Genomic DNA, 72,089 nt, shown 5'->3' with positions numbered 1-72,089 from the left:
GCGCTATAGAATGCCGTACGATATGGGCTATAGCCCATGGTCCAAAATGATGAGAAACGAGGCTAACTTTTTTTTTCAAAATTTCAAAAAACATGGGCTATAACCTTTCGTTTTTGTCATTTCGTCATTTTTTTCAAATCTTCAAAAATGATGAAAAACGGCGCGCTATAGTATGCCGTACGATATGGGCTATAGCCCATGGTCCAAAATGATGAGAAACGAGGCTAACTTTTTTTTTCAAAATTTCAAAAAACATGGGCTATAACCTTTCGTTTTTGTCATTTCGTCATTTTTTTCAAATCTTCAAAAATGATGAAAAACGGCGCGCTATAGTATGCCGTACGATATGGGCTATAGCCCATGGTCCAAAATGATGAGAAACGAGGCTAACTTTTTTTTTCAAAATTTCAAAAAACATGGGCTATAACCTTTCGTTTTTGTCATTTCGTCATTTTTTTCAAATCTTCAAAAATGATGAAAAACGGCGCGCTATAGTATGCCGTACGATATGGGCTATAGCCCATGGTCCAAAATGATGAGAAACGAGGCTAACTTTTTTTTTCAAAATAAAAAAAAACATGGGCTATAACCTTTCGTTTTTGTCATTTCGTCATTTTTTTCAAATCTTCAAAAATGATGAAAAACGGCGCGCTATAGTATGCCGTACGATATGGGCTATAGCCCATGGTCCAAAATGATGAGAAACGAGGCTAACTTTTTTTTTCAAAATTTCAAAAAACATGGGCTATAACCTTTCGTTTTTGTCATTTCGTCATTTTTTTCAAATCTTCAAAAATGATGAAAAACGGCGCGCTATAGTATGCCGTACGATATGGGCTATAGCCCATGGTCCAAAATGATGAGAAACGAGGCTAACTTTTTTTTTCAAAATTTCAAAAAACATGGGCTATAACCTTTCGTTTTTGTCATTTCGTAATTTTTTTCAAATCTTTAAAAATGCTGAAAAACGGCGCGCTATAGAATGCCGTACGATATGGGCTATAGCCCATGGTCCAAAATGATGAGAAACGAGGCTAACTTTTTTTTTCAAAATTTCAAAAAACATGGGCTATAACCTTTCGTTTTTGTCATTTCGTCATTTTTTTCAAATCTTCAAAAATGATGAAAAACGGCGCGCTATAGTATGCCGTACGATATGGGCTATAGCCCATGGTCCAAAATGATGAGAAACGAGGCTAACTTTTTTTTTCAAAATTTAAAAAAACATGGGCTATAACCTTTCGTTTTTGTCATTTCGTCATTTTATTCAAATCTTTAAAAATGATGAAAAACGGCGTGCTATAGAATGCCGTACGATATGGGCTATAGCCCATGGTCCAAAATGATGAGAAACGAGGCTAACTTTTTTTTTCAAAATTTCAAAAAACATGGGCTATAACCTTTCGTTTTTGTCATTTCGTAATTTTTTTCAAATCTTTAAAAATGATGAAAAACGGCGCGTTATAGAATGCCGTATGATATGGGCTATAGCCCATGGTCCAAAATGATGAGAAACGAGGCTAACTTTTTTTTTCAAAATTTCAAAAAACATGGGCTATAACCTTTCTTTTTTGTCATTTCGTCATTTTTTTCAAATCTTCAAAAATGATGAAAAACGGCGCGCTATAGTATGCCGTACGATATGGGCTATAGCCCATGGTCCAAAATGATGAGAAACGAGGCTAACTTTTTTTTTCAAAATTAAAAAAAACATGGGCTATAACCTTTCGTTTTTGTCATTTCGTAATTTTTTTCAAATCTTTAAAAATGACGAAAAACGGCGCGCTATAGTATGCCGTACGATATGGGCTATAGCCCATGGTCCAAAATGATGAGAAACGAGGCTAACTTTTTTTTTCAAAATTTAAAAAAACATGGGCTATAACCTTTCGTTTTTGTCATTTCGTCATTTTTTTCAAATCTTCAAAAATGATGAAAAACGGCGCGCTATAGTATGCCGTACGATATGGGCTATAGCCCATGGTCCAAAATGATGAGAAACGAGGCTAACTTTTTTTTTCAAAATTTCAAAAAACATGGGCTATAACCTTTCGTTTTTGTCATTTCGTAATTTTTTCAAATCTTTAAAAATGATGAAAAACGGCGCGCTATAGAATGCCGTACGATATGGGCTATAGCCCATGGTCCAAAATGATGAGAAACGAGGCTAACTTTTTTTTTCAAAATTTCAAAAAACATGGGCTATAACCTTTCGTTTTTGTCATTTCGTAATTTTTTCAAATCTTTAAAAATGATGAAAAACGGCGCGCTATAGAATGCCGTACGATATGGGCTATAGCCCATGGTCCAAAATGATGAGAAACGAGGCTAACTTTTTTTTTCAAAATTTCAAAAAACATGGGCTATAACCTTTCGTTTTTGTCATTTCGTCATTTTTTCAAATCTTCAAAAATGATGAAAAACGGCGCGCTATAGTATGCCGTACGATATGGGCTATAGCCCATGGTCCAAAATTATGAGAAACGAGGCTAACTTTTTTTTTCAAAATTTCAAAAAACATGGGCTATAACCTTTCGTTTTTGTCATTTCGTCATTTTTTCAAATCTTCAAAAATGATGAAAAACGGCGCGCTATAGTATGCCGTACGATATGGGCTATAGCCCATGGTCCAAAATGATGAGAAACGAGGCTAACTTTTTTTTTCAAAATTTCAAAAAACATGGGCTATAACCTTTCGTTTTTGTCATTTCGTCATTTTTTTCAAATCTTCAAAAATGATGAAAAACGGCGCGCTATAGTATGCCGTACGATATGGGCTATAGCCCATGGTCCAAAATGATGAGAAACGAGGCTAACTTTTTTTTTCAAAATTTCAAAAAACATGGGCTATAACCTTTCGTTTTTGTCATTTCGTCATTTTTTCAAATCTTTAAAAATGACGAAAAACGGCGCGCTATAGAATGCCGTACGATATGGGCTATAGCCCATGGTCCAAAATGATGAGAAACGAGGCTAACTTTTTTTTTCAAAATTTCAAAAAACATGGGCTATAACCTTTCGTTTTTGTCATTTCGTCATTTTTTCAAATCTTCAAAAATGATGAAAAACGGCGCGCTATAGTATGCCGTACGATATGGGCTATAGCCCATGGTCCAAAATGATGAGAAACGAGGCTAACTTTTTTTTTCAAAATTTCAAAAAACATGGGCTATAACCTTTCGTTTTTGTCATTTCGTCATTTTTTCAAATCTTCAAAAATGATGAAAAACGGCGCGCTATAGTATGCCGTACGATATGGGCTATAGCCCATGGTCCAAAATGATGAGAAACGAGGCTAACTTTTTTTTTCAAAATTAAAAAAAACATGGGCTATAACCTTTCGTTTTTGTCATTTCGTAATTTTTTTCAAATCTTTAAAAATGACGAAAAACGGCGCGCTATAGTATGCCGTACGATATGGGCTATAGCCCATGGTCCAAAATGATGAGAAACGAGGCTAACTTTTTTTTTCAAAATTTAAAAAAACATGGGCTATAACCTTTCGTTTTTGTCATTTCGTCATTTTTTTCAAATCTTCAAAAATGATGAAAAACGGCGCGCTATAGTATGCCGTACGATATGGGCTATAGCCCATGGTCCAAAATGATGAGAAACGAGGCTAACTTTTTTTTTCAAAATTTCAAAAAACATGGGCTATAACCTTTCGTTTTTGTCATTTCGTAATTTTTTCAAATCTTTAAAAATGATGAAAAACGGCGCGCTATAGAATGCCGTACGATATGGGCTATAGCCCATGGTCCAAAATGATGAGAAACGAGGCTAACTTTTTTTTTCAAAATTTCAAAAAACATGGGCTATAACCTTTCGTTTTTGTCATTTCGTAATTTTTTCAAATCTTTAAAAATGATGAAAAACGGCGCGCTATAGAATGCCGTACGATATGGGCTATAGCCCATGGTCCAAAATGATGAGAAACGAGGCTAACTTTTTTTTTCAAAATTTCAAAAAACATGGGCTATAACCTTTCGTTTTTGTCATTTCGTCATTTTTTCAAATCTTCAAAAATGATGAAAAACGGCGCGCTATAGTATGCCGTACGATATGGGCTATAGCCCATGGTCCAAAATGATGAGAAACGAGGCTAACTTTTTTTTTCAAAATAAAAAAAAACATGGGCTATAACCTTTCGTTTTTGTCATTTCGTCATTTTTTTCAAATCTTCAAAAATGATGAAAAACGGCGCGCTATAGTATGCCGTACGATATGGGCTATAGCCCATGGTCCAAAATGATGAGAAACGAGGTTAACTTTTTTTTTCAAAATTTCAAAAAACATGGGCTATAACCTTTCGTTTTTGTCATTTTGTCATTTTTTTCAAATCTTCAAAAATGATGAAAAACGGCGCGCTATAGTATGCCGTACGATATGGGCTATAGCCCATGGTCCAAAATGATGAGAAACGAGGCTAACTTTTTTTTTCAAAATTTCAAAAAACATGGGCTATAACCTTTCGTTTTTGTCATTTCGTCATTTTTTTCTAATCTTTAAAAATGATGAAAAACGGCGCGCTATAGAATGCCGTACGATATGGGCTATAGCCCATGGTCCAAAATGATGAGAAACGAGGCTAACTTTTTTTTTCAAAATTTCAAAAAACATGGGCTATAACCTTTCGTTTTTGTCATTTCGTCATTTTTTTCAAATCTTCAAAAATGATGAAAAACGGCGCGCTATAGTATGCCGTACGATATGGGCTATAGCCCATGGTCCAAAATGATGAGAAACGAGGCTAACTTTTTTTTTCAAAATTTAAAAAAACATGGGCTATAACCTTTCGTTTTTGTCATTTCGTCATTTTTTTCAAATCTTTAAAAATGATGAAAAACGGCGTGCTATAGAATGCCGTACGATATGGGCTATAGCCCATGGTCCAAAATGATGAGAAACGAGGCTAACTTTTTTTTTCAAAATTTCAAAAAACATGGGCTATAACCTTTCGTTTTTGTCATTTCGTAATTTTTTTCAAATCTTTAAAAATGATGAAAAAAGGCGCGCTATAGAATGCCGTATGATATGGGCTATAGCCCATGGTCCAAAATGATGAGAAACGAGGCTAACTTTTTTTTTCAAAATTTCAAAAAACATGGGCTATAACCTTTCTTTTTTGTCATTTCGTCATTCTTTTCAAATCTTCAAAAATGATGAAAAACGGCGCGCTATAGTATGCCGTACGATATGGGCTATAGCCCATGGTCCAAAATGATGAGAAACGAGGCTAACTTTTTTTTTCAAAATTTCAAAAAACATGGGCTATAACCTTTCGTTTTTGTCATTTCGTAATTTTTTTCAAATCTTTAAAAATGATGAAAAACGGCGCGCTATAGAATGCCGTACGATATGGGCTATAGCCCATGGTCCAAAATGATGAGAAACGAGGCTAACTTTTTTTTTCAAAATTTCAAAAAACATGGGCTATAACCTTTCGTTTTTGTCATTTCGTCATTTTTTTCAAATCTTCAAAAATGATGAAAAACGGCGCGCTATAGTATGCCGTACGATATGGGCTATAGCCCATGGTCCAAAATGATGAGAAACGAGGCTAACTTTTTTTTTCAAAATTAAAAAAAACATGGGCTATAACCTTTCGTTTTTGTCATTTCGTAATTTTTTTCAAATCTTTAAAAATGATGAAAAACGGCGCGCTATAGAATGCCGTACGATATGGGCTATAGCCCATGGTCCAAAATGATGAGAAACGAGGCTAACTTTTTTTTTCAAAATTTCAAAAAACATGGGCTATAACCTTTCGTTTTTGTCATTTTGTCATTTTTTTCAAATCTTCAAAAATGATGAAAAACGGCGCGCTATAGTATGCCGTACGATATGGGCTATAGCCCATGGTCCAAAATGATGAGAAACGAGGCTAACTTTTTTTTTCAAAATTTCAAAAAACATGGGCTATAACCTTTCGTTTTTGTCATTTCGTAATTTTTTCAAATCTTTAAAAATGATGAAAAACGGCGCGCTATAGAATGCCGTACGATATGGGCTATAGCCCATGGTCCAAAATGATGAGAAACGAGGCTAACTTTTTTTTTCAAAATTTCAAAAAACATGGGCTATAACCTTTCGTTTTTGTCATTTCGTCATTTTTTTCAAATCTTCAAAAATGATGAAAAACGGCGCGCTATAGTATGCCGTACGATATGGGCTATAGCCCATGGTCCAAAATGATGAGAAACGAGGCTAACTTTTTTTTTCAAAATTTCAAAAAACATGGGCTATAACCTTTCGTTATTGTCATTTCGTAATTTTTTTCAAATCTTTAAAAATGATGAAAAACGGCGCGCTATAGAATGCCGTACGATATGGGCTATAGCCCATGGTCCAAAATGATGAGAAACGAGGCTAACTTTTTTTTTCAAAATTTCAAAAAACATGGGCTATAACCTTTCGTTTTTGTCATTTCGTCATTTTTTCAAATCTTCAAAAATGATGAAAAACGGCGCGCTATAGTATGCCGTACGATATGGGCTATAGCCCATGGTCCAAAATGATGAGAAACGAGGCTAACTTTTTTTTTCAAAATTTCAAAAAACATGGGCTATAACCTTTCGTTTTTGTCATTTCGTAATTTTTTCAAATCTTTAAAAATGATGAAAAACGGCGCGCTATAGAATGCCGTACGATATGGGCTATAGCCCATGGTCCAAAATGATGAGAAACGAGGCTAACTTTTTTTTTCAAAATTTCAAAAAACATGGGCTATAACCTTTCGTTTTTGTCATTTCGTAATTTTTTTCAAATCTTCAAAAATGATGAAAAACGGCGCGCTATAGTATGCCGTACGATATGGGCTATAGCCCATGGTCCAAAATGATGAGAAACGAGGCTAACTTTTTTTTTCAAAATTAAAAAAAACATGGGCTATAACCTTTCGTTTTTGTCATTTCGTCATTTTTTTCAAATCTTCAAAAATGATGAAAAACGGCGCGCTATAGTATGCCGTACGATATGGGCTATAGCCCATGGTCCAAAATGATGAGAAACGAGGCTAACTTTTTTTTTCAAAATTTCAAAAAACATGGGCTATAACCTTTCGTTTTTGTCATTTCGTAATTTTTTCAAATCTTTAAAAATGACGAAAAACGGCGCGCTATAGAATGCCGTACGATATGGGCTATAGCCCATGGTCCAAAATGATGAGAAACGAGGCTAACTTTTTTTTTCAAAATTTCAAAAAACATGGGCTATAACCTTTCGTTTTTGTCATTTCGTCATTTTTTAAAATCTTCAAAAATGATGAAAAACGGCGCGCTATAGTATGCCGTACGATATGGGCTATAGCCCATGGTCCAAAATGATGAGAAACGAGGCTAACTTTTTTTTTCAAAATTAAAAAAAACATGGGCTATAACCTTTCGTTTTTGTCATTTCGTCATTTTTTCAAATCTTCAAAAATGATGAAAAACGGCGCGCTATAGTATGCCGTACGATATGGGCTATAGCCCATGGTCCAAAATGATGAGAAACGAGGCTAACTTTTTTTTTCAAAATTTCAAAAAACATGGGCTATAACCTTTCGTTTTTGTCATTTTGTCATTTTTTTCAAATCTTCAAAAATGATGAAAAACGGCGCGCTATAGTATGCCGTACGATATGGGCTATAGCCCATGGTCCAAAATGATGAGAAACGAGGCTAACTTTTTTTTTCAAAATTTCAAAAAACATGGGCTATAACCTTTCGTTTTTGTCATTTCGTCATTTTTTCAAATCTTCAAAAATGATGAAAAACGGCGCGCTATAGAATGCCGTACGATATGGGCTATAGCCCATGGTCCAAAATGATGAGAAACGAGGCTAACTTTTTTTTTCAAAATTTCAAAAAACATGGGCTATAACCTTTCGTTTTTGTCATTTCGTCATTTTTTCAAATCTTCAAAAATGATGAAAAACGGCGCGCTATAGTATGCCGTACGATATGGGCTATAGCCCATGGTCCAAAATGATGAGAAACGAGGCTAACTTTTTTTTTCAAAATTTCAAAAAACATGGGCTATAACCTTTCGTTTTTGTCATTTCGTAATTTTTTTTCAAATCTTTAAAAATGATGAAAACGGCGCGCTATAGAATGCCGTACGATATGGGCTATAGCCCATGGTCCAAAATGATGAGAAACGAGGCTAACTTTTTTTTTCAAAATTTCAAAAAACATGGGCTATAACCTTTCGTTTTTGTCATTTTGTCATTTTTTTCAAATCTTCAAAAATGATGAAAAACGGCGCGCTATAGTATGCCGTACGATATGGGCTATAGCCCATGGTCCAAAATGATGAGAAACGAGGCTAACTTTTTTTTTCAAAATTTAAAAAAACATGGGCTATAACCTTTCGTTTTTGTCATTTCGTCATTTTTTTCAAATCTTCAAAAATGATGAAAAACGGCGCGCTATAGTATGCCGTACGATATGGGCTATAGCCCATGGTCCAAAATGATGAGAAACGAGGCTAACTTTTTTTTTCAAAATTTCAAAAAACATGGGCTATAACCTTTCGTTTTTGTCATTTTGTCATTTTTTTCAAATCTTCAAAAATGATGAAAAACGGCGCGCTATAGTATGCCGTACGATATGGGCTATAGCCCATTGTCCAAAATGATGAGAAACGAGGCTAACTTTTTTTTTCAAAATTTCAAAAAACATGGGCTATAACCTTTCGTTTTTGTCATTTCGTCATTTTTTTCAAATCTTTAAAAATGATGAAAAACGGCGCGCTATAGAATGCCGTACGATATGGGCTATAGCCCATGGTCCAAAATGATGAGAAACGAGGCTAACTCTTTTTTTCAAAATTTCAAAAAACATGGGCTATAACCTTTCGTTTTTGTCATTTCGTCATTTTTTTCAAATCTTCAAAAATGATGAAAAACGGCGCGCTATAGTATGCCGTACGATATGGGCTATAGCCCATGGTCCAAAATGATGAGAAACGAGGCTAACTTTTTTTTTTTAAATTTAAAAAAACATGGGCTATAACCTTTCGTTTTTGTCATTTCGTCATTTTTTTCAAATCTTCAAAAATGATGAAAAACGGCGCGCTATAGTATGCCGTACGATATGGGCTATAGCCCATGGTCTTTTCAAAATTTCAAAAAACATGGGCTATAACCTTTCGTTTTTGTCATTTCGTCATTTTTTTCAAATCTTCAAAAATGATGAAAAACGGCGCGCTATAGTATGCCGTACGATATGGGCTATAGCCCATGGTCCAAAATGATGAGAAACGAGGCTAACTTTTTTTTTCAAAATTTCAGAAAACATGGGCTATAACCTTTCGTTTTTGTCATTTCGTCATTTTTTCAAATCTTTAAAAATGCTGAAAAACGGCGCGCTATAGAATGCCGTACGATATGGGCTATAGCCCATGGTCCAAAATGATGAGAAACGAGGCTAACTTTTTTTTTCAAAATTTCAAAAAACATGGGCTATAACCTTTCGTTTTTGTCATTTCGTCATTTTTTCAAATCTTCAAAAATGATGCAAAACGGCGCGCTATAGTATGCCGTACGATATGGGCTATAGCCCATGGTCCAAAATGATGAGAAACGAGGCTAACTTTTTTTTTCAAAATTTCAAAAAACATGGGCTATAACCTTTGTTTTTGTCATTTCGTCATTTTTTTCAAATCTTCAAAAATGATGAAAAACGGCACGCTATAGTATGCCGTACGATATGGGCTATAGCCCATGGTCCAAAATGATGAGAAACGAGGCTAACTTTTTTTTTCAAAATTTAAAAAAACATGGGCTATAACCTTTCGTTTTTGTCATTTTGTCATTTTTTTCAAATCTTTAAAAATGATGAAAACGGCGCGCTATAGAATGCCGTACGATATGGGCTATAGCCCATGGTCCAAAATGATGAGAAACGAGGCTAACTTTTTTTTTCAAAATTTCAAAAAACATGGGCTATAACCCATCGTTTTTGTCATTTCGTAATTTTTTTCAAATCTTTAAAAATGATGAAAAACGGCGCGCTATAGTATGCCGTACGATATGGGCTATAGCCCATGGTCCAAAATGATGAGAAACGAGGCTAACTTTTTTTTTCAAAATTTCAAAAAACATGGGCTATAACCTTTCGTTTTTGTCATTTCGTAATTTTTTTCAAATCTTTAAAAATGATGAAAAACGGCGCGCTATAGTATGCCGTACGATATGGGCTATAGCCCATGGTCCAAAATGATGAGAAACGAGGCTAACTATTTTTTTCAAAATTTCAAAAAACATGGGCTATAACCTTTCGTTTTTGTCATTTCGTCATTTTTTTCAAATCTTCAAAAATGATGAAAAACGGCGCGCTATAGTATGCCGTACGATATGGGCTATAGCCCATGGTCCAAAATGATGAGAAACGAGGCTAACTTTTTTTTTCAAAATTTAAAAAAACATGGGCTATAACCTTTCGTTTTTGTCATTTCGTCATTTTTTTCAAATCTTTAAAAATGATGAAAAACGGCGCGCTATAGAATGCCGTACGATATGGGCTATAGCCCATGGTCCAAAATGATGAGAAACGAGGCTAACTTTTTTTTTTTCAAAATTTCAAAAAACATGGGCTATAACCTTTCGTTTTTGTCATTTTGTCATTTTTTTCAAATCTTTAAAAATGATGAAAACGGCGCGCTATAGAATGCCGTACGATATGGGCTATAGCCCATGGTCCAAAATGATGAGAAACGAGGCTAACTTTTTTTTTCAAAATTTCAAAAAACATGGGCTATAACCCATCGTTTTTGTCATTTCGTAATTTTTTTCAAATCTTTAAAAATGATGAAAAACGGCGCGCTATAGTATGCCGTACGATATGGGCTATAGCCCATGGTCCAAAATGATGAGAAACGAGGCTAACTTTTTTTTTCAAAATTTCAAAAAACATGGGCTATAACCTTTCGTTTTTGTCATTTCGTAATTTTTTTCAAATCTTTAAAAATGATGAAAAACGGCGCGCTATAGTATGCCGTACGATATGGGCTATAGCCCATGGTCCAAAATGATGAGAAACGAGGCTAACTTTTTTTTTCAAAATTTCAAAAAACATGGGCTATAACCTTTCGTTTTTGTCATTTCGTCATTTTTTTCAAATCTTCAAAAATGATGAAAAACGGCGCGCTATAGTATGCCGTACGATATGGGCTATAGCCCGTGGTCCAAAATGATGAGAAACGAGGCTAACTTTTTTTTTCAAAATTTAAAAAAACATGGGCTATAACCTTTCGTTTTTGTCATTTCGTCATTTTTTTCAAATCTTTAAAAATGATGAAAAACGGCGCGCTATAGAATGCCGTACGATATGGGCTATAGCCCATGGTCCAAAATGATGAGAAACGAGGCTAACTTTTTTTTTTTCAAAATTTCAAAAAACATGGGCTATAACCTTTCGTTTTTGTCATTTTGTCATTTTTTTCAAATCTTTAAAAATGATGAAAACGGCGCGCTATAGAATGCCGTACGATATGGGCTATAGCCCATGGTCCAAAATGATGAGAAACGAGGCTAACTTTTTTTTTCAAAATTTCAAAAAACATGGGCTATAACCCATCGTTTTTGTCATTTCGTAATTTTTTTCAAATCTTTAAAAATGATGAAAAACGGCGCGCTATAGTATGCCGTACGATATGGGCTATAGCCCATGGTCCAAAATGATGAGAAACGAGGCTAACTTTTTTTTTCAAAATTTCAAAAAACATGGGCTATAACCTTTCGTTTTCGTCATTTCGTAATTTTTTTCAAATCTTTAAAAATGATGAAAAACGGCGCGCTATAGTATGCCGTACGATATGGGCTATAGCCCATGGTCCAAAATGATGAGAAACGAGGCTAACTTTTTTTTTCAAATTTTTAAAAACATGGGCTATAACCTTTCGTTTTTGTCATTTCGTCATTTTTTTCAAATCTTCAAAAATGATGAAAAACTGCGCGCTATAGTATGCCGTACGATATGGGCTATAGCCCATGGTCCAAAATGATGAGAAACGAGGCTAACTTTTTTTTTCAAAATTTAAAAAAACATGGGCTATAACCTTTCGTTTTTGTCATTTCGTCATTTTTTTCAAATCTTTAAAAATGATGAAAAACGGCGCGCTATAGAATGCCGTACGATATGGGCTATAGCCCATGGTCCAAAATGATGAGAAACGAGGCTAACTTTTTTTTTTTCAAAATTTCAAAAAACATGGGCTATAACCTTTCGTTTTTGTCATTTCGTCATTTTTTTCAAATCTTCAAAAATGATGAAAAACGGCGCGCTATAGTATGCCGTACGATATGGGCTATAGCCCATGGTCCAAAATGATGAGAAACGAGGCTAACTTTTTTTTTCAAAATTTCAAAAAACATGGGCTATAACCCATCGTTTTTGTCATTTCGTAATTTTTTTCAAATCTTTAAAAATGATGAAAAACGGCGCGCTATAGTATGCCGTACGATATGGGCTATAGCCCATGGTCCAAAATGATGAGAAACGAGGCTAACTTTTTTTTTTCAAAATTTCAAAAAACATGGGCTATAACCTTTCGTTTTTGTCATTTCGTAATTTTTTTCAAATCTTTAAAAATGATGAAAAACGGCGCGCTATAGTATGCCGTACGATATGGGCTATAGCCCATGGTCCAAAATGATGAGAAACGAGGCTAACTTTTTTTTTCAAAATTTCAAAAAACATGGGCTATAACCTTTCGTTTTTGTCATTTCGTAATTTTTTTCAAATCTTTAAAAATGATGAAAAACGGCGCGCTATAGTATGCCGTACGATATGGGCTATAGCCCATGGTCCAAAATGATGAGAAACGAGGCTAACCTTTTTTTTTCAAAATTTCAAAAAACATGGGCTATAACCTTTCGTTTTTGTCATTTCGTAATTTTTTTCAAATCTTTAAAAATGATGAAAAACGGCGCGCTATAGTATGCCGTACGATATGGGCTATAGCCCATGGTCCAAAATGATGAGAAACGAGGCTAACTTTTTTTTTCAAAATTTCAAAAAACATGGGCTATAACCTTTCGTTTTTGTCATTTCGTCATTTTTTTCAAATCTTCAAAAATGATGAAAAACGGCGCGCTATAGTATGCCGTACGATATGGGCTATAGCCCATGGTCCAAAATGATGAGAAACGAGGCTAACTTTTTTTTTCAAAATTTCAAAAAACATGGGCTATAACCTTTCGTTTTTGTCATTTCGTCATTTTTTTCAAATCTTCAAAAATGATGAAAAACGGCGCGCTATAGTATGCCGTACGATATGGGCTATAGCCCATGGTCCAAAATGATGAGAAACGAGGCTAACTTTTTTTTTCAAAATTAAAAAAAACATGGGCTATAACCTTTCGTTTTTGTCATTTCGTCATTTTTTCAAATCTTTAAAAATGATGAAAAACGGCGCGCTATAGAATGCCGTACGATATGGGCTATAGCCCATGGTCCAAAATGTTGAGAAACGAGGCTAACTTTTTTTTTCAAAATTTCAAAAAACATGGGCTATAACCTTTCGTTTTTGTCATTTTGTCATTTTTTTCAAATCTTTAAAAATGATGAAAACGGCGCGCTATAGAATGCCGTACGATATGGGCTATAGCCCATGGTCCAAAATGATGAGAAACGAGGCTAACTTTTTTTTTCAAAATTTCAAAAAACATGGGCTATAACCCATCGTTTTTGTCATTTCGTAATTTTTTTCAAATCTTTAAAAATGATGAAAAACGGCGCGCTATAGTATGCCGTACGATATGGGCTATAGCCCATGGTCCAAAATGATGAGAAACGAGGCTAACTTTTTTTTTCAAAATTTCAAAAAACATGGGCTATAACCTTTCGTTTTTGTCATTTCGTAATTTTTTTCAAATCTTTAAAAATGATGAAAAACGGCGCGCTATAGTATGCCGTACGATATGGGCTATAGCCCATGGTCCAAAATGATGAGAAACGAGGCTAACTTTTTTTTTTCAAAATTTCAAAAAACATGGGCTATAACCTTTCGTTTTTGTCATTTCGTCATTTTTTTCAAATCTTCAAAAATGATGAAAAACGGCGCGCTATAGTATTCCGTACGATATGGGCTATAGCCCATGGTCCAAAATGATGAGAAACGAGGCTAACTTTTTTTTTCAAAATTTCAAAAAACATGGGCTATAACCTTTCGTTTTTGTCATTTCGTCATTTTTTTCAAATCTTCAAAAATGATGAAAAACGGCGCGCTATAGTATGCCGTACGATATGGGCTATAGCCCATGGTCCAAAATGATGAGAAACGAGGCTAACTTTTTTTTTCAAAATTTCAAAAAACATGGGCTATAACCTTTCGTTTTTGTCATTTTTTTCAAATCTTCAAAAATGATGAAAAACGGCACGCTATAGTATGCCGTACGATATGGGCTATAGCCCATGGTCCAAAATGATGAGAAACGAGGCTAACTTTTTTTTTCAAAATTTAAAAAAACATGGGCTATAACCTTTCGTTTTTGTCATTTCGTCATTTTTTTCAAATCTTTAAAAATGATGAAAAACGGCGCGCTATAGAATGCCGTACGATATGGGCTATAGCCCATGGTCCAAAATGATGAGAAACGAGGCTAACTTTTTTTTTTTCAAAATTTCAAAAAACATGGGCTATAACCTTTCGTTTTTGTCATTTCGTCATTTTTTTCAAATCTTCAAAAATGATGAAAAACGGCGCGCTATAGTATGCCGTACGATATGGGCTATAGCCCATGGTCCAAAATGATGAGAAACGAGGCTAACTTTTTTTTTCAAAATAAAAAAAAACATGGGCTATAACCTTTCGTTTTTGTCATTTCGTCATTTTTTCAAATCTTCAAAAATGATGAAAAACGGCGCGCTATAGTATGCCGTACGATATGGGCTATAGCCCATGGTCCAAAATGATGAGAAACGAGGCTAACTTTTTTTTTCAAAATTTCAAAAAACATGGGCTATAACCTTTCGTTTTTGTCATTTCGTCATTTTTTTCAAATCTTTAAAAATGATGAAAAACGGCGCGCTATAGAATGCCGTACGATATGGGCTATAGCCCATGGTCCAAAATGATGAGAAACGAGGCTAACTTTTTTTTTCAAAATTTCAAAAAACATGGGCTATAACCCATCGTTTTTGTCATTTCGTAATTTTTTTCAAATCTTTAAAAATGATGAAAAACGGCGCGCTATAGTATGCCGTACGATATGGGCTATAGCCCATGGTCCAAAATGATGAGAAACGAGGCTAACTTCTTTTTTCAAAATTTCAAAAAACATGGGCTATAACCTTTCGTTTTTGTCATTTCGTCATTTTTTTCAAATCTTCAAAAATGATGAAAAACGGCGCGCTATAGTATGCCGTACGATATGGGCTATAGCCCATGGTCCAAAATGATGAGAAACGAGGCTAACTTTTTTTTTTCAAAATTTCAAAAAACATGGGCTATAACCTTTCGTTTTTGTCATTTTGTCATTTTTTTCAAATCTTCAAAAATGATGAAAAACGGCGCGCTATAGTATGCCGTACGATATGGGCTATAGCCCATGGTCCAAAATGATGAGAAACGAGGCTAACTTTTTTTTTCAAAATTTCAAAAAACATGGGCTATAACCTTTCGTTTTTGTCATTTCGTCATTTTTTTCAAATCTTTAAAAATGATGAAAAACGGCGCGCTATAGAATGCCGTACGATATGGGCTATAGCCCATGGTCCAAAATGATGAGAAACGAGGCTAACTTTTTTTTTCAAAATTTCAAAAAACATGGGCTATAACCCATCGTTTTTGTCATTTCGTAATTTTTTTCAAATCTTTAAAAATGATGAAAAACGGCGCGCTATAGTATGCCGTACGATATGGGCTATAGCCCATGGTCCAAAATGATGAGAAACGAGGCTAACTTTTTTTTTCAAAATTTCAAAAAACATGGGCTATAACCTTTCGTTTTTGTCATTTCGTCATTTTTTTCAAATCTTCAAAAATGATGAAAAACGGCGCGCTATAGTATGCCGTACGATATGGGCTATAGCCCATGGTCCAAAATGATGAGAAACGAGGCTAACTTTTTTTTTCAAAATTTCAAAAAACATGGGCTATAACCTTTCGTTTTTGTCATTTCGTCATTTTTTTCAAATCTTCAAAAATGATGAAAAACGGCGCGCTATAGTATGCCGTACGATATGGGCTATAGCCCATGGTCCAAAATGATGAGAAACGAGGCTAACTTTTTTTTTCAAAATTTCAAAAAACATGGGCTATAACCTTTCGTTTTTGTCATTTCGTAATTTTTTTCAAATCTTTAAAAATGATGAAAAACGGCGCGCTATAGTATGCCGTACGATATGGGCTATAGCCCATGGTCCAAAATGATGAGAAACGAGGCTAACTTTTTTTTTCAAAATTTCAAAAAACATGGGCTATAACCTTTCGTTTTTGTCATTTCGTCATTTTTTTCAAATCTTCAAAAATGATGAAAAACGGCGCGCTATAGTATGCCGTACGATATGGGCTATAGCCCATGGTCCAAAATGATGAGAAACGAGGCTAACTTTTTTTTTTCAAAATTTCAAAAAACATGGGCTATAACCTTTCGTTTGTCATTTCGTCATTTTTTTCAAATCTTCAAAAATGATGAAAAACGGCGCGCTATAGTATGCCGTACGATATGGGCTATAGCCCATGGTCCAAAATGATGAGAAACGAGGCTAACTTTTTTTTTCAAAATTTCAAAAAACATGGGCTATAACCTTTCGTTTTTGTCATTTCGTCATTTTTTTCAAATCTTCAAAAATGATGAAAAACGGCGCGCTATAGTATGCCGTACGATATGGGCTATAGCCCATGGTCCAAAATGAGAAACGAGGCTAACTTTTTTTTTCAAAATTAAAAAAAACATGGGCTATAACCTTTCGTTTTTGTCATTTTTTTCAAATCTTTAAAAATGATGAAAAACGGCGCGCTATAGAATGCCGTACGATATGGGCTATAGCCCATGGTCCAAAATGATGAGAAACGAGGCTAACTTTTTTTTTTTCAAAATTTCAAAAAACATGGGCTATAACCTTTCGTTTTTGTCATTTCGTCATTTTTTTCAAATGTCATTTTTTTCAAATCCTCAAAAATGATGAAAAACGGCGCGCTATAGTATGCCGTACGATATGGGCTATAGCCCATGGTCCAAAATGATGAGAAACGAGGCTAACTTTTTTTTTCAAAATTTCAAAAAACATGGGCTATAACCTTTCGTTTTTGTCATTTCGTCATTTTTTTCAAATCTTCAAAAATGATGAAAAACGGCGCGCTATAGTATGCCGTACGATATGGGCTATAGCCCGTGGTCCAAAATGATGAGAAACGAGGCTAACTTTTTTTTTCAAAATTTAAAAAAACATGGGCTATAACCTTTCGTTTTTGTCATTTCGTCATTTTTTTCAAATCTTTAAAAATGATGAAAAACGGCGCGCTATAGAATGCCGTACGATATGGGCTATAGCCCATGGTCCAAAATGATGAGAAACGAGGCTAACTTTTTTTTTTTCAAAATTTCAAAAAACATGGGCTATAACCTTTCGTTTTTGTCATTTTGTCATTTTTTTCAAATCTTTAAAAATGATGAAAACGGCGCGCTATAGAATGCCGTACGATATGGGCTATAGCCCATGGTCCAAAATGATGAGAAACGAGGCTAACTTTTTTTTTCAAAATTTCAAAAAACATGGGCTATAACCCATCGTTTTTGTCATTTCGTAATTTTTTTCAAATCTTTAAAAATGATGAAAAACGGCGCGCTATAGTATGCCGTACGATATGGGCTATAGCCCATGGTCCAAAATGATGAGAAACGAGGCTAACTTTTTTTTTCAAAATTTCAAAAAACATGGGCTATAACCTTTCGTTTTCGTCATTTCGTAATTTTTTTCAAATCTTTAAAAATGATGAAAAACGGCGCGCTATAGTATGCCGTACGATATGGGCTATAGCCCATGGTCCAAAATGATGAGAAACGAGGCTAACTTTTTTTTTCAAATTTTTAAAAACATGGGCTATAACCTTTCGTTTTTGTCATTTCGTCATTTTTTTCAAATCTTCAAAAATGATGAAAAACTGCGCGCTATAGTATGCCGTACGATATGGGCTATAGCCCATGGTCCAAAATGATGAGAAACGAGGCTAACTTTTTTTTTCAAAATTTAAAAAAACATGGGCTATAACCTTTCGTTTTTGTCATTTCGTCATTTTTTTCAAATCTTTAAAAATGATGAAAAACGGCGCGCTATAGAATGCCGTACGATATGGGCTATAGCCCATGGTCCAAAATGATGAGAAACGAGGCTAACTTTTTTTTTTTCAAAATTTCAAAAAACATGGGCTATAACCTTTCGTTTTTGTCATTTCGTCATTTTTTTCAAATCTTCAAAAATGATGAAAAACGGCGCGCTATAGTATGCCGTACGATATGGGCTATAGCCCATGGTCCAAAATGATGAGAAACGAGGCTAACTTTTTTTTTCAAAATTTCAAAAAACATGGGCTATAACCCATCGTTTTTGTCATTTCGTAATTTTTTTCAAATCTTTAAAAATGATGAAAAACGGCGCGCTATAGTATGCCGTACGATATGGGCTATAGCCCATGGTCCAAAATGATGAGAAACGAGGCTAACTTTTTTTTTTCAAAATTTCAAAAAACATGGGCTATAACCTTTCGTTTTTGTCATTTCGTAATTTTTTTCAAATCTTTAAAAATGATGAAAAACGGCGCGCTATAGTATGCCGTACGATATGGGCTATAGCCCATGGTCCAAAATGATGAGAAACGAGGCTAACTTTTTTTTTCAAAATTTCAAAAAACATGGGCTATAACCTTTCGTTTTTGTCATTTCGTAATTTTTTTCAAATCTTTAAAAATGATGAAAAACGGCGCGCTATAGTATGCCGTACGATATGGGCTATAGCCCATGGTCCAAAATGATGAGAAACGAGGCTAACCTTTTTTTTTCAAAATTTCAAAAAACATGGGCTATAACCTTTCGTTTTTGTCATTTCGTAATTTTTTTCAAATCTTTAAAAATGATGAAAAACGGCGCGCTATAGTATGCCGTACGATATGGGCTATAGCCCATGGTCCAAAATGATGAGAAACGAGGCTAACTTTTTTTTTCAAAATTTCAAAAAACATGGGCTATAACCTTTCGTTTTTGTCATTTCGTCATTTTTTTCAAATCTTCAAAAATGATGAAAAACGGCGCGCTATAGTATGCCGTACGATATGGGCTATAGCCCATGGTCCAAAATGATGAGAAACGAGGCTAACTTTTTTTTTCAAAATTTCAAAAAACATGGGCTATAACCTTTCGTTTTTGTCATTTCGTCATTTTTTTCAAATCTTCAAAAATGATGAAAAACGGCGCGCTATAGTATGCCGTACGATATGGGCTATAGCCCATGGTCCAAAATGATGAGAAACGAGGCTAACTTTTTTTTTCAAAATTTAAAAAAACATGGGCTATAACCTTTCGTTTTTGTCATTTCGTCATTTTTTCAAATCTTTAAAAATGATGAAAAACGGCGCGCTATAGAATGCCGTACGATATGGGCTATAGCCCATGGTCCAAAATGTTGAGAAACGAGGCTAACTTTTTTTTTCAAAATTTCAAAAAACATGGGCTATAACCTTTCGTTTTTGTCATTTTGTCATTTTTTTCAAATCTTTAAAAATGATGAAAACGGCGCGCTATAGAATGCCGTACGATATGGGCTATAGCCCATGGTCCAAAATGATGAGAAACGAGGCTAACTTTTTTTTTCAAAATTTCAAAAAACATGGGCTATAACCCATCGTTTTTGTCATTTCGTAATTTTTTTCAAATCTTTAAAAATGATGAAAAACGGCGCGCTATAGTATGCCGTACGATATGGGCTATAGCCCATGGTCCAAAATGATGAGAAACGAGGCTAACTTTTTTTTTCAAAATTTCAAAAAACATGGGCTATAACCTTTCGTTTTTGTCATTTCGTAATTTTTTTCAAATCTTTAAAAATGATGAAAAACGGCGCGCTATAGTATGCCGTACGATATGGGCTATAGCCCATGGTCCAAAATGATGAGAAACGAGGCTAACTTTTTTTTTTCAAAATTTCAAAAAACATGGGCTATAACCTTTCGTTTTTGTCATTTCGTCATTTTTTTCAAATCTTCAAAAATGATGAAAAACGGCGCGCTATAGTATTCCGTACGATATGGGCTATAGCCCATGGTCCAAAATGATGAGAAACGAGGCTAACTTTTTTTTTCAAAATTTCAAAAAACATGGGCTATAACCTTTCGTTTTTGTCATTTCGTCATTTTTTTCAAATCTTCAAAAATGATGAAAAACGGCGCGCTATAGTATGCCGTACGATATGGGCTATAGCCCATGGTCCAAAATGATGAGAAACGAGGCTAACTTTTTTTTTCAAAATTTCAAAAAACATGGGCTATAACCTTTCGTTTTTGTCATTTTTTTCAAATCTTCAAAAATGATGAAAAACGGCACGCTATAGTATGCCGTACGATATGGGCTATAGCCCATGGTCCAAAATGATGAGAAACGAGGCTAACTTTTTTTTTCAAAATTTAAAAAAACATGGGCTATAACCTTTCGTTTTTGTCATTTCGTCATTTTTTTCAAATCTTTAAAAATGATGAAAAACGGCGCGCTATAGAATGCCGTACGATATGGGCTATAGCCCATGGTCCAAAATGATGAGAAACGAGGCTAACTTTTTTTTTTTCAAAATTTCAAAAAACATGGGCTATAACCTTTCGTTTTTGTCATTTCGTCATTTTTTTCAAATCTTCAAAAATGATGAAAAACGGCGCGCTATAGTATGCCGTACGATATGGGCTATAGCCCATGGTCCAAAATGATGAGAAACGAGGCTAACTTTTTTTTTCAAAATAAAAAAAAACATGGGCTATAACCTTTCGTTTTTGTCATTTCGTCATTTTTTCAAATCTTCAAAAATGATGAAAAACGGCGCGCTATAGTATGCCGTACGATATGGGCTATAGCCCATGGTCCAAAATGATGAGAAACGAGGCTAACTTTTTTTTTCAAAATTTCAAAAAACATGGGCTATAACCTTTCGTTTTTGTCATTTCGTCATTTTTTTCAAATCTTTAAAAATGATGAAAAACGGCGCGCTATAGAATGCCGTACGATATGGGCTATAGCCCATGGTCCAAAATGATGAGAAACGAGGCTAACTTTTTTTTTCAAAATTTCAAAAAACATGGGCTATAACCCATCGTTTTTGTCATTTCGTAATTTTTTTCAAATCTTTAAAAATGATGAAAAACGGCGCGCTATAGTATGCCGTACGATATGGGCTATAGCCCATGGTCCAAAATGATGAGAAACGAGGCTAACTTCTTTTTTCAAAATTTCAAAAAACATGGGCTATAACCTTTCGTTTTTGTCATTTCGTAATTTTTTTCAAATCTTTAAAAATGATGAAAAACGGCGCGCTATAGTATGCCGTACGATATGGGCTATAGCCCATGGTCCAAAATGATGAGAAACGAGGCTAACTTTTTTTTTCAAAATTTCAAAAAACATGGGCTATAACCTTTCGTTTTTGTCATTTCGTCATTTTTTTCAAATCTTCAAAAATGATGAAAAACGGCGCGCTATAGTATGCCGTACGATATGGGCTATAGCCCATGGTCCAAAATGATGAGAAACGAGGCTAACTTTTTTTTTCAAAATTTCAAAAAACATGGGCTATAACCTTTCGTTTTTGTCATTTCGTAATTTTTTTCAAATCTTTAAAAATGATGAAAAACGGCGCGCTATAGTATGCCGTACGATATGGGCTATAGCCCATGGTCCAAAATGATGAGAAACGAGGCTAACTTTTTTTTTCAAAATTTCAAAAAACATGGGCTATAACCTTTCGTTTTTGTCATTTCGTCATTTTTTTCAAATCTTCAAAAATGATGAAAAACGGCGCGCTATAGTATGCCGTACGATATGGGCTATAGCCCATGGTCCAAAATGATGAGAAACGAGGCTAACTTTTTTTTTTCAAAATTTCAAAAAACATGGGCTATAACCTTTCGTTTTTGTCATTTTGTCATTTTTTTCAAATCTTCAAAAATGATGAAAAACGGCGCGCTATAGTATGCCGTACGATATGGGCTATAGCCCATGGTCCAAAATGATGAGAAACGAGGCTAACTTTTTTTTTCAAAATTTCAAAAAACATGGGCTATAACCTTTCGTTTTTGTCATTTCGTCATTTTTTTCAAATCTTTAAAAATGATGAAAAACGGCGCGCTATAGAATGCCGTACGATATGGGCTATAGCCCATGGTCCAAAATGATGAGAAACGAGGCTAACTTTTTTTTTCAAAATTTCAAAAAACATGGGCTATAACCCATCGTTTTTGTCATTTCGTAATTTTTTTCAAATCTTTAAAAATGATGAAAAACGGCGCGCTATAGTATGCCGTACGATATGGGCTATAGCCCATGGTCCAAAATGATGAGAAACGAGGCTAACTTTTTTTTTCAAAATTTCAAAAAACATGGGCTATAACCTTTCGTTTTTGTCATTTCGTCATTTTTTTCAAATCTTCAAAAATGATGAAAAACGGCGCGCTATAGTATGCCGTACGATATGGGCTATAGCCCATGGTCCAAAATGATGAGAAACGAGGCTAACTTTTTTTTTCAAAATTTCAAAAAACATGGGCTATAACCTTTCGTTTTTGTCATTTCGTCATTTTTTTCAAATCTTCAAAAATGATGAAAAACGGCGCGCTATAGTATGCCGTACGATATGGGCTATAGCCCATGGTCCAAAATGATGAGAAACGAGGCTAACTTTTTTTTTCAAAATTTCAAAAAACATGGGCTATAACCTTTCGTTTTTGTCATTTCGTAATTTTTTTCAAATCTTTAAAAATGATGAAAAACGGCGCGCTATAGTATGCCGTACGATATGGGCTATAGCCCATGGTCCAAAATGATGAGAAACGAGGCTAACTTTTTTTTTCAAAATTTCAAAAAACATGGGCTATAACCTTTCGTTTTTGTCATTTCGTCATTTTTTTCAAATCTTCAAAAATGATGAAAAACGGCGCGCTATAGTATGCCGTACGATATGGGCTATAGCCCATGGTCCAAAATGATGAGAAACGAGGCTAACTTTTTTTTTTCAAAATTTCAAAAAACATGGGCTATAACCTTTCGTTTGTCATTTCGTCATTTTTTTCAAATCTTCAAAAATGATGAAAAACGGCGCGCTATAGTATGCCGTACGATATGGGCTATAGCCCATGGTCCAAAATGATGAGAAACGAGGCTAACTTTTTTTTTCAAAATTTCAAAAAACATGGGCTATAACCTTTCGTTTTTGTCATTTCGTCATTTTTTTCAAATCTTCAAAAATGATGAAAAACGGCGCGCTATAGTATGCCGTACGATATGGGCTATAGCCCATGGTCCAAAATGAGAAACGAGGCTAACTTTTTTTTTCAAAATTAAAAAAAACATGGGCTATAACCTTTCGTTTTTGTCATTTTTTTCAAATCTTTAAAAATGATGAAAAACGGCGCGCTATAGAATGCCGTACGATATGGGCTATAGCCCATGGTCCAAAATGATGAGAAACGAGGCTAACTTTTTTTTTTTCAAAATTTCAAAAAACATGGGCTATAACCTTTCGTTTTTGTCATTTCGTCATTTTTTTCAAATGTCATTTTTTTCAAATCCTCAAAAATGATGAAAAACGGCGCGCTATAGTATGCCGTACGATATGGGCTATAGCCCATGGTCCAAAATGATGAGAAACGAGGCTAACTTTTTTTTTCAAAAAACATGGGCTATAACCCATCGTTTTTCATTTTTTTCAAATCCTCAAAAATGAAAAACGGCATACTGAAAAACGAGGATTTGAAAAAAGTTCCATGGACTTCTAATATGGACCCCCAACCCCCAACTGACTGCCGAGTGTGACCGTGGACCACGCCTCTTCACGGGGGCCAAACAAACGTCTGATCGTGGACCCCGGCCTCCTGACAGAGAACGACCATGGATTATTACACCACATCTTAATATTCTCATACATTATCCGACAACAACACAACACCGATCAGATGGGGTGATCAGAAATCAGGGCCAATCGTCATTCCAAAAATAAAATAAAAATAGGGGGCTACCATATTATTTCGCGAAAACCCGACAGAACGGTTCAGCCAGAACTGCCATTTTTGGTGGAAGGAGAAGAGAAAACCAAGAGTACCTTCAGGGTTGTCCCTAAATAGACTTGTAACCCAACTGTAGAGAGTACAAACGCAGTAAAGAACCTGGGGGTTATCATCTCTGAAAAGGCAACAATGAGCAGAAAATGAACCATGTAAATACAACAAATTGAGGGCACCGCAGGGAGTTGAACCCCATTCTGGTAAACCAGTAGTACCACACCAGTGCCTTAGTTTGTTTTGTTGTAATTTACAGGTCCAAAAGCAATCACATTAATAATAATTTGAATCATAATGGACTATAAATGATAGCCATGATTATGTCTTACAATTGAAATCGAGAAGAAGACTAAGGAAAACTCCTCAGACATAAACTAAGAAAATATTTTATTTTTCCGTGCTCATAAAGAGCTGCAAAGTGCTAAAAGTGAAAAGTGCAGCAGAAAACCTTTGGGTCATAGGCCCATCGTCAATGCCTCGCCTACTGACCGGCATGAATTAAGTTTTAGCTGCAAATGGCAGCATAAATAAATCACATCAATACACACCACATAATGTGATCTGAACTGACACGATGAAGCTTCACTCGCACATATAAAAGACATACATCACATCAATCCACATCACATACCTAACCCTAGCCCTAACCCTAAATTCATCATGTGATGTGGGGATGACGTGATGAAGCCTTACTCACCAATGTGAAATGATACGAGACATAAACACACATCACATACCGGGCCTGTGTTCATATGTGATGTGGGCTTAGATGAAGCTTTATACTCACAAATTGGATCTGATAATATAGCACAAACAATGCTCTTATGACCTAGAGGTTTGCTGCTGGACTTCTCACTTAAAGCACTTGGAGCGCTTTATGAACATGAACAAAACAAAAAGATTCTTGGTCTCCGCCCAAGCAGTTGGCCTTAGGTTTGTGGCCAGTTTTTCTAGCCAGTTGTCCCACATTTCTATTTTAAAATCTACATGTTTTCAAAAGAATTGCCCACATTTAAATATACATTACAATTTATGCCATTTGTGGACGATTGACAAATTATACGAGGTGCAAATTATGCAATGGCAGAAGCATTCTTTGGACCCCAGTATTTGTCAGCAATACAGCAACACTATGAACATGAGAACACAACATACATACATACAACACTGAGGAGGACATTAGAACACAAGAGCAATGAACAGAGTGCATGGCGTGCAACGAGCTATCCGCAATTTGAAATAATCACATAAAAATATCACATAAATGCACATCACATACCGGCCTGTGTTCATATCTGATGTGAACTGACGTGATGGCGCTTTACCGGCAAATGACACAACGCAAATGACGTGAAACGATACAGCTCCAATCAAATGATTAGAAACTGTATGAGAGACACGACCCGACACACGCACCACATACACTAGTGAAGAACTAGTGATAGATAGTAAAGAAGGAAAGAAAGAAATTACTTAAAGCAAAATGCGATTAAAAACTCTGAGACCAGAAAAAACAATAACTTTATTAAAGCAAAGAATAGAAGAGAAGATGAAAGGTCGGGGTAGAAACCGTGCATGTTCGATACTAATAGGTTATATTCAATAATGGATGATCTTTGCATCGTGAGCTTGTAGATCAGCTATTTGCTACTTTAGTGTGTGACACTGTAGCATGACCAAGTAAGGAAATTAATTTACAAAAGGTTGAACTATGGAGATACAAGGTTTCTGCCCGACATCAAAAGATAATAAACTACGCCCACTTACCTTCAATATCAGCACTAAACAAAACAAACTAATCAACGAAGAAAATCTGCCATAATTTTCTTCCTGTTAGTTTGGACAGATCTACAGCATAGAAGGCTGTAAACAGTGTTAAGCAAGCTACATGCTACCATAATGATACTGGAAATAAGTCACATGACGCCACATCACATTTTGTACACACAGTCCACTAGTGAAGAACTAGGGCAATAGGCAAGGAGAAATAAATAAAATACTTTTTTTTATTAAAAGAGAAAGGAAATAGAAATTAAAATAACTCGACACAGAAAACAGCACAGAAAGACTACAACAGAACATACATAATGTGATGTGACGTGACGTGACAGCTTTACCCGTAAATTATGTTAAACAATACATAAATCACATTGCGGCATGTGATGTAGAGTGGAATTATACACAAATTACGTGAAACGATACACGGTGCGAATGACAACCTATGGTATGGTAGCATGTAGCCCACTTACACAAGCATCAGGAATCAAAAGGTTCATTACTAACCTTCACTGCCAACAGCACCCAGGAGTGGCAACAGCACTGTACCTTCAATACCGACGTCGCCTTGTCAGCTTCACGTTCTGAAATGACAAGAAAAAAAATATATATATTTAGTTGTCGGCCTACAGGATGACATTTTTGGAACAGTCACTGAAAGCTGTGTCACCAATATCTTACTTTATTGTCACAAATTGTGATTAAAGCTCCTATAAGCAATAATGTCAATTTTAATGATTTTTATTTCATTCAGCAATGAGTAAAACACTCCCAAAAATGATTTAGTCTCTGCGATACATCTAGGGGCCACAATCTGCAGTCAAAGATGTTCCTAGAAGCTTTGTCATTGGTCAGAGAAAAAAAAAGAACCCGGTCAAAATGACTGACCAATCAGGAAGTAGACAGGGAAATCGACCAATGACAAAGCTAGGAACATCTTTGAATGCAGATTGTGGCCCCAAGATGTGTCAGAGACAATATTGTTTTACCCATTGCTGGCAGTCTGAATACCAAAAAATTAAAAAGTAATTACATTTGACATATTGCTTATAGCAGCTTTAATGATTCAACCCATTAAACGGCGACTTCACCCCTTTTGCAACCAGAGCTTATTTTAATGATGTTTGGGAGACAAGAAACACTTTCCTGGGTTTTTTTATGTGGGTAATCGTCGTTTTTAGATATGTAGTATTTCAAAAGTGTCCATGGGCTCCATGATGTCATGGACACTGGGCTCACTTCCTCCCTATACTACATGTTGTCTCAGTAAGACAGCCCTCCCCTATGCACAAGGAGCAGTGCACCAAAGCATTATGGGAATTGTAGTCTGGGTAGGAAGTGTCCATGAAATCATGGACACATTGAAATACTAAAAACACATAAAAACCTCAGTAAGGTTTTTCACCCAAACATATGTAAAATCATATGTATGACAATGAATGGTCAACTTGACATGTAATGGTGACACAGGCACACAGCCCTTGTTTCTACTACAGCCACATACCGTGGGGGGGCTTCCGTCGCTCGGTTGAAGATAGCCGGTATTAATAGAGCCGCGTAGGTTGTATGGCACAATACGTCCCGAGCACCGTACGCCTCGTAATCTCAGGGAGCGTTCGTTGACACCGTTATTCGTTTCAGCTCAGCCGAGTAGACACTCTATTACCAATACCAGCCATCTCCTGATGACTGCAGCCAAGGTCACCGCATGACACCAAGGTCACATGATCAACCTGTAAGACACAAACATACGCCAACATTACTCTTTATCCAGATTTTATACATTGTAGAAAATACATCTTTAGGAAATTCTTGCATTTTCTTTTGCAACCAGATCTTATTTTAATGATGTTTGAGACAAAAAACCCTTTCCTGGGGTTTTTATGCGTTTAGATATTTTAGGCCTGGGCTACACGACTCTGGGTGTTTTTGCAAACGCACATTTCTATGTGCGTTTGGGCCTTTCAGCCAGACGCAAACGGCGTTTTCAGCCACTCAAACGGAGGTTTTTGGCAACGGATAAATAAGTGGAGATTTTCGAAAAGATCCGGATGGTGGAGCTGTGTAGTCATGCAAAACGGAGTTTTTGAGGAAGGATGACGTCACCTCCCTAGTCGCGCATGTTCGTTGTTGCTTTTAACACTGAGCATGCGCATCAGTTCATGGATTGAAAAACGAACAACTTCCAGGGTGAACGCGAGGTTACCATAGAAACGACAACAAACACGATGGCAGCGCAGCCTCACCTTCTAATATAAACACAAACCCCATTCTGCTGAAATCATGTATCTAAAATGAATAGGCCTAATTTCAATCAATTATGAGAAATAGCTTGGATGTTAATGCCATCTAGGGGAGTCATGAAGAAACACAAGCATAGCTGCCTTGCTAGCCGCGGACTACTTCCCCGACTTGTAATATTTGCTTCGCTGGTTCGCGCCCCACTGCCACCACTGTTTTTACAACCGCATACTTTTTAATAGTTTTTGGATTAAGGTTGGTGAAGGATGCGTTGCTCCCCTGCTTGCGGTTATGTATGCAAGCAGGGGAGCAACACATCCTTCACCAACCTTAATCCAGTCTTTATAATGCAACCTTAATCCAAAATCCAAAAACTATTAAAAAGTCTGCGGTTGTAAAAACAGTGGCGGCAGTGGGGCGCGAACCAGCGAATCGAAGCAAAGCATATATTACAAGTGTGCGTAGTAGTCCACTAGGCTAGCGAGACAGCTAGCAAAAAATTGGTTTCTGTTTCTATTAGAATGTGAGTTCTAAAGTTGCTCACTAGACGGAGCCCTGTCTGCACGTACTACCGAGTTACGTGGGGGGATTTATTGGGAAACCAGCTCACCGCGCATGCTCAGAACATTTTTCTATTGCGTTACATATTTCTTATCGCCACCTACTGGCATGGCATGCTTGTTGGAGTCAAAAATGATCGTTTTGGGTTGTATGTGTGGACACAGATATCTTTGTCGTATGGGCCCCTGTCCATACGACAACGGAGTACGAAAATATCCGTTTTATTAAAGATTGAGTACGTGTAGCCCAGGCCTTAGTATTTCAAAGAGTCCATGATGTCATGGACACTGGGCTCACTTCCTTCCTGGACTAAATGTTGTCTCAGTAAGACAGCCCTCCCCCTATCCACAAGGAGGAGCAGTGGACCAAAGCATTGTGGGAATTGTAGTTCAGAAGGAAGTGAGCCCAGTGTCCATGACATCATGGAGTCCATGGACACTTTGAAATACTAAAATATCTAAAAACACATAAAAACCCCAGGAAAGTGTTTCTCAAAAATCATTCAAATAAGATCTGGTTGCAAAAGGGGTGAAGTGGCCCATAAGTGGCCTTATGAATGTGTCTGAGCCACAGATACAACTTGTGTTACCATTATGTACTAAAGTAAGAGGGCCATCAAAATGTACTTAAAATGACAACATGTACTCATTACGCATAATGTCCCATTTCAAATGTTTGAAAGAAAAAGAAAAATCTGAAAATAGCAGATCTACAATGTTACAATGCATTGCATCACAAAGCATTGTGAGATTGTAGACCAGCTACTTCCAAATGACCAAAATGTGGTTGTAGCCCAGTGGTAAATTGCAATGTAGCCAAAAGGATATATCTTTTTAAATAATCCAAATCTACAAAATAACTAGTAAAGTGTCCAAATAATAGAATATAAAAGTACAATATATTGTCCACAGTACTTCAGTAGATTTGTTTGTGTCTCAAAAAGTACCAACACATTCCTCATATTGTTGTCCTTTTAGAGTCACAATAAACAACCAACAGTCCTTCTAACAACACTAATGTTTAAACAACAGAGTTAATGTTAGCTAACAACCATGCGGTTCTCAAACAAATCTTACCTTATTGCAGCTACGCCCCAAACACTAGTGCTATGCAACGCGTGTGGTTCCATTTTAAATCATAAGCCCCGCCTACTGTATCCGGGTGTAGACAGTCGGTCATTGGTCCGTCAGAGCTTAGACTGGCAACACTGGCTTAGAGTACTCTAAGCGTCAGAGTGAATGGATCACAGCTGTGTGGATTTACATTTACAAGCCGCACGCATGCACACGCACGCACAGTGACGCACGCACACACGACAGACAGACAGACAGTCCTTGACGATGAACCTTGACGGTCCTTGAAGAACCCACAAATTATATAATATGAAAAGGTTTGTCAAGAACTGCTGCATGCATCCATAATAATCTTCAGACACGTGCAGTGTCTGCTGGTGAACACTAGATGGCAGCAAAACGTCGGTCTGTCCATGACAAACGACTTTAAACATGTAGTTTCACCTGCTCTCTCTCTCTCTCTCTCTCTCTCTTTCTCGCTCTAGAAGTGTATATTTGTATGTCTCTAAATGTTATGATGAATTGAACAAGGTAAACAAGTCTAGTGCTTTATTGGTCGTCCACTTACAGTTTCCATCCTTTAGAAGAGCGTACCAAATGGACCCGTTGGGGGGAGACCACTTGGGACCACCTCAAGGCCCACTGGTGGTCCCTGGACCACTGGTTGAACACCACTGAGCATACATACAGCCACACCTTTAAAGCAGCCCACAGGTTAACCCATTTAGGCCTGACGTCGAAATTAAAAAAATGTCCTCAAAATCCTGACAATTTTCTGAAAAATTATATATTTAATATGCCTCCGCCTCCCCATCTGAAAATATGTAGTTCCAGGGACCTCCCCAGAAGCAAATATTTGAGTTAAAATGTTCACTCTGTAATAATATATATTCAAAGATTTGAGGCGCATTTTAATGTTTTTTCAAAAATAGCAGACCTACAAGTTCATGAGCTTGTAGATCTTATCATTATAACATAATGCTTTAAAACACCAAAAGGGGTTCCCGCCCAAAATGGGTTTTAACATGTTATTGTATTTTGTATGTCCAATTCACACACTGTGACCATTTGTAGATCTGTTATTGCACTGTGACCTTGTAGATCTGTTATTTTTTAATGTGTTTTTATACATTTCAATGGAACATTCTGCATAATATTGTCTACTTTTCCTTTTGGTATACTTTAGTAGGCCTACATTTGGGGGCACGGTGGCACATGCAGTCGGTAGTGCTGTCGCCTCACAGCTAGAACTAGAAGGTCCTTGGTTCGATTCCCGCTGGAGAAGCTGTGGGCACTGGGGTGTGTTCTCTCCTCCGCGCCGTCAGTGCCCATACACAAGGGCAGGGTTGGCGAAAGGGCCTTTCTGTGTGGAGTTTGCATGTTCTCCCCGTGTCCCCTAGGGTAGGTACCCTCACATGTTCTCCCCGTGTCCCAGAGTAGGTACCCTCACATGTTCTCCTCGTGTCCCCTAGGGTAGGTACCCTCACATGTTCTCCCCGTGTCCCCTAGGGTAGGTACCCTCACATGTTCTCCTCGTGTCCCCTAGGGTTGTACCTTCACAAAATACCCAGTAATCCTGGTCTCAAAACTACCTCCCCCTGGCCAGCCGGGGAGCCTGATGGAGGGGAAAGGAACTGGTCGGAATAACGTGTTCCTTCCACGCGCTACGTCCTACCAGGGAAACTCCCCCCTGTCAGGTGAAAAGAAGCAACTTGGACTCCTCATGCATAGAGGGAAGCATGAGGTCACTCCGCTGCTCTCCCCAGGTTGGCAGAGGAAGTGTAGCTCGCAGGATTACATTAGATAATTGACACTGGGTGAAAAAACGGATTACAAAATTGTGGGATAAAAATGTATATTAAAAAGAACTAGGCCTACATTTTGATGCCAATACTTTTGTACTTTTACTCAAGTACATTTTGAATTCCGGACTTTTATTTCTACATTCCGGAATTGATCGGGTTTTTTTAAGCGATATTTCACTTATTTCATTTTATCGTCTGCTCAGGCTTATGTGAACAACCCAGACAGTTTTTAAGTTGCTTGATTCAGTATTTTAACCATAGTAGATTTAAATTAATCAAAACCACCTGTACCTTTTTCTGGTGATATTATCCATCTAATACGTGAGGGGGCCGTGCTTATTTTTATTACTTTTTTCATTCATTTTTAATAATTGTTTTGAAAAAGAACCTCCTCCAGGAGGGGGATGGAAGAGACTAAAAGGAAAATCAAAAAACTATTATTAAAAATAAATGAAAACATGTTGGCTCCCTGGAAACACTCTGCTACACCAGTGGGTCTCAAAGCTCTACCTCCTGAGCGACAGTGGCTCAGGAGGTAGAGCAGGTCGTCCAATGATCCATGGGTCGTGCCAGGCGAAGGGAACATACCTTGAACGAACAAGATGTTTATCTCGTTTGAACAAGATATTATCTTGTTTAAACAAAATATTATCTCGTTTCAACGTGATAAAGATCTTGTTTGTTCAAGTTAATAACGTAATGAGCTACGTCATGTTCCGGGCGTGCCTAGGCTGGTGCTTTCAACGGCAATGCCAAGAGGACAAACTTCATGTCGCCATCTGACGTGCATCATAAAAAGAGCCGTGGATTTATATCTATTAGCCATTTACTCATTCATTCATTCATTTATAGAACCATGCCATTTACTAATTAATTAATAAATAAATAAAACAGTGCAAGAAAGTTGTCTAGGCAGTTATTTATCCACTGTATTGTATTCATTAAGCCATTTATTTATTCAGTTATTTATCTCAAGAGTTATAGTTTTAAAGTATATCCCCCAATACCATTATTTATTATTAATACCATTACCATTATTTATCCCCTGTATTGTATTCATTAAGCCAGTTATTTATCTCAAGACTATCTCAAGTTTTAAAGTATATCCCTCAGTACCGCACTGTTGTGACGAAAAGAGAGTTGAGCCAGAAGGCAAAGCTCTCTGTCTACCGAGCAATCTTCGTTCCTACTCTCACCTATGGTCATGAAGTGTGGGTCATGACCGAAAGAATAAGGTTGCGAATACAACCGGCCGAAATGAGTTTTCTTCAACGGGTGGCTGGCATCTCCCTTAGAGAGAGGGTGAGAAGTTCAGTCACACAAGAGAGACTCGGAGTAGAGTCGCTGCATCTTCGCCTGGAAAGGAGCCAGCTTAGGTGCTTCGGGCATTTGGTTAGGATACCTCTCGAGCGTCTCCCTAGGGAGGTCCTCGAGGCACGTCCCACTGGGAGGAGACCCCGGTGCAGACCAAGACGCAGTTGGAGGAAACACATCGACTCACTGGCCTTGGAACGTCTCGGGATCCCCCAGGAGGAAGTCACTGATGTTGCTCTGGAGAGGGACGTCTGGAACACTCTGGTGGAGCTGTTGCCCCCACGACCCAACTACGGATAAGCGGTCCCCCAAAGCCCCCCCCCCCCCCTCAGTGCCTCCCATGTCTCATGCCAGAAGCGCCTGTGAGATTTATTCGACAGATTTAATGGACTGTATTGTTTTCCTCTGGGAGTTAATTATCTCTCTGCTGTATCAACGCCGCTGACTCAAAAGTTAAGTCAGTTCTGGGGGTTACATTAAGTCAAACTCTTTAGAAGTATTGGTGATTACTTATCATTTGTTTACTCTACAAAGATTAACATCAACTGCCTTAGTACGGTGTCGTTATGTTGTACATCGTAATCATATTCTAGTAATATTTCACTAACATTTTTGGTTTAAAAAACGAAACAAATAAACATATAGTTATCAGTGCTCTGGGTCCCCAACGGCAGGAAAATTTCACAGAGATCAGGTGCAACGTTTTTTTGTTGCTGTCCCAGTCCCACAGATGTAAGCAGTCTGCGTACAGTATAGGCTACAAGGGAGGCATGTTCTACTTGTGCTGAAAAGAGACCTCTGCTGGCTGTTCAGAAAGAAAAGGAAAGCTGGTTGACATGCTATTGAGTTAAGTCATGTTCAAATAAAATAAAGTAATTTACCGGTACATTTATCAGGGCATTTTCAATTTGATTATGCTTTGAAGAGATACACAAATTGTCAATAAATAATTTTCTATTGTCTCAGATGGCAATCATAATTCTCTTTCTCTGAAATAATGTTTAATGGGAAGACAGGGGGAAGTCAAATGAGAAGGGTTGGGGACGGCTGTCGCGAAAGAGAGTGCGACTGATAGAGCTTTGATGTACTGTTTCCATTGAATAACTGTGGTCCATGTAGGTCTCTGGTGAACAACAACAGTACTGTCAAATCCTTGTGTCCACATGCACTCCACGGCCCGCCCACTCCCTCCTCCCTACCACTCCCTCCACACTCACACACATTCTCATCACACTATGAACTATCTCACCATCAAATGAAGACCACACGCTGGTCCATTGCTCTTCAATCAAGAACTCTTTACTATAGACTATAAGAAGTATTTTTTCTCAAAGTTTTGGTTCTGTCAAATGTTTGTAAACACAAAACAACTATAAGTACCTTAGCACTGTAAACTGTGACAATTTGGAAATATTCCACAAGTCCATGCAGTGGCCAGCAGCTTGCAGCGATGTCATCTCTACTTTCTCGCAACAAGGATCAGTCAAATACCAGGAAGTCCCTCTCTGACTCCTCCACAGTTTCACCCTCTGCAACCACCAGAAGCCCAAGGGTAAGAGAGCTAATTATGTTTAATCTTTTTCCTTCTATTCATGTGTATAGTTACAGGAAATACCAGGGCTGACATAAGCAAACACTGACTCTGAAGTTCAGTGGCTGTCAAACAAACTGCTCTGTTCTGAGCTACAGGTGTGTTTGTGTGTTGTAAATTAGAGTAGGCTTGGTCATGGCAGAGCCAGATAACAATAAGCCACATTGGCAATGCATGGTCTTGTAGTTTGTGTAGGCTAATTCAATTTAAAGCACTGATTGAAGCAATGAAATATTCCCATAGTCTCTCACTCACACAAACTCTGCTTCCTTTGGTAAATATGTTGACTTGTATAGCTCAATGTCTACTGCTTCCAAAGTTATATGGGTAGCTTCTTACAAATACTGTTTCTATAACACCATATCAGTACTTGATATGTCTACCACACCATTTTCATACAGATTTAAACTAGGTGTGCCTCTGGTCTCTGTATGTAAGCAAGGATTCCGGAACTTCACAAGTAATGTCTCTCAATGTCAACAGATTACATTGTCTATAGTGATGTATCTCACGCAACTTTAAAACATATACTCCTCTTTTTCAATATCACAATGTGCACAAAATGCACATGCACATGCATGAGCCAGGGTAACATCAATACAGGATAATAAAGTTGGAAAGAGCTGCTATATCTGTTTATTAGAGAGAGAGAGAGTGGGGAGAGAGATATAGAGAGAGAGGGGGGAGAGAGAGGGGGGGAGATAGAGAGAGAGGGGGGAGAGAGAGAGAGAGAGAGAGAGAGAGAGAGAACACTGTGGTAGAAAGGCAGAATAACATGCAAGAGAGATGAAGTGAAAGGAGGGATGTACTGTAGATCTTAGGACTGGTTTGTGGGAACTCCAGTCACAGTATTTATGGATGTTTATTCCTCTGATAGTCCTAAGGGAGAAGCTCACATTTTCCACTTGGAAGAGCTGGTCAGGAGGCAGGAAGTTCCCCCATGAGTTCTAGCAAGGCCAGCGTATAGCTTAGTGATGGAGAGACGAATAGACCTGGTCTAGAAGTCACCACAGCCCACTTTTCCATCCTCCTCTCTGTATATACGCATGTGTCACGTCCCCTGAGCCAAACCAGAGCTTTGTTGAGTCCACACACGTTATTAATGATCGTTTACCAAGCAGGTTCCATGTGTCCAGTGAGAATGCTGAAGCTGTTGGCACAGACTCTGGTGAAGATCCCATGTTCTTGTAAATGTCTAACGAGAGACACTGCAGTGTGTTTACGCATGGTATCTTCAACTTGAGGCACTGTCTGTTCCACTTTGTACAGTTCTCCTTGCCACAGTATTCAAGCATGATTTATAACTGTTAGCTTTACGTACTGGACATCAGTCTGGTATAGTGCCTTACTTGGTATTGCCGTGCTTACTTTATGTGATTGTTTCTGGGAAAGGTTCCAGCAGGTGGCTGGGTCTGAAAAATAAAATGGCTGCACGTTCTCTCTGAAAAGTTGCTTGACAATGGGAGTATAAAAAGCTCAAAATTAACTCCCATATGTATTTGATGTTGCATGCAAGTTTATTGGTGTGGTGAAAATGGACAAGGAAGGAAATACACTAAATACAGCCATCCAAATCTTTAGCAAATCCTCTTTAACCACTTAAATGTACTTCTGGTCCCCCAGAGATCTTTCTTTTGTCCGCTCCTTTTTGATCTCTATACCATCTACAAGAACACACCCGTGACATCACATTGCGGTGCGGTGTGAGCTTGTAAATTGGCTGTATTCGCTGAAAAGAAAGAGTTTGCCTATTATGACATGCAGAGAATAGGGATGCTAGGGATGCAAGTGGTTAACCGTGATGGCGTTAACCTGAGTCATCTTGAATAACACAATGTTTTATTCCATGACGTAGAAAGATAAATATTTGGCAGTTTGGGGGCCAGGTCCTAATTGCCTGACAAAGTGGTTGTCCGTCATGCTTCCCTAGCCACATGGAAAGCCGGCTGGGGTTTGAAAGAGCAATCAGCTGTCCAGCAGTGTGTGAGAGTGTAGGTCAGGGACAGACAATACTGGCCCAGATAGATAGCAAGGTCACGCAGAGGATAAATAGAAGCAATAAGAATTGTGTCCACACTTCAACAACTGCCTCTTAGCATGTCAGTAAATCCTCCCTCAAATTATCAAGTCTACTATATGTTTTATTTAACACATGCCACACACATGTACAGTATACTTCCTGTAAAGATTATGAAACGTGTTTTAATACAATACTATACAGTAATAACATACTGTATCACTCAATACAATTCCAAAGACAAGCTGACTTGACTTTGGTCCCACAAGTAAAAAGATCCCAGGCATTTGGAAGTTTCTTTTCATTCCCCCCAGTTGTTCACAAACATTAGATGTTGGGATATAGTGCCAGATTAAATCTTTTTTTTAGATGAATATTTTAGTCCTGGGGGAGATAGGCATTATTGCTACTAACAATAAGCAAGCTGCACCCCTGCAGCCTTCACAGTCAAATTAGCATTGCTGCATTGTTTGAATTTTACAAATGTTTTATTAGAGGGTCAAATATTGTTATTGTTTGGCTATTGTTGACCCTGAGAACTGATTCACCAATAATAGTCTCCCCCTCTGCTCCCTGTTTCTCACTCCAAAATCTTTCAGCGTACTCATAACCCCTTCCAACTTTAGCAGGCAATAACCGTCAAACTCCCCAGCCGCTGCCAGAGCTATTACCTTTTTTGGATGTGTTTGGTTATCTCTCCTTCTCAGTTTATTCAGGGGACTATTTCCTCTGTCCGTCTTGAAGCTGTCATGATACTCAGTGCTGATATCAACATTCTTTTTTTCCTGAAGACTATTTAAAGACAGGACCATGGTAACACTGACAATGGCTGCTTTTCCACAAGTATTCCACTTTGCACTAAAAAGTATGATTATTTTAACATTTTGTGCATATGTTCCAGTTTATTTTCCATGTATTTTTAGAAGACAGAAAATGCCTTCATATTTATGTTAGACAGACTGTCAGTTCATTTGACAGTTCACAGATTTATACGCAGCTTTAATTAGCCTACTGTACAGTACTATGATGAATTAATCTAATGGTGTGAGATCTATCTGATTTTGCACAGCATGTGACCATTATAGACTACAACATCCACGCACCCAATGGTCCTACAGATGACACAAGTGTTTCTAATAAGGCATCTGTCAAACAATGGATGGAGACAAGCAATATGATTTGCTTTAGGTTCTTGATGTCATCACCCACTCAGCAGTAAACATCCATTGAAATAGAACACCAGGTCAGGATTGTCTTGACCTGCTCATGCCATGTCAGGCTTATGCTTTGGTAAACTATACAAGAAAATCATAATATATTGATATAGACAACCCACTCCTATGGGACATTGAAATTCTGGGAATAGTTAACGTCATAGGAAATAACGTTTAGCCACCAAAACCCCATTATAAATACAAAGTAGACGGTATCAATGCTTAATTTGATGTTGACACAAACAAATCTGTGTCATCCTTGATGTTGAATCTGCTATATTCCTTTTACGTGTTATTACATTAATATGTTTATTATTTAAAACACAGATGTAATGCCAATATCATGTCAACCATGTCAGTCTATATTTGGCTTGGTCAAAGTGGGGTCTTTGAGGTGCTTAGAAAAACATCATCATCATCATCATCATCAAAATCAGTTTAACCACTTTCACCCTATATACATCAGCTATTTGGAAAAAAAACAGATCTACAAGCTCAGAACGTGTCACGGTGCTATTTTCAAAAAAACTGTAAAACAATTGGAATAATTTTTAAACATTTTACTCACAAAATCTTCTGGGTCCCTGGCACAAAATAGTTCCATGGGATGGGGGTCCGCGGCCAAGTAGACGATATCAATTCGGGGGAACCACATGATGGTCTATTGACTCTTCGATAGGTCCATTGCTCACCACCAGCAATTCTTTTCCAAGCCACGCCCTCTTCCTGTTTCCCACCAACACACCTGTAACTCATTGAATGTGATAATATTTCAGTTTACATTATCTTTTAACGTACACTGCAGTTGAGGAAAAGGGTAGGTACTGTATGAGCCATGATCTTAAAGGCATTTTATCATTTGTTGTACCAGAATTCAGAATATACTCTGGTCTCTTCTTCTCTGCAGCATGTAAACCTTGACCTTACATTTGTGTGCTCTATTTCAGCACGAGAGAGTGTCCAGGTAAGTTTCCTCCAACTCAGTTCAGCTGTCATTGTTATCTACAAGCAATTAGAAATAGAATTGTAATCTGCTAGTTCTAGTGTGTGTGTGTGTGTGTGTGTGTGTGTGTGTGTATGTGTGTGTGTGTGTGTGTGTGTTCTGTTACACAACCAACTCATTTTTCCTCAGGCAGCTTATTGTATAAATGTGTCTGTGAAAGCGGTGTAATACAGTGTTGAACAGACTCCCCCTCGTTTCAGACTGAGCTCCTCTGGATCTTCTGAGCCTTCCAAAGAGAGAACACCGAGCACTGAGGCTTACTTCGCTCGGAGGGAGAACCGACTCGCGGCACGGAAGAAGGCTGAGGAGGAGGCAGCAGGCAATGACTACAAGAAGGTAGCCTCCCCCTGGCCAGCCGGGGCGCCTGATGGAGGGGAAAGGAACTGGTTGGAATAACGTGTTCCTTCCACGCGCTACGTCCAACCAGGGAAACTCCCCCCTGTCAGGTGTAAAGGAGCAACTTGGCAGTGTTGGGGAAGTTACTTTGAAAGCGTAGCTTGTAAAGCTACAAGTAGCTCACCATGGCAGTAGCTTGATCAAGCTACATAGCTACCCCTGGAGAAATGTAGCTTGTAAAGCTACAGCTACATGGAAAAAGTAGCTCAGCTACTTTTTATTTTTCAGCGTTAAATTGAGAATGTACATGCGGTGCATATGAAACAAAATATAATATCCTACAAAAAAGTCACATGCCACGATGCCAGCTGAAATATGCCTCTCAACGGTTTTATTTAAAAAAAAAAAGACTTAGAGACTTACACAAATAAAAGAGGATCTGTTGAGGATACTGTGTGTTATACATGGCATTTGATCGTCAATGTTAACACATCTTAACTGTAAAAAAAGAGACCCTTGTATAATGAGATAACTACACCTACATTATAACTAAACAACTGTTACATGATGACATTTGATCGTCAACATTTGAAGACCCCTGTTCTAGACAGATTTTCCCCCATTAAAAAAAGGATAAAACAATTAGAGGCAGCTGTTGGCTTGTCAAGAGCTGACATGCCCTCAAAGCAATCAGAAAAAGGAACAGTCCTTGATTTTTCAAAGGGGGTTCTAGTACAAGAATTAACACAGCAACTAATGGTCAAAATGAATATATTTATTTCATGTTATTGCCCAAAATTGTAGCTTGTAACTTGAGTAGCTAAGCTACCAAAAATGACCCAAAAAGTAGCTGAGCTACTTGACGAGGTACACCAATATGAATGTAGCTAAGCTACCACAAGCTACAGCAAAATGTAGCTAAGCTACGTAGCTCAGCTACATGTAGCTTAATACTCCCCAACACTGCAACTTGGACACTCAGGAAGCATGAGTTCAAGTCCGTTGCTCCCCTTGTCCCCCATATATGGGGACTAGGTTGGTGGAGGGTGTGTAGAGACCAGGATCACATTAGATGATTGACACAGGGGTGAAAAATGGGTTACAAAATCGTGGGATAAAAAATATATATATAAAAAAAGAAGGTATTAACTGTCCTGTTCACTCACTTGTTGATGTCATTTCCCCATCAGCCTTTTATTTATTTGGTGTACTGTATACTGTAGATAAAATAGATCAAAAGCTAACTCCCTATACACACCATGGAAGACTATAGTGCTTTATGTATGCACAAACATTCAAGGAATTATGGTTTTAAAGTATAGTTGATGTTGAGACGGCAGTGGCTCAGGAGGTAGAGTGGCCTTTGGTAACCGGTTCGATCCAAGTGTCCTTGAGCAAGACACCGAACCCCTAATTGCTCCCGATGAGCAGGTTGGTGCCTTGCATGGTTTCCTCCAGCCATCGGTGTATGAATGTGTGTGTGAATGGGTGAATGTAATGCACAATCATTGTAAAGTGCCATGGATAAAGGTGCTATATAATATATATATACCTTTTGAGAATTAGCTTGCTGAATTTCAATCACCCTCACATTTGCACAATGTTTTGCAGATGTATGAAGAGGCACTGGCAACAAATGAAAAGCTCAAATCCAGGCTGGAAATAAGTAAACAGGAACAGGTTTTGGTTCAGGCCCAGCTGGAGAAAGTAACCCAGGTACAGTATGGTTATTACATTGAGCCGTAATGAGATTCATTATTCTCATACACCTGGAAAAGTGCTTTAAGTATTAACAGTTGCTATAGCCAAATTCCAATACCCAAAATCTCAGCCACTCGCTCACTCACACTCACACTTGGTCACTCCAGCATGGCGGTGTTACAGTGAAATTGGTGACCTGCTGAAACATGTGATAATCGTGTAGACATCACATAAGGTCAGTGCCTGAACGTAAATCACTGCAGTTTGTTTATTAGCAGAGATCAACCTAGCGGCATTTAGGCCACGCATTTAAAAAACCTCCATGTGCATTATGTGAACTCCACAAGACAGTCACATGTTTCGGCAGGTCACCAATCTCCCTGTAACACCGCCATGCTGGAGTGACAGTGTGAGTGAGTGGATGAGATTTTGAGTATTGGAATTTGGCTTATGAATTTATTGAAATGTTTGTTTGCTGTCAGTAAGTGAGTGTCTTTTAATCCCATGTAGGCTGGACACTGAAATAAATCAATCAGAAAGTTATGAGAACTATAACTTCCACGTAAACATATATATTTTTCCCTTTAGTGTATAAAAGGGGAAGGATAACAATGTGAAGGAAGTGTGTCAGGAAAGATAAATAATAGGGACGGTGGTGTATGAAACAGTGGAATACACAGTAAAAGAGTGTAGTCTTTACTCTGTGGTCCATTTTTACAATATGAGCTAAATTAATTATCAAGGTCTGCCTCAGGTGTTCCTCTGTATCAGTCTGGGTGTGATATTTAATATCAGAGACATGCACACCTCTAGGAAATATCAATGCCGTAAAATTATGGTTTCAAGGCTATATGCAATAATGGCAATATTTGTTTTTATTGCAGAAGAAAGGAAGAGTGGCTGATAGTAGCTCCAACATGCTTGAGACAGAAAAAAAGGTACGTTATGATGCTTTCTTTTATATTGCTTTGCTTCTTTCTCATAAGAATCTTTTTTACAAGCAACCATGATGCACACATGTAGGCTACAGTAGGCTACACTTCAGTACATGAATTAATGTAATATATTGTAAAGCTAGGGTTTGATATTTAGACCGGAGTTAAAAACGTTCACTTTGAAAGAATATATATTCAAAGATTTGTGCCACATTTTTACGATTTTTCAAAAATAGCAGATCTACAAGCTTGTAGATCTGCTATTTTTCAATAGCTAAATGATAACATAATGTTTAAAACACCAAAAGGGGTTCCCGCCCAAAATGGGTTATGATGTTTTGACTGATATTTTGTCCAAAAATGCTAAATCTGGAAATCAATTTGAAAAACTTTAATGTGAATAAACCGTGAACCTTTTAATAAAAAATATAACTTTTTCAAACATGCAAAAAGTTGCATTAAATAAAGTAGGCTATATATTAAACTTCAATATATGAAAAGAACAATTTATTTTACGTTATTAAAAGAACAAGAAAACAATATAAAATACACTTTATTTGATTTAACCACTTGTGTGTTAATAAGCTCTATTAACATGCACTATACTCCTTAGTTTGAATCATCTACTTTCTTTACATTTTCTTAGGAAAGACAGGTTTTAGAGAAGAAGATAGCAGATATGGAACAGGAAGTGAAGGTAATTAATTCAAATATTACTAATTAAATTTGATCAAGTTAGATTTGGGCCAAAAGTGGTGGCCTGTGTCTCTGTCTCCTGTACTTTTGGTTGTTTGTAGTGTAAACTTTGCAGACCACTTGTAACTAGTCTCACGTCGCAAGTTTATACTGTGCACATGACTTGACATGAAATGTGCCAGTGGAACTTAGTGCCATAGTGTGAGTCATGACTGGGTCGTGCTGTTCACGGTGGACGTCTCAGCTGACATCATTTGTCACCATTATGCTCCATTGGCTGTGGAATGTTTGAGCGCTTTGACATTCAAGTGAGTAAGCTATTGGTATTCATCTACAGCCATACTTTTACAAATGTCTGCTGTGTTCCGCCCAAGAGGATACAAACAACAACCTCTTGTTATCTATGGATGAGAGGGTATGGAACACTGGTCTGGAAATAGATAATACGGTCACTATAGTGTGACCGTACACAGTGTGTGTGTGTGTGTGTGTGTGTGTTCCTTTTGGATGGCAGTCAGAAATGCTATGAGAGGATGTAAAATCGGTTTTGTTTTTATTTTACCCTGTTTCATTCATAGGCCACTAATTGTGTTATTACATAACACTAACTGTGTTACCTAACACTTGATTGTTGGCATCTCTAATTTTGGGCATGACATTGTCAAACAAAAAATCACACCCGTGTGAACTGAGTGGTGCAATCCCCCCCCCCCCCCCCCCTCCTCTCTCTCTCTCTCTCATTAGCAGGCAACAGTGCAGCACTATCTCTCTCTCTATGTTTTTCTGGCACAACAGCGCCCCTACTGGTACTCATTAAAGTGACATCGTCACATAGATAGATACATAGTCACATAGTCAGTTTAACACGGACATTGCTGTTCCTTCCTTCAAAAAGGAATAAAAGAGAGAATCAAGAAAACTTCATTTGTATACTGGTAAAGAGATGGATAGAGCACATGTCACAAATACATAGATATAATATATTTTATATCCTTAGCAGCAGTGTCTGCAAAAGAAGCGGAATAAAGGCACACATTTATAAAAATGTAACTTGTTTATTTCACTTGTCTTCGAACGCCTTTAGCACCGCTGACTTAACCTTGGAATAACTTTGACTGTCCGCAGGGCTAAGACAGGAATAGGCCTCCTGCACCCTGCCTGTTAATACACATTGGAGCATTAACGTACGGGCAGACTCTGGCCATTGACGAACCTCGGCTACTCGCTCAAACATGGAAAAGAAGGTCTCTGGGTCTTTTTCATTAAATTTGGGCACAAGGCGCAAATTGCCGAAAATGTCAAACTCACGGTCATGAGAACCCAAGGCCGTTGCCCTACTACTGGACACCCCAGCCTGATCAGCTGAGAGTTTGCCTTCTTTTATCAACTCAAGTCTAGACTGCTCTACCCGCAGCCGCAGTACCTCTGACTCTGACTTCTGCTGCTGTGTCTGCAGCATAATCAACTCCTTTTGTTGCTCAAATGTGAGAAGCTGGCCAGTGGGTAAGATAGGCTGACTAACCCCCACCTCAGAGGACTCCTCTAGGATCCCCATGGCTATCAAATTGTCTACCAAAATCGATCTTATTTTAATGTCCCTTATCCTTCTGTCCTGGATATCAATTTTGTAGTAATCCGCCACTCTAAGCAGTTGGTCCTTAGGTAAACTACCTAGAATTTCCTCACATGGAGTCTCAACAAACTCCTCAGCAGTAGCCATTTGTCAAGGCAAACCAAGTGACATTTTTTTTTTTACACCAATCTACAAAGTAGTTTTCTTTTTTTTTTTATGAATTAATTTGTTTTTGTTTTTAAATAGAAAACAAAATTCCAAATTGGAACAAACGTTCCCTCCTTGACAATTTAGGACAGGTGGAACAGGTGGAACAGGTGGAACAGGTGCGCCTACAGGAGCGGTGTTCCCCCTACTTAAACTGCCTAACCAAAAACCAAGCTACCATAACTTGCCCTAGTCTTCAGTGGGCCTCCCGAGTTCCCCTGCCAACACTGGGCATCTCCGGGGTACCACCCTATCCCAGCTTGTGTGGGACAGCAATCTATTAAATCCAAAACAACACAAACAAAAATCAAACAAACAGATCCCATATGGGGAAACGCCGCTGACCTACAAGGGTGGGGAACACCTCCCCTCAGATTGTCTAGACCCACCTGCAACACCTGCCCTAATTACCACCTAAGTGGCAACTAATTGACAGCACCAAACAAAATTTAAATAATTGTATTTAACCAAACTGATAAATCAATTACTCAAAATTGTTAACAAAACAAAATGTTACTTAAACAAATTGCCCCTCACATTACTCAAAACAAGTTGTCATTCAAAACAAAGTGTTACTCAAATGATTCAAAACAAATTGTAATTTAAACAAAGTGTTACCCAATTAGTTACTTAGTTACTCAAAACAATTGTTACTCAAACACCACCATGCACCTCCTCAACAATGCTGTGACTAAAGTTGCCAATGTAGGCTTCAAACAATACAGGAAAGTACTTTTACCTGTTCGCAGTGTCACAGCCAACCCGAGTTGCTTTAAGTGGCCGCGAGCCCCCAATCTGTCATAACCCGGCCCGTTGGGCCATGACAAATTGAGGAGGACACAGAGCAGTGTTCAAAATAACAATAATTTATTCGTAAGAGATAACTAATAATACTTAATATAAATGATAATGCTTACAAAATGTATGAGATGTGGTAGTCAGTAAGATCAGTGGTGTCAGTGTGGATGTGTGGTTAATATGGTGAAGGTGTGTTGTAGTGTGCAAATCAAATGGTGAGGAGCAGCAAACAGAAGGGTGCTGTCATCTGAGTGGGACCAAGAGAATGGCTGGCAAGCCCTCTTTATAGGATTTCCAGGAGCACTGATCAGGTGCTCCTAATGCACCTAACGAGTTGTCTCAAGTGGGCCGACGCCCACATGATCTGTGGGAGAATACACAGACAGGGCAGTACACTATATAGACAGCATAGGCCCTGCAGGCCAGGCCAAGGGGCCGTGACAGTGGGCAAGTAACATTTTGAGCAGCTGCTCAGCATTCTTAGTTTTATGTTGTTCTATTTTTGCTGGGAAATAAATAGTGAAAATACGGCAGTCCTTCATATTGGTACAGTATCCACATAGGTTTTCAGAGCAGTGGGAGTAGGTTTGTTAGTGCTGGTTTTCTCCACCGTTCAAACCCATGTACTAAATTTAGTAGGCATCGACCTACATATCTGACTACATATGAGACTGCATATGCTGTACTAGGCACAGACCCACTGCAACATCATGGGTTCCACTGGCTCATGGCTTGGGTATTATGTTATTCTTTCTCCATTTCTGCTGTATTTCTACTGTCTACGTCTGTATTTCTACTGTCTGTCTCAAATAAAGCCTTAATGCAAGCTTTATGTTTACATTCTTCTCTCCTCAGACAAAAACAGACCTGAAGATGGAGAACCAAAGACTGAAGGATGAGAATGGAGCTTTAATTCGTGTCATCAGTAAGCTGTCCAAGTGAGATGGGTGGCAGAACAGAGAAATTAGGAGAAAAGGGAATGATGCCAGTGGTTCTGGGTTCAGGGTTATTTGAGTGCATTCCAAATGGACTCTTACAGTTCTAACTCTGCGAGAGTGTACGAATTAACCAAATGGACCCAGACCCTTGCGTGTCCATTTGGTTCCAACTGTACACTCTTTAGTTATTGGGGTCCTTGAAATACCAAAAAAAAGGATTATGAATCAACACTACTTTATGCCATACTGTAGCCTACTATTATTATTTTCTGCATATTTTATGCAAGAGCATACACATAGAGCTTGTTATTTTGTTTCTGCGGTTTCACCTTGATTCGTGAACGGCAGCAGTTCTCTCTCAGAGCTAGAATCAAGCAAGCGTGTTCTACGTTCTACTGATATTAAAGGTGATGATGGAAATACAGTAAATAACATGACAATGTCACAAAAATAATCTGCTTTGCTGTTGACTGTAAAGCCAACTATAGTGTTTCACAAGGATCTTTCTAGACACATATGCTGCTGCATAGCTGTAACCAAATGGTCAAAAGTATACATTGTTATAAATGATCAAATCCTAACAGTCCAAAACCTACTGATAATGTGAAGCTGAATTATTGGAAAACAACAATTCGAGAAAGCAATAACTCAAAGAGTGGGTACACTTAATTATAAGTGTTCTGAGAGACAAAATGTATGATTCTGAGTTTCACAAACTATTCTGTACTATCTTATTGAAAATAAGCTTATTTTTTTTATTTAATTTTTTTTCTTCAGAATGCAGCCTGCGTAGGAATAGCAAAGTAAACATGACTGAGAAGAATATAGTGAAGCAGGTTACCATGGAAACTTCCAGAAACCCTGAATAGTAGTGATAAACTGAGTGTTTCCCTTCAAAATGATTCAGGCAAAAGCCTAGGAAAGTGGTTCCCAAACAATCCCCGGGATCCGTCTTTGGGAACTTTGTCCCATATTTGTATGGGTCACGAGTAATAATTGTTTACAAGCAAACAATGTAAACAATTCCATAATTTAAAGACATATTTTCATTAGTGAAAATAGATCTACAAGCTTCTATTTTCACTATTAAATTGTGCTTAATTAAGTGGTTCATTCATAGTTTAGGTTTGGGTCCTGCCCTGCTGTAGGTTATAGTAAACAGGATAGAAGCAGCCACATACTGTATCCAAAATTGCACTAGGATAGGCTTTATGGTTTTCAAACTGATGTTGGCCAGTTCTCTGTTACAGCACTGAGCAGTTGAGCAATGTAAATGTTATGAAGTCTAATCCTTTACTGTATTGTTACAAAAAATTTTTTTTACATCTGATCGACATGATAAAGGTCAAGAAATACATGCAGAGAAAATATTCACCATCTTTTTTTCTACATACTGTAACCATCAATACTACAGCGTTGTCACTTTGAGGAAAGCCTAAAGTGACAAAGTCAGTCAGTTCATACATTCATCTATAGAGAATCTGGAATTAGAATATAAAAAACACACACGCATGGCTGAATTATAGAGCTCTGGGAGAGAGTTGCTTGTAATTCTGAGTGAATCTACAGTATGTTCAGACTAGAAGTGTACTTTTGATAGAAAATATTTTTTCTATCTGTGTGTGTGTGTGTGTGTGTGTGTGTGTGTGTGTGTGTGTGTGTGTGTGTGTGTGTGTGTGTGTGTGTGTGTGTGTGTGTGTGTGTGTGTGTGTGTGTGCATAGATTTGGCATACGTTTTTAATTAGTGAAAAGGGTTGCAGGCCAGACTCCATTTTTAATACATTTGTATTCTACGAAATGTCTCCTTTTCATTTGTAAAAGAAAGAGGAGATAAAAACACAGCACACAATCGCATCACAGCGATATAAAACCTCAGTATTGTTTGTTGGATTATCATTTCACTGATATATTGTGAGTATGTGTCACATTCTATTGTTATTCTATTATCAAGCCAGAGAAAATTGCATGTCAACTTAATTATGATAATGTAACAGTGCCACCACATGACAATAAGTGGTAAGGCATGTACTGCATTCAACATTGATTTGGTTTCTACTGTAATGTAAAGTGACTGTGTGACCCTGTATAGAGTGTGAAAATGTCTATTTAATTTTGATTAAATGTATTTTATTTCCAGTTTAGGTATTTCACTCATGCTCTATTTTAAGATTGATATGCATGTTGAATTTCCCTTGTGGATTGGTCACTATACTGATGTGACAATAAAAACCACTACTTGGTTGCAAGACCATGCAGCCAATTACATAACACAAAAGACAAGTCTACTTAAAAGGTCTTTATTTTCTATGGTTACTCGATAACATACAGATATGTCTTGAAGACATTCCATATTTTGGCTACATATAGTGTGTATGATTACAAGTGAACTTTTTTTTCTTTTGTTTCTTTGCTGGAAAACATATTCTTTTGTATGGAAATAAAACATGCAATTCACAAAAAAGGCACAACTATTGACACACACACATACACACACACACCTCTACAACAAGACACAAACATTCCTTTGTCCATGTTGCTGGATAAGTGAAGGAATAAGGAGTTGAGGTGGAGAGGGGAGGGGTGGCTCTTTGGAAGTTCTGTATGATGGTCATGTTCACTTCAGTGGTCTATGACAAAAGCCTAATTTATACTTTGTAGTGTTGTTGACACATTACATTTCCAGTTGAGAATAATTTATTGTCTGAGTGATACAACCATACCACAAAGTATGAATTAGCCTTAAAGAGGAACCATTATTGAAGCAGTAAGTTGAGTAGTATTGCATTGAGAATGCTTTTTTCTGCACCGTTTGGTTCTGTCCCATTGCTCAAGACAGAAAGGAAGACCGGGATTTTGTTGCCTGCATTGCAGTAAGGTGACAAATGACCCACTCAGTGTCACATTGTCTCGTTCACAAAGGAAACAGTAATAATAATATAAACACAGGTTATATTGGTCCTATTGCAAATACACTTAGTCACATGGAAAGTGAACAGAATGTCATGGCAGCTCATTGTCAGAAAAATATATGCAATATATAGAATGACCTTGAAAAAAAGCCAAATAAAAGCTGCCTCATAGAAAAAAAACCTTACTCCGTGCTATACATTTGAAACCATACCTGATCTAAATAATACAAAGTATGTACAGGCTATTAGTATGTTTTCTACTGAGCCTGCAAGTTAGAGAGGTTATAATATATAGCATAGACTGACATAGCCTTTGAAGCATACTGTATATGACCTTCATATACAGTATGTTGCAAATGAACACTTTCAAAAGTAAAGTGAAAGATTAATTACAATAAAGTAACAAGTATTTCCTTCCATTACTAACTATAGTCTAACAGTGAACTGAATTTGACTTCCATCAAGTTAAATTCAGCTTGATTAAAGGGCTCGAAGAACTAAAGAAGAATGTCTCCATTTTAACCTTTTTTTTATTTGGATCTTTAAACAAATCCTACTGTGAACAGCAGACCTGGCATTTGTAAACAAATGTTGGTTTTGCTTACATTTAATATGTTCACTATGTGATAAATAAAGCTGGGGTAAAGTGGGGTTGGCCGGATTGCAATTATATAAGAGGGTACACAAAGTAGTAAGGGCTACAAGTCCATGCTTGGAGAAAATCAAAATGTAGCCTAGTGTAAATAACTTGAAACCCATTTGGCAGGAGTTGATGAAGGAAACACTTACGGTATACATAGATATAAAACCAAAGAGCTAATAAATACTCTCCTTTTTGTAATATACAGTATATATATTTGTACTGGTTTTCAACGACCAACACATTCCAACGCAAGTACAAACTGACTTGTAGCCCAGACATACTGTATACTGACAGACCTCAATAGACACATACAAATGTTGACAAACATGTTCAAACAAGCATGCAAACTAAGTGGAAAGATTAAAAAAAGCAACCCTGACATAATTCCAGGCTTGAAAACAGCCTGTGAAATCAAAATTAGATTATTTAGACATAGGTCTATATTAAAGTCTCATACTAGTCATTCAGTGAAAAATACATAAACATTGCAAGTCAGTGCATATTTGTTTTCCTCCATTTTATTATCAAAGTGACAGAGAACACAAACACAAATACACAATTTAATTATGGTTCCTCTTTAAAACATGCTGCTATTTACAGTTTTGTAGTTACATGCGCTATTAACAAATCTGACTGATGTACAAGGTTGAGAGAAGGAAGAGAGAAAGTGAGACGGAGCTCAGAGGCAAAGGTGCCAATCAGTATCCTACCGATCAGCCTATGTGCAAAACCATTTTCAACTCCAGTAACAAACCACAGCCTCTGCACATCAAACTAATACAATGTTTCTGGGTTGAAAGACTGCCATATTGCAGTACTTTGGGATCAGGTACAAACAGCATTATGGCCAATGAATGAATGGTAAGCGATCCAAACAACATGAAATACAGCAAAGCATGATACATGCTTGTATTTTTTTAAAGATATATTTTCTTAGTTTTTTGCAGCTCCATTTGTTTCAAGCAAATGGCATTGTAAATATACAGTGCGTCTGTATATATGCCTACTGTACACATTATGTGTGGTGGTCAACAAGATTTCATAGTATGTGTCAAGTCCAGATTATACAAACCCACCTGTTGCATTGATTTAATACACCCTTAGAAAGTGCAAGAACTATACATCTTAACATTTCAAATTATATGCAGTTCTCTATAAAAATCATCCCTTTCACAGAAATCCCCACATTGTTATTTCACCAGCAAATATCAGCTGATTAAAGTTGTAGTGTGTAACAACACAAGTTGATATGATATAATCAACTGTCACAATGAGCAGATCGGTTCAATGGATATCAAAATAAAAGTGCCAAAACATAACAAAATTAAAGTTGTAATGATTTTAAAACAACATCGGTAAGCCTTCCATCATCCTTACTTGTCTATGGATAAGTAAGGTTTTACATCCAAGTGGTCAAGCAAAGCTCAAGATAGATGTCATACTGTAGCACATTCATAGTGTCCCTGTTAGGATGAGGTTTACCCAGGTAAAATCTTTCCCTACTAAAGGCTAGTTCAGACCAAAGATTCTTTTAAGTTTTATGCCTGATTTATACTTTCTACAAGTTCACAATGGGTCGCATTTGCGACACTTTCTGAGCTTGTGGATTGTGTGACACCTGACACGGCAGTACAATGGAGCATTCATTAACACATTGCGTAGAGAAATCGCAGTGCTCTGAATTACCAATAAAACTACCGAACTCTGTGCGTACTGTATTTCACAATGTGTCAAATTAGGAAAGGCACCCTTATACACTGGTCTCAACGTGGGTCTATCAGAAGACATGGAGCAAATATAGACATGCCATCATGGCATCATGGACTGAGAAAATGATGACAAATAATTGACAATAAATAAAACAAACAAAACTGAGAGAACTATGTTTTCCCTGCCATATGCTATTATATGCATCTTCTCAAATGGGAATATACTGTAACAGAGTTGGTGAAATGAAGGCAATCTCCTGGACATCTTTAAAAACACTCTAAACTGGATTCCTGCATTAACTTCAATCTCAATTAAACCTTTTACATTAATATATTTAATACAGATTTTATGCAAGAAATAGCCCAATACTACAGCACTTTCTACTGAAAGTTCTAGCACACTTATTAGCAAGTTATAATATTGGGCATGGTGTATGGAGAGCAGTGGGACACTAAGTAAAGCATGCATAATGCTCTAAAAACTAAACAAAGCTTGATTTCCTGCATTGCTTCCATTTAGCCTGTCATCACATGTCAGCCACCTGAGAATCTGTTTCTAAAGGCAAGTTCAACTGAAACAAACACTCCAAAGTCTGCCTTCCACAAAGCAGTCACCCAGTCATTCAGTCTTGCTTACATTATTGTGTGAAATGTGGCGGTGCTTTAAAAAGTACTATTCATGTTTCTCTCTTTTTTTCCCTTCTTTTTTTCACGCATATTCTACAAGTTCTTTTTTTGCCGATCAGAGATCCGAGAGGTCACGACCCATAGCCAAGTGGTGGGTTTTCATGCAGTACATGTAAGGGATGGGAGTTTTGAGTTAGTTAGTCGGTTAGTTAGTTTTGGTGAAGTTAGTTACTTCTTGCCAGAAGCAGCCAGTTTTGCCAGCTCGCCATCGATATCCTCTTCGGGCTGTAATGGATGCCACTGAGCGATGGGGCGGCGCGGGTTGGACGTCATATCAGACCAGTGCTTCAGACCCAAGCCAGACGCCTTGCTGCCCATAAAGACTTTCCCGATGGCGTCATTCTTTCCGATCTTGTCGTAGTCAAACACCGTCACCGCCACCAAGATTTTCTGAGAGGAGCACAAAAGAGGAATTCAAACATTCTTCCCTTTTCAAAGCATTAGCGTATGATTTTCAAGGCCAATGTGTAGAGAAGGTAATAGAAAAGGTCTGGAACAAAGAAACCCAACATAAAAACATACAATTGAAATATGGAGATGCAAGGCTTCTGTCTGACAGTGACGATATGCCATGCCCATGTCAAAGGCTCTAATGTACCTGCATCTGGTCAAGAGGGATTTCAAAGCTGAAGGATTCATTGTAGTATGGATTCAGTGTGTTCTTCTTCACCGTGGTCTTCTTCTTCTTCAGACGCTTACCTCCCTGCAGGAGCTGGATCTTCACGTAAGGATCTGCAGTCAAAGTCAATTATCGTTCAGAGGTTTAATCCATTTAACAATGAGCTCAACTTTGTTCACAAATCAACTTACAGTATACACAAAATGCATCTCTGTCCTTGGTAAGGAACACAAATCGAAAGAAAGAAAGAAAGAAAGAAACAAACAAACAGGGGATTTGAAATACATAAGTATGGTATTTCTTGTACCAGATAATCCACAGGCGTCCATTTTCTTTAGGTTCTTGGCCTCCAGAATGCAGACAGTGAGTTTACCAGCAGTTGGCACATAACGAAGGGAGATGCAGATATCTCCAAGCTTCTCTGGCTAAAATATGGAGCAGTTGGATGCAGGTAGTCAGGGACAAACAAGTGAACAAATGTTCATTAGAAAATGGCAATACTAATAGTTAATTAAACTGCTTTGAGATATCAAAAATTATGTTTTTCTTTTAGAAACTCCATTCACGCTTTTTATAATTTACTGTGGAGACACATGCTGGAACTTTTTATAATTGAGCTTACTGTGGAGACATGCTGGAACTTTTTACTTTGAAATGTTTTGTAGTTTCTGAGTTATTTAACTTAAACACCCAATGCATTCTCAAAAATCACGTTTGACCATATCATACTGACAGGTAAATAACAGTATTTTATAAATACTACTTGAGTGCCAGTTCAAAAAATAACAAGTTTTTAAATGTATCAACAAATTGACCACAGGTGTCACATTGCGATGTGTTGTGAGCTTGTAGCTCTGTATATTTTTGTTATGTTAACAGCACCTCTTCTTGGTCTGCACTGTCCAGATCCTTCCATTCTTCGATGGGTTTTCCTAGGTCAATGCTGTTCATCGGGATCTTCACCTCTCCAATAATGTCGTGTTTGGAGAATCGGTCATAGTCAAAAACAGACATCACCAATACCTTCCCACCCAGTTCCTCATAGGGTACCTATGATGATGTGATAAAAACAGACATTAATAGTTCAGAATCACTTGAAAATGTTGTGGTTTTTTTAGCTGTGGAAAGAGGATATTTGATGCATTCTGCATTAAAAGATTACTTATGTCCTAGTCCTTCCATGAATGAGAAAGATAGCTCCATCTAGATATTGTGCTCTTGGTATATAGCCTTTCACTGGAAACACAAAAGAGACATGAAGTACAAAATAACTGAAATGAATGTGAAAAATGAAAAAGTCATGAAGGCTGTACAAAAGCCGTTACTCACTTGGGAGAGAACAGCGAAAAGGACTCATTCTGCTGGTACCAGTTGTCAGATAAACACTGCCTCCATTCTGACCTAAAGCTGCATCTGGAGTCTCAAAGGACCTCATTAGAGAGGATGGGCTAGTGGGTACTGGGTATACAGCAGCCAGAGAAAGCAGACAGGGTGTGGTGGTTCCATCATGTCCACACGCCAAGAGAGACAGGCAGGCAGTGGTTTTTCACAAAACCATCGGAGATACTAAATATTTACTTAACCACTTATTTATTTACCTGGGGTACCCCAGAGCTCTATACCTACAGTAGGTACCCTCCTTTTTCCCCTTGTAAAAAATAACTACTATTAACTACTATTTTCACTGAATGTTTGCTCCAGAATAGGGACGCATGGGTTCATGTGGTTCATGACATACAGTAGTGTGGATTTGGAGCAAAACAGGATATAGTAGTATTGGCCCCGATTTATGCTCATATTTTGAGTGTACCGATATTTCCCATTCCCATGTTAGGTGTGGAATAGTAGAATCATTATTTTTTCACTGTGACGCGAATCATTTGAATACTATTGATGACATCATCAAATGAACACATTTATTCTAGTAGGCCTATAGCCAACTCACCTCTAATAAGGAAGGATATACCATATGGTTGAAATAGCTACGTGTCCAGACACCAGAACAAATCCATTCACCAGGCAATCAGACAGACAGTGATATGATAGTAGCCTAATCCAAAAGACGGACTTCCCCTCATAAATCAATGCAGCCCTGATAAAAAGAATATCATATCTGTTTTACCTCTGCAAATTAAGGTGAGTGAGCAACTATTCAATAGATAGGGGCTTTTATAATATCCTTGCCAATAGCCTGGCTTGGTCTTGAGGTTGAACTTAAAGGAGCGTTCAGTGATTTGGAAAAAACCCACGGTCCGCCCCGGTAACAAGACTACAGTGGGGGGAACACGCGACAGGCCAACAGCAAGGCCCGCCCCCGCTCGATCATGATTGGCAGAAGGCCCTCTCTATCCTCATTGGACGAAGGCTGAGCCACCTAGCCAAAATCGAATCGAAACGAAAGGTTTTTTGACCCCCAGGGGTTAACTGGGGACAGGGAGGAACTCCTTATATGGTCAACACACTCTACAGTAGGGAGGATTATCACAACAAAACAGTGATATTTGAATTAAGTGAAATCAATGAATATACCTTTAAATAAATTAAATTAACTTAAGTGCGACTCGAGTCTACTTTAAAACGTTCAGTCAGTTCATCCATTGCGAGAGACTCGCTTGCCAAAATAAGCTGATCCACAAGTTCATACGGTGCCACGTTCAGCTTAGAGATCTGTGCATTTTGCAGGTTATGATATGACGTTTTTCAGCCGAGGTTAGATGGCGTGAAGTGGGCGTGCATGTTCTATTACACCAGGCGACACCCAGCGAACGACTTGCGAAATGCCGTGATAGGCACAGATGAAGGCAGGTGCGCCACCTTTGATGAATGGCACGTGAGATTGATCGTACTGAAAATACACCCTCCTTTAGCCACTTTATTTACACCTGGGCGTAAATTTGCTAAAAACACAATGGGTTTTTTGTATTGTGTCTACTCTCTGTACAGTACAATAAACTCATTTTCCTCCAAATTGCAGGTATACCGTACAAGTCAAAGGGACCTACCTTGAATACAAATGTCTCATTGAAAACAGGGTTCAGCGTTTTCTTGTGGACCTTGGTGTCAAACTTCTTCTTCTTGTCCGGGAGGATGTAGACCTTAACGTAAGGATCAGAGGCTCCGCCTGCATCCATGGAGATTAGGTCTGCCGCTTGAAGGATGCCGACTGTGAGCTATAGTAAAATAAATGGGGAGCAGGTCAGTGGAGAGACACGTTTATCAGAGACCAACCCAACATTTCTGGGTTCATTCACCTCACTCGTCCATCTCACTGCTGCCCAAGGAAATCCACACATTGGTTTATACAATATCATCTGACAACCTCACTCAATCACTTTTTATTTGACTGGAATAAGACCACAATCTGAACATAACTCTTCAGACTGTCGTGATTTGCCTTGTATCTTGTCATCTATTTTTGGATGGATGCTTTATACAGTAATATGCACTATGTTGGTTTGCTCACATAATATTGTTTAGAGAGACATGTTTGCTTGACCAAAATGCTAAGAATGTTATTTAGATGTTGTTTATAGCAAATGGACAGTTGCTAGCGTGATGTCTACCTCCTATTCTCGTTAATTTGTATCACTTGCGTAAATATTTTTAAATGATTTACCCTGCCGTTTCTTCAAGTGATCAGGCCAAATAGTAACATTACACTTTCTAAGTCACTGGATAAGAGTGTCTTGTACAGTAGATGAATGTTGCCTGCATATTGTTTGACTGGATTTGCTGTAATATCACCAGCATGTTTCTGAATGCTTCTGCTTTTCCCTTCAGGGGTCGCCACAGCGAATCATCTGCCTCCATCTCACCCTGGCCTCTGCCTCCTCTTCTCTCACACCATATTTCATTTCATATTTCACTACATCCATAAATCTTCTCTTTGGTCTTCCTCTAGGCCTCCTGCCTGGCAGTTCCAACCTCAACATCCTTCTACTGATATACTCACTATCCCTCCTATGTACGTGTCCAAACCAGTGGTGTCATGGTGTTTTTTTTTACTGGTACCACAGTGTTTTAATGACATCACATGCACGCGCGTGCACGTGCGCACCACAGCATGCACACAGAACAGCTGATATAGCCTAAGCCTATTGTTAAATAGTGTGTGAGTTTTAGACACAAACACAAAAGTAGACTTAAAATAGTCAGACAAACATGAATGAATCTGTTCTTTGATGGAGGAGGCATTCTTCTTGTGTGCAGGCAGTAGCCTGCTGGAGCCATAGCCTACTGCTGTAAGTGTGCATGCTTACCGTATAGGCTACGTGCACTCAGGTATAAACAGTTAAAGCTGGGGGGGGGGGGTGATGTTTGTGGGACAAAACACTACATTATAGCCGCCCCTCAAAAATGCTGAGAAAAAACAGAAATACAAGTAATGATTCACAGACCTTTGTGTTATCAAAGTCATACTCTATTGAATACTGCAGCTTTCCCAGTTTCTCTTCCTCTTTTACTTCTTCCTCCTTCTCCTCCTCTGTCAGTCCAGTCTCTCCTTCCTCGTCATCATCTTCCTGGTGTTTCTGTGGTGTGAAGATGACACAACATAGAGAGTGTCAAAGGAAAAGGGGACCAGGTGTCAGAAGATGGGAGTGCCCCATAACAGCATGCCACAGACACTGGGCCTCCAGGAGTTTATGTAGAGCGGCACCTGAGGCACCTGATGGCATACCATGTAATTCAGTCGGATTGAGCAGTTATAACTTTGCAAACGTCTATGGGCGATTCATTAATAATTGTGTTAGTACACCTCCCGTCTTCACTGTGTGTTTTTATTTCTTTTTTCCCATTTGGCAGCTCCTTCAACATGCTTGTGCCGTTCAGTGACAGAGTCAGCCAGAGACAGTGGAGGTATTGCATGCTAGTTCCACCCAGAGGGAGAAGAAATGTGATCCTTTTTCAATGAAATCTGATAACACCTTGTTTTTGTTTTGTTTTCTCATTTAATATTTTAAATTAATATTTTGTTAATACTAATATTGATCATATTAGGTGCAGATTGTTACAATCTTTGATTTCACAGAATGAACATGCGTAAATTTACTGAGAACCCTTAAGGAACTAGCTAACAACAGCCAATGCCAATAGAATGATAGGAAAATAAGACATACTTCTCAGGGCAAGACAGGGCTTTCAGATAGTGACCCGACCATGTATTTTATTTATTTGCAACTGGAGTTCAATTTGTGTTTTAATTCACCCACCAGGCATGTTTTTTGCAGTAAGATTATGTCCAGAACTATTTACTGCAAAAAGGGGCCTGTATACCTTGATATGCAACCATAAAACGCCACTCTCTACTCAGCTCACCATTATTACAGTAAATGGTTAATGATTAAAGGGCACAGAAAGCCTTTTTCTTAGTTTTTCTTTTTTAGTTTTTTTTTTTTTAAATTATTGCAGTCGCTATTTCCAAGGTAAAAGCCAGGTTTTGCTCACTGCTCCTGCTTTATCTAAGGCCAGCCTTGGGTATAACAGTTCTGGTGCAATAAAAAAAAACATTTCCTTTTTCTTTTCATGCAGCTTTATTAGTAGCGTTCCACTGTCTCCCAAACAACCAACCATGCCCTTTTTTCTTTTACCACATGCATAGATTAATCGTGTTAAACGTGTCTTGCATATCACGTCTAGATCCAATACTTTTAATATTGGTGTGAGTTTACATATACAGATACATTGTCTCAGGAACAATGTGTTAGATGGTTAGACTCTCCTCTCTGGGGTTTATGGAGCACATCATAGCTTTCCAATTGTTACATTCTCAAGCTGTCATAACCAAAATTATAAATAAAAAAATAATAATAAAAAAGATTGGGGGGAAAAAGGTAAAGGAAGCTACAACTTTCATTCCATGAAACCCTTCTCCGCCCAGTGGCAAGAGAGCTTCAGTGTGAGCTATCCACCTACCGTAGATTATAGGGTCCACCACAGTCAAGAAACACGAGGCACACACAAGACAGACACAAAAGCGGAAAAAGGAGGAGAGCAGAGAGAGGGAGAGGTTCAACTCACAAGACACGAGGACCAAACACGCTACAAAAAAAAGGCAGTCAGCATCACCACCACCAGTAACACCACTTATACCACCACCACAGGATGAGAAATGACACACTCATTTTCTGTGCTGAGGAATTACCCTGTCACGTGTCCAGCCAGGGACAGTTATTCACATTGCGGACACAATTAATTGGTTGTTTTAATTAACTGTCATTGGTGGAGGAAAATCTCCATGGGCATGCCAATGTATTAAATAAGGAATTAATCATTAGTTTTATCCCCTGTTTTTTTTTGTCTGTCTTCATTTCTAAAGTGTCTGTGGGTCTTGCACTTGCAGTATATCTGTTGCCCTAGAGGTTGCAGTATATCTAAGACATCATCACACCAGGGACAAGACTGGTCATTTTCCACATGCCCCTTACCCATTAAACCCTGCCACCTTATAACAGTGTGTGTCATTTTTCACCGCCTACCACAATGGAGTACGTCACACTTTAAATTTTAAATGACCACCAGAACAACATCAAGTAAATGAAGGGGAAGAGAGCTCTCCTTTGTGTCCTTCAAAGTCTGGCCTACAGAAAGAGCTGCTGGTGAAAGACCAAAGAATGTTAGCTAAACACATCTCAAAAAGAAGAACTCTGTAAATCATATCATTCAGAGGCATCCGGACGAGATAACATCTTGTCTGGACGAGATAACATCTTGTCCGGACGAGATAACATCTTGTCCGGACGAGATAACATCTTGTCTGGACGAGATAACATCTTGTCCGGACGAGATAACATCTTGTCCGGACGAGATAACATCTTGTCCGGACGAGATAACATCTTGTCCGGACGAGATAACATCTTGTCCGGACGAGATAACATCTTGTCCGGACGAGATAACATCTTGTCCGGACGAGATAACATCTTGTCCGGACGAGATAACATCTTGTCTGGACGAGATAACATCTTGTCCGGACGAGATAACATCTTGTCCGGACGAGATAACATCTTGTCTGGACGAGATAACATCTTGTCCGGACGAGATAACATCTTGTCCGGACGAGATAACATCTTGTCCAGACGAGATAACATCTTGTCTGGACGAGATAACATCTTGTCCGGACGAGATAACATCTTGTCCGGACGAGATAACATCTTGTCTGGACGAGATAACATCTTGTCCGGACGAGATAACATCTTGTCTGGACGAGATAACATCTTGTCCGGACGAGATAACATCTTGTCCGGACGAGATAACATCTTGTCTGGACGAGATAACATCTTGTCCGGACGAGATAACATCTTGTCTGGACGAGATAACATCTTGTCCGGACGAGATAACATCTTGTCCGGACGAGATAACATCTTGTCTGGACGAGATAACATCTTGTCCGGAGGAGATAACTTCTTGTCCGGACTTACCATGGCCACTTAGGGGCTCCGTACAAACAGGTTGTAGCGTAATAATACAATGGAAAACATTCTGGGAAAAGTTAGAAATCACTGTGTAACGCCAAAACATCTTGACTGTTACCCTGAGATTCACCCTTAGGTGCTGCGGGTGAGTGTGTATGAAACACAAGGCACTCATACCTCGCCCTGCATGTTCTTCATGTTGAAGCCGTCCTTTCCCTTCTTTCCTTTCTTGTTCTTCTTCTTCTTGCAGCAGCATTTCTTGATTATGCAGAAGCAGCAGGTGAGGATGAGCAAGGCTGCCACCACAGCTATGGCAATAAGAGCCCATGGAGGCACTAGAACATATAAACCACACAGAGAGAACTGAAGTCAAACAACCTACGCTGGCTACAGTATATCAAACATTTGATCAATGTCAGAAGAATGTAGCCTCTGTGAGTGTAAATGGATGGGAGGCAGGATTATCGTTACGCAACTTACGTGGAATTTTATCAATTTCATTCAAGAACTTTGCTTTGATCTCTTCAAACATGTCGTTCTTGCTGATCTCCGTGTTGTTGCCAGAGCCAGAGCCGGGAGCAGTGTCGGCCACTATGGTGGAGACGACTGCAGGGGCCATGGTAAGTCCGGGGGCCATTGTCACGGTGGTGGCCCCGGTGGGCTCTGCAGCCACCATGGCCTCTGGCTTCTTCTTGAACAAGTTAAACTTCATTGTGACAGACTAGGCACTCAGTCCCTGAAGCACACAAGGACAAAATGGGAGAGCGGGAGACATCAGGACTCAGGAGACATCGTTTTAGAATCAAAACGATTTTGGTGCCAAGTATCAGGTTCATTGCCTTTTAATTAATTGCTGCTTTAGTTTATTTATTATTTATTATTTATTTAACCAGGTTTAGTTTCAATGACATAAAATAATCTATTTTTCAAGAGAGAACTGGCCAAAAACATCAGCAAAGGTAGGCACATAAATATTAGTACAGACTAGGCCTCTAACATTATTACAAATCACACCCGTGTGAAGTGAGGGGCGCTAATATATTAAAGTCTAACTCATGTTGCTATGATTAGGTGATGTAAAACAAAACAAAACAAACATGGTCAAAACAAACATTAAATATTTTTTTATTTTTCATGGGATTTAAGGTTTGTGTTAGGGACGAAAAAAAAACATTAATTTCTCTTCATTGTCAATGGCGTTTTTAAAACAAACAATGAACTAAAAACAAACATTAAACCTGTATATAGAAGGGGCTAGCGCCCCTCAAAAATAAAAATCAGGACCAAAACATGTTTACATTGCAGATCTGCATATAATTGTCCTCTATGACTTAACCCTTAATTGCTTTAAAATAGTGAACTGAGATAAGCTCCTGCAATTCCATAGTTCTTTGGACAGTCAGCAGTATACCTATTCTTTTTTAAATTTAGACGATAATTGATGTTGTACTGCAGGGTAAAAAGTGCATATACTGTATATGAGGAGCTGTCTCAGTTTGTCCTTAAATGATGAAGTACAGTACAGTACCAGTGACTCACCCTGTGCAAAGTTAAGGTTAAAGGAGAATTCCAGGGTAGCAGTTTTCTTATAGTGGAATCTGACGATAATATCCATTAACCACTGGTAGAGGCAAACTGTGCCTCTACCGTGCACGGAGAGTCCATCTCTAAATCGCTTCAATATTTAGATCGCTCGTTAAAACCATTTTTTCCGTTAATATCTGACGTTCATTATGTCTGAAATGCGTTCACAGAGTTTTGTCCCAAATGGGCTTCCATCTACGGCGACCGACTCCCTGCTCAGAGCTACATTGTGCTAGAGAAGGATATATACAGTATAGTATATATACAGTATATACACCTCTACCAGTGGTTAATGGATATATTATCGTCAGATTACGGTAAGAAAACGGCTACCCCGGGAATTCTCCTTTAAGTTAAGCCTACTCTCCCATTATATACTATATAGAGGGTACGGTACAATGATTATGTTTGTTTGAGATTTGCATGTACAGGATATTGCCATGATCTAGCAGTAGGAAGTAGCTTGCTTCCGCCTAGCTGCATTAATAACTTTGGGGAGGGCCCGTCTAGAGTTTGAATGGACAGGTATCAGTCAAAAGGGAGACATCGAAGAGGAAGGACGGGTGGGGAAGGATGAAAGGATTATGGAATGTCAGAACAGGACAGCTCCATATATGGAGATCTAAGGGTTTGAGCTTTGAAGTCAGATGTAGAGTTGCTGGCCGGTTCCATATACTGTATGCAGATCTAGGTGATGATCCAGTTTTCTCCATGTATGGCTGGAGTGTCACGAGGCATGACGGACTGACAGCCATATATGGTGGCGTGATGTGTCACGAGGCGTGACGGACTGACAGCCATATATGGTGGCGTGACGTGTCACGAGGCGTGACGGACTGACGGCCATATATGGTGGCGTGACGGACGAACTGATGGATTGACAGACTGACAGGTTTTTCAGGTTTTCATAGTAATCTGCGACCTACAGTCCCAAAAAAACTATCCACGGACAGAGCCCCATGGCACCACTTTCTGGTCAGTTAACACAGCAGATGACTTTCGAACAGGCCCAATTAGACCCAAGGCTGATTGTAAAAATGCCAGTTTTCTGAAACACGTATGTTGCTACAGTATATATTATAGCTAAAATCTAGAATAAGACAGATGCTTTCCAGGACATTTTAAGTGTCTGAAAGCATTTGAAAGGTCAGTAAAAGGGGGACACAGAGTTGTTGAGAAACTATTCACTAAGGATGTCATTTAGAAAATGTAATGATTTTGTGCAGGACGGGACCACAAGCCAGTACAGTACAAAGGCACAATGAACACACTTAAATAGCGGCAGGCAAACGTTACAGATAGTATGTGCACAGTACAATGATCATACACACAAAGTGTATGAGTATTGGAGTTATGTGAATGCACACCATGTTTTCTCACAATCAAAAGTATGTTATGCCTTTTGAGACGAGATGTTTTTATGGCTCTGTCTCTGTCCGACATCACCTAGGATACAAGTAATGAACTCCACCAGGACAGAACAGCCAGGTGTGATGATTATGTTTTCACGCCTTACAATATGTCCCTGTGTATGTCTAGATGTCTATATTAATTGACCTCCTCATGGTGGCTCTATAACAGGCTGCTTCATGTTTTGGCTGATTACTCTGATTAGACTACAATTCTGCCAATTGAAGGAGACCTCAATAGTTTCTGTGGGCTTAATCTTAATAGTGGCATAGTGACAGCATAATGTTCATGTTTGTCCTGCCAAATGAGAGCGACACAGCAAAATCCAGACTGTTAATTGAACCATGGAGTCTGTACACATTCACCCGATTATGTGCAAGTGCAGACAGATACAGAGATCTCCATTATATGGGCACAAAAGGGACACAGACAGATGGTTAAAACGGGTGCTATGACAACAGGTATTCCATAATAGGTTCCCAACTTGCATTGTTCCCAAGTAGGCTGGTGGCCAACGGCCACAAGTCTAGACAGTATAAAAAGAAGAAAAGAATATACCGGTAAGTCACATTCTACTGAAACATTCTACGAGAAAATATGCCAAAAACTACATATCATAACAAAACTAAAGTCTAATAGATATGGAGACTTCCAGTCAGTCTGACTGACCACAAACCAAAGTATGATGAAATAACTCTGCAGGATGGATGCCTATGTCTTCCATGCCTCCCATTCTCTCGAAATCCAATACACCGCAAACAGCTGACAAAATCAATTTGACTCTCAGGCCTGCAAGTGAGCATCACATTATCCTGTCCGTTATTTGCATCACCATGAGTGACAACAGCATTTACAGCTGATGGAGGTGGTTGATGTTGATGCTGTAGTCTAAAGGAAAGATTGTAAAATTATCCACACCATTCACTACAACACGCAGCAGAGAAATTTGACAGCCGTCAGCCATCAACGGAATTCTATTCACAATAAATCACTCAAATCTCAATGCAGAATATACGAAACATAAGGGGAATACATGTACAGTATAGTCATTTACAAGATCATGTGCGTGTGTGAGCGTACGTGTGTGTGTGTGTGTGTGTGTGTGTGTGTGTGTGTGTGTGTGTGTGTGTGTGTGTGTGTGTGTGTGTGTGTCAACTACTATCGTCAATGTATGGTACTGTAGTTGACAGTTGTACAGCCAACCTGACGGCCCCTCCCGTGAACAGGCACCATGAGAACAAGTACAGAGAGTGCTTCAACCCCAAGCAGCAGTGCAAGACTATAAGAACTTTGTTTCCCCTGGTGATACAGCCTAGGACTGCTTGTTGAAGGGTTTAGAATCTAAACCCTTCAACAAGCAGTCTTAGGCTCTATCACTGCCACATCTAGCCTAGTACCTTTGGGCATCCCTAGTTATCTAAACTTTAGATAACTAGGGATTCCCAATGAGGACATATCCATGAGTTTGTGAATGTAACCTTTACTGCAACTCAAATATTTGTGTCCATGCTTTATCTGTGTGTGGACATTTATAACAAATTGTCACTTCTACTGCAATCTTTTTCAATGAATGTGTGTGGTATAGGCTAGATGTGGCAGTTGTGTTATAGGCAAGTCCACCTAAAGCAAGACCAATCAAGACCGAGTGTGGGAGGGGTTGAGTCAGAGTCGAGACCGACGGGGGGCATGACCCAGTCGATACCAAGACCACATTTATTTTTCTTATCTAATAGGCACAGAAAACAATCTTGATCTGAAACACTGCAAATATATTTGACTGACTTTGGAAAAGCGCAAAATTATTGCCTACTACAGGCTGGCCAGTTCTAGGTTATACGCTCCGTTACAAGACAGGTATATAAGCGTCAGACAGCTCTCTTATAATGTTAAAGCGACTACAACATGCATTTACAAACGTTTTAATTTGTAATACTGTTGTCAACCTCAGGCATTACACAGGCCTTTTGTCTAGTATTTAAATAATGTATTCCTGGTCTCTATGCTGCTTTCCCCTGATGGAGGGGAAAGGAACTGGTTGGAATAACGTGTTCCTTCCATGCGCTACTTCCTACCGGGGAAACTCCCCCCTGTCGGGTGATAAGAAGCAGCCTGCTCACTCCTCATGCATTGAAGGAAACATGAGCTCAGTTCGGGGCTCTCCCCTGCAGGTTGGCAGAGGGAGAGTATAGAGCGCCGCAGTCCCTCCCCCTTTCAGAAAAACGAGTGGCCCAGGAAATGAAAACCCAATGCATTCTCCCATCGGCACTTCTTATTTAATTTATTTAAAGACGGTTACGCCGCGGACAAAGCCAACTCGGATCGTGACAAATCATGACAATGAACACAATGTTTTGGGCCGATCAAATCATTAGAAAGAAGAAAAGAAAGTCAGGAGACAACACTATTTGTTTTGTTTTTCGTCTTATAAATTATTTGATCGGCCCAAAACATTGTGTTCATTGTCATGATTTGTCACGATCCGAGTTGGCTTTGTCCGCGGCGTAACCGTCTTTAAATAAATTAAATACGAAGTGCCGATGGGAGAATGCATTGGGTTTTCATTTCCTGGGCCACTCGTTTTTCTGAAAGGGGGAGGGACTGCGGTACTCTATAGTGCCCAGAATTACAGTTTAAGAAATTGGCACAGTAGAAATGGGTTACAAAAATTGTGGGATAAAAGTCCAGTTATTGGAGTGGAAATAAGTTAGGGACACATTTGACCAGGACATTTGACACGGAGAGTGCCTTTAGCTATCTCCAACTCACACACCCACTCAGTATAGCTAAGAATAATTGACAATATGTTCCCCCATGGCCACTGTCTATCTGTTGCCTTCAGTGTTGTAATACGGCATCAGCTGCCTGACTCAGATGACACATATAGCTGCATAAGCATATTGATAACCATGTCTACTACTGTATCAGAGGGACTGACTGTACGCACAATATGATACGAGATGCAAGCGTGGTCCTGCTCATTCTGTTCTTATCATGGTTTCCATAATCTACTAAGGATGTCATAGATCTACAGTATATATTACTCTGTGTGATGTGTAATAAACTTCAGAATGCATGGTAACCTATCACTGATGTGTTCACCCACCACCCAAAAGGGATTATATGTAGACTTCTAGATGCCTTAGAGATGGTCGGTGGGTCGCCCTTTTAATCATTACAATAAGGAGCAAGAAATCTAAAGACAAGACGTCAGTGGCGTAATCATGTTTGCAGAAGTGGCTGCATAGATCCATTTCTCACACAATCAATGACAGACCAGGCAGTGAGCGCAATGGATTTCCCAGGACCAACAGAGGTATGTTACTGTACATCCAATCTCCCCTTTTCCTTGATTTGATATGACCTCAAATAAATTATTTTAGGTCAACCACATGAACCCTATAGCGTCCCAATTATGGGCATGTCATAATATGTGAACATTGTGCAAACATAGCAGATCTAAGCTCACAACATGTGACATTGTATTATGAGCTTGTCGACTTTTCAGCTTTATCAGTGTCCCCTGTTGGTGTACAGGGGAAAAGGAGGGGACCAGGTTAGACCACTGGGGATATATGGTTTAAGTGGTTAACATGCATGCACTTATTGAAAAAAAGTGACGAGGAGGTATCAAGACAAGACAAATATAGTCTGTATCATGTGTATATGTGCGTGCGTGAGTGAGCGAGTGCATGTGTGCATTTCTCCATAGCTCACAAGTCCTGTAAGCTTTGAGGATTTTCATCTCCTGCTAAAACCCCAGACAGAGAGAGAGAGAAACAATCTGTCTCACTATAGCCGACCATCATATCATTTCTTGTCACCATCTAAACGAGCAAAGACGACAAGTGAGTGCTGGATTTTGCAGCTGACTAACACAAACATCTGGTGTATTGGTGTGCCATGTCTGACATATTCTGTATGTTGTGAAACTCTGATTTTTAGGGCCATGTTATGGATCGATATGTCTATGTAGAGCACATACAAGTTTAGCATGCACGCTATATGCTAATGCTACTGTATGTCTTGTTCTAGAAACAATGATGATGGAACCTCATTCTCAGTGGCTCATAGGCCACAAATGGCTATTCTTTGCATTCTCAACATGTCTATAAAATGTCCAAATTGTCTCAAATCCTGGTCTAGTCTGTGTTACAAACAGAACTCTGTGTTGCACACAGATACATGCATGCAGCAGGCCAAGCGATCCATTGTTGCTAAGCAATTCTCGTAGTGTCAGCGTGCTGTCCAGAGTCACTCTCCACCTGCCTTGAACCAGAATGGCCAACCAATCAAATAACCAATTGGTCCAGGTCTGGACGCAAATCACGACTGAGGTTGGCATGGACACAAGGTGTCTGCTCTCTAGCTGTGTTCCAGACTGAGATGAAAGTTTATCTGTAACATGGCTCTCCTTTGCACATACCCACACACACCCACATACCCTTTTGGCCACATACCCAAAGAAATAATATGATAGTAAAAAGTATTGTCATCTACTTTCCTGAAGAAAACAGGCACAGGCACCAGTGAGGAAACACACCTGAAATTCTAATAAAACCAGATTTCTGTTGGAGAAGAACAGCAATATAAATTCCTAACCCTCAGTTACAACATTCCTTCCCTCCCATTGATCCACTTTCACAATGACCCAACAGCGAAACTTCTATAACTTTCAAATGCAAAGCCATTTCAAATGAGAAAGGATGGGTCCTTTCTCATTTAAAGAAGAGTCGATAAAGAACAGGAGAGATAAAGCGACCACATCTACTGTATGTGCATCCCCGTACGTGTTTGGCGGTTTGCCCCCTGCTCCATTGGCACTCAGCTCTTATCAGCCTTTAGATTTCAGCACCGACTGGCCAGCACCAATCAGCCGCAAACACTGTATATTAATGCTCCATAACGTCCAAGCCACGCTGACATACAGTACAAGGATCTCCAAAGCATCTCCAGACACAGAGGGCTAAGAATAGTTCACTTTAAACAATCAAAAGAAATAAGAATTTTTATTAAAGTTAATTTCAGATAGACCGGCGTCTATTTTCGAATGCATTTCTTAATGTTGTATCATTAAATCCCATTTAGGCATAAAGCGAGACAAAACAAATCTTACCCTTCAAATGTAATTTCCCCCCTTGCAGCCGAGCCCATTCAATATGAAGAACTGGTAGGGGCTATTGAGCTAACATACTCTGATCTCCACCATAAGCAGAGACTGCAGTCTCTCCTCTCACTGCTCTCCACTGCAGCACTAGTCCCCCCCCCTCCTGTCTCTCCTGCACACTATCCTCCCACCCGCCTCCTCTCCCCCAATGCACACACGCACAAGCATGCTTGCACGCACAAGCATGCTTGCGCGCACAAGCACAAGCATGCGCGCACAAGCATGCACACACACACACACACACACACACACACACACACACACACACACACACACACACACACACACACACACACACACACACACACACACACACACACACACACACACACACACACACACACACACACACACACACACACACACACACACACACACACACACACACACACACACACACACACACACACACACACACACACCTCCGTCTCTCCACTCGAAATGCACATGCAAACAGTCATTCTCTCTCTACATAATTTCTCTCTCCCTCTCTCCCCAACCTCATTTAAGATGCTGCTCACACAACCAAATGCAGCATGCCACTCTTTAGGTCTGGCAATCAGAGAGCCTACCGTAAGAGATCGATACTCAAGCATTGCTTTGGGTGCTTGCTTGGTGAGAGAGGCTGAGTAAAGCTCCTGTGTGCGCAGAAGGAAAGCAGTGAACAACAGTGATGCAGGGGCGGCTGCAGGTGCTTACTGAGATGCAAGACAGGGAGGTGAACTGCAAGACTCTTTAAGCCGAGCTGACTTTACAAAGTCAACTCCAAGCCATACACCACTGCGCTCAATGCAGTGAACGTGTTCTCGCCCCATTTCATAGGATGAATTTACATAATGTCGTGCAAGCCGGCATCTCAGAGTAATCTAGTAAGAGAGTGGCGACACTAGCGTTCACTCCCATTATAACAATGGAATGCGGAAGTGCTCATTCTATCTCAATGGGATAGTTCCAATGTTTGGAACTATAGCCCATAGCACCCCGCTTTGCGGCGAGATCAAAGCGTGTCGCCACTCTCTGACTAGATTACTCTGCGGCATCTGATCCAATGCCTGCAGTGTCACTACTATCATGAAAATAATTGATTTAGGGTATCTCGCTCATCCACCGGGAATCTGGTCAATCATGACCAGACAGACACAGTGGACCGCAGACAGGATCTAGTACTACTCTTAAATGAAAAACAAAAGAAGAAGACCATTATTGTGTTATTAAGCCGATATTAGGTTGGTGCCTTGCATGGTCATCGGTGTATGAATGTGTTTGTGAATGCAATGCACAATCTATGTAAAGCACCTTGGATAAAAGGTGCTATATAAATGCACCATTTATCATTTATATTCCTTACTGTAGGCCTACGTCAGCATGTGATTTACACTTAGATGAGGAGCTTTGCCACCTCGAGTTAGAACATAATTATGATAAAATGGTAATTGTAGCCTACTGTAGTCATATTCAAAATCCATCAAAGTAAAACATCTTTCAAATGGTTACCTTACTCTACTTTTGGGTGCTTCTTGAGGACACACGACATACTGCAGTGACTGCAACTGTTTCATGGAACACTACTTTATTAGCATCAGTGACATTGTAATGGTGCTTCAAAATGTTTGTTTTTCATTATGTATTGTATTTTATATGCCGCCTGTGATAAGGGTGTCCTTGAAAAAAGAGAGCTTACTCTCAATGGGCTTCCCTGAATAAATGAAGCGAAATGAAAAAGAACAACCACATATTCTGTCCTACTGTGACACAGCATCCAAACGCCTTTCCCTGCTTTTCTCAACCCCAGTCTCCTTGGGGGAATACCTCCATGTGTTCTCAACCCCAGTCTCCTCGGGGGAATACCTCCATGTGTTCCTGTTGAGCCAGCAGCTGTTTTAGAAAGCCATAGTGCGATGGCTGCTGTCATTTGGTATGCCATGACTGCCAATTTACAATTTAGGCATTTAGCAGACTCTGTTAATCCAGAGCGATTTACATTAAGCAAGGACAAAAAGCATGGGAATACATCACATATATAAAAAGCATGTATCATGAAACATGCGTAAACTAAGAACGTAAGAGTGGAATATCTATATAATGAAACTATACATATAAACTATACTATGCTATGCATATGTACTATGAAGTGCTATGACTACATACAATGCAATTATAGTGCTGTCTACATAAAATGCTATAAGTCTGTATCAAATGCTATCTAAGGGGTAGGGTAAGTGCTATGGGCCATGATGGAGTAGAGCTGTAGAGCACTGAGTCGGTAACGATGGAAGTTGGAGATCCATGCCCCACCCGGCTATGGAGTACCCGTTGTACCCGTGTCAGAGTACCCGTTTGTGTCCCTTTTATGCCCAATGGAGATTTCTGTATCCGTCTCTCTGTGTCCCTTTATTCCTATATATGGAGTTCTGTGTCAGGCATGCCCAAATATGTGAGCGTTGTGATGTCAGAACAGGCTAGCTCCATATATGGAGCCTGGGCAGGGGCCCTGTCCAGAGCCCAGGCAGAGGCCTTTTGTGGCAGTTCTGGACAACTGTGGGTCCGACCGACTCGACACTGGGCACTGCACTCCCTGTGGGGGTGTGGAACACGTGTGTCATGAACGGCATGCCTTGGCTTGACCAGATTCGCCTATTGGACTTCCATCATACCAAGTGGCAACTAATTCCAAAAGTCCCGCAAATCATTTTAATATTATGTATTGATGACATGAACACATTCATACTAGTAGTAACTAATTTACCTCTGACGAGGAAGGATATGTATACCGTATGGTATAATTGAAATAGCTACGTCCACAGGCATTCAGACAGACGACAGTGATATGATACTAATCCAAAAGATGGACCGACTGAATGAAAAGACACACACACAACACCCACAACAACTGGCAAAGAACTTGAACTTGAACCATGACAAAAAACAGCAGTAATCCTGGTCTCTAAACTGCCTCCCCCTGGCGCCTGATGGAGGGGAAAGGAACTGGTTGGAATAACGTGTTCCTTCCACTCGCTACGTCCAACCAGGGAAACTCCCCCCTGTCAGGTGTAAAGGAGCAACTTGGACACTCAGGCATGAAGGAAGCAAGCGTTAAAGTCGGTTGCCCTCCCCATGTCCCCTAGGCTGGCAGAGGGTGTGTAGAGCCCAGGATCGTGGGATAAACATTATTAAAAAAAGAAAGGGCCTTTATAATAGAATTGCCAAGTATAGCCTTGGTCTTGCGGTTGAACTTAAACAACAACAAAAAACTAGTTCCACTATAAGTGAGAGTATAACATTGAGTCAGTTGACATTGCGAGAGACTCGCTTGCTAAAATAAGCTGATCTACAAGTCCATGCGGTGAGGTGCATCACGGAGCACCACGTTCAGCGTTGTAAGCTTGGAGAGATCATTTAGCAGGTTGTGATACTGATATAAGGTTTTTCACCCGAGGTCAGATATTTCCTGTTGCCTTAGATGGCGTGAAATGGGCGTGGATGTTCTATTACGCAAGGTGTCACTGGGCGAAACACTTGGGAAAGAGGCGAAATGAGCTGCAGCCACGATACGCAAGGTACACCACGTTTGAATGACACGTGAGACAAAAAAGTATTTTTTATAAATACAGAAGTGAAGAGCACTAATGTGGCGCGATACAAGCTTGTAGGTCTGCTATTTTTGAAAAATCGAAGAACGACTGACATTTTTTTTAATCTGATCTCAGGTCAGAATGGGTTAATCAGACCAGTGTGTGTCCCGTGGAAACCTCGTATGAATCTGATCTCAGGTCAGAATGGCTCTTGTTTCTTCCTCGAAGAGGGCGGTCACGTTCCTTATTCTTTTCTGATGCAAGAAAGCTGAGGGCAGCGCCGAAATATGGCTGCAGCTGTGTAGCTCTGATTGTTGTCTTATCCCCGTAACTGCAATGAGTACCTGCACAACCAGAATTTCACCCAT

At 38.8% G+C, this 72,089-nt stretch overlaps 2 protein-coding genes across 3 annotated transcripts; one reads left to right on the top strand and one right to left on the bottom strand.

Annotated features, from left to right (window-relative positions):
* The first annotated feature begins 34,261 nt into the window (after positions 1 to 34,261).
* On the top strand, positions 34,262 to 48,284 carry LOC308327546 (protein phosphatase 1 regulatory subunit 12B-like). Its single transcript, XM_080781067.1, has 7 exons — positions 34,262 to 34,558; positions 38,776 to 38,792; positions 39,032 to 39,167; positions 40,779 to 40,883; positions 41,753 to 41,806; positions 42,450 to 42,500; positions 45,933 to 48,284. The coding sequence occupies exons 1-7, from the start codon at positions 34,457 to 34,459 to the stop codon at positions 46,017 to 46,019; spliced, it is 552 nt and encodes a 183-aa protein (XP_080637193.1). The 5' UTR covers positions 34,262 to 34,456; the 3' UTR covers positions 46,020 to 48,284.
* Positions 48,285 to 48,876: 592 nt separating this feature from the next.
* Positions 48,877 to 68,186, bottom strand: LOC308323268 (synaptotagmin-2-like). 2 transcript variants are annotated; one of them, XM_080774987.1, is made up of 9 exons: positions 68,099 to 68,186; positions 60,472 to 60,727; positions 60,169 to 60,326; positions 56,980 to 57,111; positions 55,585 to 55,752; positions 53,465 to 53,632; positions 52,890 to 53,007; positions 52,562 to 52,695; positions 48,877 to 52,353 (listed from the first exon to the last, which is right to left on the bottom strand). In XM_080774987.1, the coding sequence occupies exons 2-9, from the start codon at positions 60,701 to 60,703 to the stop codon at positions 52,132 to 52,134; spliced, it is 1,332 nt and encodes a 443-aa protein (XP_080631113.1). In that variant the 5' UTR covers positions 60,704 to 60,727; positions 68,099 to 68,186; the 3' UTR covers positions 48,877 to 52,131. The 2 variants fall into 2 exon arrangements, with proteins under 2 accessions (XP_080631113.1, XP_080631114.1); XM_080774988.1 differs by having other exon boundaries at positions 56,980 to 57,102.
* Between the last annotated feature and the right edge of the window lie 3,903 nt (positions 68,187 to 72,089).

This window comes from Protomyctophum bolini, assembly GCF_963924005.1.
Source record: "Protomyctophum bolini genome assembly, chromosome: 2".
Lineage (NCBI taxonomy): Eukaryota > Metazoa > Chordata > Actinopteri > Myctophiformes > Myctophidae > Protomyctophum > Protomyctophum bolini.
The sequence above is the reverse complement of the archived record's forward strand: the minus strand, read 5'-3'. Positions and strand labels throughout refer to the sequence as shown.

Bases quoted from the DNA above. Each gene is read 5' to 3' on its own strand.
- LOC308327546 (XM_080781067.1), top strand. From the start codon at position 34,457: ATGTCATCTCTACTTTCTCGCAACAAGGATCAGTCAAATACCAGGAAG. The intron at 40,884-41,752 runs GTACAGTATGGT...TTTTTATTGCAG, and splicing joins AGCTGGAGAAAGTAACCCAG to AAGAAAGGAAGAGTGGCTGA. The intron at 41,807-42,449 runs GTACGTTATGAT...ACATTTTCTTAG, and splicing joins TGCTTGAGACAGAAAAAAAG to GAAAGACAGGTTTTAGAGAA.
- LOC308323268 (XM_080774987.1), bottom strand. From the start codon at position 60,703: ATGAAGTTTAACTTGTTCAAGAAGAAGCCAGAGGCCATGGTGGCTGCA. The intron at 57,112-60,168 runs GTATGAGTGCCT...TTCACACCACAG, and splicing joins TGAAGAACATGCAGGGCGAG to AAACACCAGGAAGATGATGA. The intron at 53,008-53,464 runs GTGCTGTTAACA...TCCATATTTTAG, and splicing joins ACAGTGCAGACCAAGAAGAG to CCAGAGAAGCTTGGAGATAT.